General features: G+C 40.7%; 1 protein-coding gene across 2 annotated transcripts; it reads right to left on the bottom strand.

Moving 5' to 3' along the window:
• Positions 1-11,647: 11,647 nt before the first annotated feature.
• LOC131703251 (uncharacterized transmembrane protein DDB_G0289901-like) lies at positions 11,648-52,594 on the bottom strand. Of its 2 annotated transcripts, none has more exons than XM_059006343.1 (5): positions 52,536-52,594; positions 28,202-28,280; positions 27,112-28,101; positions 26,271-26,597; positions 11,648-13,660 (listed from the first exon to the last, which is right to left on the bottom strand). In XM_059006343.1, exons 3-5 carry the CDS (start codon positions 27,969-27,971, stop codon positions 12,736-12,738), a joined length of 2,112 nt encoding a protein of 703 aa, XP_058862326.1. In that variant the 5' UTR covers positions 27,972-28,101; positions 28,202-28,280; positions 52,536-52,594; the 3' UTR covers positions 11,648-12,735. The 2 variants fall into 2 exon arrangements, with proteins under 2 accessions (XP_058862326.1, XP_058862328.1); XM_059006345.1 differs by lacking the exon at positions 11,648-13,660 and adding an exon at positions 17,173-17,564.
• Between the last annotated feature and the right edge of the window lie 19,495 nt (positions 52,595-72,089).

Below are 72,089 nucleotides of genomic sequence, written 5' to 3'. Positions count from 1 at the left end.
GGAGTTGCAGTAGTCTAGGCGGGAGAGTACCAGCGCCTGGACCAGGAGCTGGGTAGCATAGTTGGTGAGGAAGGGTCGGATTCTTCGGATGTTGCTCAGGAAGAATCGGCAAGTGCGTGCCAGAGTGGAGATGTGCTGGGAATAAGAGAGGCAGGGGTCCACGGTGACTCCAAGGTTCATAGCAGAGGAAGAGGGAGAGAGTGTGGTAGACTCCAGAGGAACAGAGATAGAGAGATCAGAGGAGGGGGAGGAGGAGGGAAAGAAAAGGAGGTCAGATTTAGAGAGGTTGAGTTTGAGGTGATGCGAGTGCATCCAGGAGGAAATAGCAGACAGACAGGTAGAGATACGGGAGGAGATGGTGGAGTCAGAGGTGGGGAAGGAGAGGAAAATCTGAGCATCATCAGCATAGAAATGGTATGAGAAACCATAGGATGTGATGAGGGGGCCCAGGGAGCGGGTGTAGAGAGAGAACAGGAGAGGACCCAAGACTGACCCTTGGGGGACTCCAGTTAAGAGTGGGTAAGGTGTGGAGGTTGCTCCACGCCAGGTTACCTGGTAAGTGCGGTTGGAGAGGTAGGAGGAGAACCAGGCCAGAGCAGTGCCAGAGATCCCCAGGTCAGCAAGAGATGATAGTAGAATAGAGTGATCAACAGTGTCAAAGGCAGCAGAGATATTCACTGAGCTGATCTTGCAGATTGGTAGCTAACTCATCCACTCTCTCGGCTATGGTATTTCTCGAGAGACTAACGCTTGCAAATGCTTGCCTTTTGTCTGGACACACTACCTCGCTAACTTTAAACATGCACCGCTTTATGAAATCACCCTCGGAGAAGGGCTTGTCTGATTTAGCTATTTCCTCTGCTACGATGAAACTTGCCTTTACAGCCACATCACTCTGTGATTTTGCCATGGTGAACATATTCTGTTGGAGCTCAAGACTTTTCTTTAACTCTGCTGCCTTCTGTAGCCTTTGCTCTCTATCCAAGTCTCCATATTTGTTTTTGTGTTTGGTCTCGTAGTGGCGTTGTAAGTTAAATTCTTTCAATACTGATACATTCTCTTTGCAAATTAGACAAACAGGTTTTTCCCTGTGCTGTCCTGGAACGTTCTGCCCTCTCTGTCCACTTTCCTTTTAGCCATTTTTGATAGCTGGCTAGCTTGCTTGCTATTGTTGAGTGAGTGATTGTGTTGTGACAGGTTTTAAGTCAAGTGTATGCGTGACACAGCGTACTGTAACGGAATGCTCAATGTAGTCCTGTGAACTGTGCATACATGCCGTGGTTCGTGCCAGAGCGTGCAGTGCATGTTCGGACTTGTAGTGAATAGAAAGCTGAAGTATTATGTCACTTCCTGTCCCACGGGTTCCAGAAGTGAAATTGTCCTATTGATTTCTCCATAGGTTTTTTTTTTAAAAACCTACGATTATTAATATATATATATATATATATTTCTTAGCAGACGCCCTTATCCAGGGTGACTTACAATTGTTACAAGATATCACATTATTTTTACATACAATTACCCATTTATACAGTTGGGTATTTACTGGAGCAATTTAGGTAAAGTACCTTGCTCAAGGGTACAGCAGCAGTGTCCCATACCAGGGATTGAACCCACAACCCTCCGGTCAAGAGTCCAGAGCCCTAACCACTACGCCACACTGCCAGATATATATATATATATATATACAGTGCCTTGCAAAAGTATTCAGACCCCTGACCAATTCTCTCATATTACTGAATTACAAATGGTACATTGAAATTTCGTTCTGTTTGATATTTTATTAAAACAATGAAACTCAAAATCAATTATTGTAAGGTGACATTGGTTTTATGTTGGGAAATAATATTAAGAAAAATACAAAAACTGAAATATCTTGCTTGCATAAGCAAGATCAACCCCCACACATTAATATTTGGTAGAGCCACCTTTCGCTGCAATAACAGCTTTAAGTCTTTTGGGGTAAGTATGTACTAGCTTTGCACAGAGTGATTTTGGCCCATTCTTCTTGGCAGATTTGCTCCAGGTTGTTCAGGTTGGTTGGACGACGCTTGTGGACAGCAATTTTCAAATAGTGCTACAGATTCTCAATGGGATTGAGATCAGGACTTTGACTGGACCACTGTAGGACAGTCACCATTTTGTTCTTGAGCCACTCCAATGTTGCTTTGACCTTGTGCTTGGGATCATTGTCCTGCTGAAAGGTGAATTTCCTCCCAAACTTCAGTTTTTTAGCAGACTGAAGCAGGTTCTCTTGCAGTATTTCCCTGTATTTTGCTCCATCCATTCTTCCTTCAATTTTAACAAGATACCCAGTCCCTGCTGATGAGAAGCATCCCCACAGCATGATGCTGCCACCACCATACTTCACTGTAGGGATGGTGTGTCTTGAGGCATGGGCAGTGTTAGGTTTGCGCCACACATAGCGCTTTGAGTTTTGGCCTAAAAGCTCTATCTTGGTCTCATCTGACCACAAAACCTTTTCCCACATCACAGCTGGGTCACTCTCATGCTTTCTGGCAAACTCCAGACGTGCTTTCAGATGGTACTTTTTGAGTAACAGATTTTTTATTGCCAACCTCCCATGCAGGCCAGTGTTATGCAGAGCTCTTGATATGGTTGACTGGTGCACCATTACTCCACTCCCAGACACTGAACTCTGTAGCTCCTTCAAAGTGATTGTTGGCCTCTCTGTGGCTTCTCTCACAAGTTTCCTTCTTGTTTGAACGCTGAGGTTTGAGGGACGGCCTTTTCTTGGCAGTACCTGTGTGGTGTGATTCAGCTTCCACTTCCTGATTATTGATCCAACTGTGCTCACTGGGATATCCAAACACTTGGATATTATTTTGTACCCTTTCCCTAATCTATGCATTTGTATTACTTTATCTCTAACTTCTGTAGAATGCTCTTTGGTCTTCATTTTCCTTCAGATTCACAGCCTGACCAATGATCCTTCAACAGTGGGGTTTTTATCCAGAAAATGTGACAGCAACTTTAATGGTTCACAGATGGAGGCCAATGGTAAGGTAATTGTGTCCTCATTAGGGCAATTTCTTTCATCGGTGTAAAGTGGGAGCTTCCACAGCACAGGGGTTGAATACTTATGCAAGCAAGATATTTCAGTTTTTTATTTTTCTTAAAAATATTTCCCAACATAAAACTAATGTCACCTTACAATAATTGATTTTGAGTTTCAGTGTTTTAAAATAAAATTTCAAACAGAACGAAATTTCAATGTACCATTTGTAATTCAGTAATATGAGAGAATTGGTCAGGGGTCTGAATACTTTTGCAAGGCACTATATATATATATATATATATATATATATATATATATATATATATATATATATATATATATATATATATATATATATATAATACAGTTATGTGTCACAATCATTCAGAAATTGTAGTGGAAACTGGATTAATTTCATGCCAAATACGTTGTCTTCGCTTAAAGAACTGCATTTCCCATCCTAAAACAAGCTGAAGTTCCTGAGGAGTGACGGAGCTCCGTGAGGACAAGGCCAGTTTACACGCAGAGGGGGTGATTTGTGTTGAGCTGAGTTTGCGTGTGAGACTAAATTTATGAAGTGTTGGTGAATTAAAACTGTAATAAAAACGACCTAGCCCACTAGCATGGTTGATCCAAGGTAAACGTATTCCTAACTAACTAGTTATTTAACTATGATGCGAAAGCTGGCAAGCTAATACCCCACTCAAAATGTTGGAACACTCTGAGCACTGAGTTAGCGGTTTTCTGCATGGATAATGAAGTTTGTTTGTGGAATATAACGTACACAGAGTTGTACCTTTATCGATTTCTTCAGTAATTGCGATAATTTGCGAGATGTTTCAGCCTATTACATAGTATATGATGTATCTAAAAATGAAAGGTAAACGTTACACCGGTTCAAGGTTTCAATGATCAGTAATCGCTGATATTGCGAACCTCTATGGAGAAATACATGGGGAACATTCTCTTGTGGAACCTGCACTTCGGCTCTCTATAGCGGACTGGCCGCGGACCAAAATGAATGGACTGATAGAAATATTTCAGATGCGTCCGGGCATTGAGTTTCAAATATGTGTAGTAGAGGGTAGAACAGGAGTGGTGTCAATTGTTTCCTTACATTTGAGGACCAGACACTGTTCATTAGTTTGTGCAGTTCAACATGTATAATTGTCTCTTTATTTCAGAAGTCTTATTTTCTTAATGTCAATTTTATGATACGTCAGTTACCAAATAAAATGTCTGTGTTTTAATAAAATGATTTACTGATTATTTCTAATTTCATATTTACTTGAGTATATGCATGCTAGGATTATCCATGGATAAAACTACAGTAGTTTGGCCAATCTCACTTTAGGTAGTACTGTTTGAGATCAAGAAACATACATTTTCTTCTCTAAGTAACAGCAGTTACACTTTGCCCATCTAAGCCACGGTGCCCCGCGTCACTTCAAACCTGCGGCAGAGGCTTTCAGCATGGTAATGTATTTCCCATACCATGCACCACTCCAAAATGAACTAAGGGACATTTCTGCAAATGAAACAAAACATGCATTTCCCACCTCAGACATGGAAATCTGCATTCATTTCACTTGTTCGATCGCACGCTTCAGTTCCACAAACATTAATGGCAAATTCGCTTGATTTTTTTAAACCTCAGGTCCCACCAAGATTTGTACTCGGATCACTGGATTCAGAGTGCTAACCTGTACACCATGGAACCGATGGTGAAGGGTGTGTCACTTCCCCTACTCCAAGGTATCAAATGTCTCTCCTGATGACCCTTCGAGCGCCCAGCCTTAACCATGTCTCATTGCACACAACCGTCAACATTTCCACTTTTGGTACCAAAAAACATCACATGTTGGAAGTTTGTCAGAATCTCAGAGCTGTAAAATGTCATACCTTATTAATTCTGTATGATGGTACAAACATTTGATGAGTGCAGGTTTGTTGTCAAAGCAGAGCACTGTTGGTGTTTCGTTATGTGTGTGTTTTAATTTGGAAGCCTCATGTTTGTGCTTGTGCTGTGTCTGTGTAAATGTGTGTGCATACGAATGAGCTGATAACAATGTCATGTTTTCTTGTTTGAAATGAGCTAGCCAAAAAGAGGTAGCTTTATTTTCCACCATGCTGCATTTACGAGTGTACTTATTTCCAAACATTTCTATGTTGTGGATAACTATTCAACACTAGTTGGTGTGGTCCTTGCTTTGTTTAACAACAGCTCTATTTCATAATCCCATGATTGGTACTCACTTTAACTTAAGAAAGGCCTTCAGTAGGCCTACGCAGTTCTGCTGTAATAACCTGTCTTATTACTGTGTTATTACATTATAAAAAGGAGGGCTGTTCTGGCTTTCTCTTTTGGTCAGTGTAAATATTTACAGTCTGTGTTGTGTGTCAAGCAGGATGGTGTCTGATGGTTTGATTTGATTTACTTAGTTTTATGTTAAGTTGAGGATCTGTTTCTATCACTCACTGCCAGGGGTGGAATCAAGGGGAAATTAATCCCAAGTGTGGAGATATTAGAGTCAGTGTTTCCCAGCATACATCACTGTGACATACACAGACCACACTGTAGTGATTAGATGACTGGGTGTGAGGAGCCTTGTGTTAACAATGGGAGAACTGGGCTGACTGGGGAGGGAACTGCTGCCTATTTCAATTGTCTTATTACTGTATAATTACTACAGTATGGACAGCAGTGGTACTCTGGCTCCCTCTTGTGGTCAGTATTAATATCGGCACTGTGTTCTCAGAGGTCACATTAATGAGTGCACTTTATTCACTTGAACACAGAGCAGCTCCTGTGTTAGCTGTCACTGAATCTCTTTATTCCATGATTTGCTGTATTGAGCTGGAGGCTCAGAGAGTGTTTCCTCTTTCCTATCAGATGTGTGTTTTGTGTTTAAACCTCAGAGCACTCTGGATATTTACTGTCACACCCCCTCCCCAAATCACAATGTCTTATTAAAATGTAGTCTTATTACTGTGTTATTACATTACGGGGCAGCAGTGGTGCTCTGGCTCCCTCGTGTGGTCAGTGTTAATAACTGCACTGTGTCTCTCTGCACATTATTCACGGAACACAGACCAGCTCCTGTTTCCAAATTACACTTTGTCAATAAAATGATGCTTTTATCATCAAGATCATTGGGCTACTTTTCCTCTGAGAATACATCAGTTATAAAGAGCATAAGCCATATTTTAATCATTAAGGAATTGAAGAAAAAAAAAAACAAGGGTAAAATCCTAAATATAATGTGTTATTTGCTGTGATTGTACAATGCCCCAGTTAGTTCACATCTAGAATACTGTGTGCAGCTTTGGTCACCTCACTACAGAACAGATATTATTGCACTGGAGAAGGTGCAGAGGAATGCGCTATGAGGACAGGTTAAAAGAATGAAATCTCTTCAGACTTGAAAAAAGAAGAGAACAAGGGGACTGGATTGAAGTCTATAAAATCCTACCTGGTCTGGACAAAGTGAACCCAAGACAATGCTTCAAATTGAACACAAAGAGCAGAACAATTGGGCATGAATGGAAGCTGAGGAAAAGCATATTTAGAACAGAAACTAGGAAGAACTTTTTTACACAGAGAGTTGTAAACATGTGAAATAGGCTACCAGATGAAGTAGAAGGATTCAAAACACTGTGAACATTTCAAACAAGACGAGATGCTGTGCTTTTAGATTGGAGCCCCCAGTAGAGGAGATTGCTGTGCGAACAAGGGACCAGCCTTGATAAGCCCAATGGCCTTTTCTCCTTCTCAACTTTTCTTATGTTCTCATGTTTACTGACATAATTATTGTATTTATGAACAGCATTCCTATCATGTGCAGTGTGCTCTTACACTAGATAACTGACCTTGGCCCTCATTAATGCCCTCCCCTTGACTTGGGCCCCTTGTATCTCACCCTCACATCTTGTGGTTTCCATTACATGAGAGTAGATGTTAAAACTTTATGCTGATTTGAACTTTGCTCTTGCCAAGATAAGCACCAACTAAGACGTAGCTTTATAGTAAACTAATGTGATCCATCTGTGTCTCCATCCATTTGTGTTTCCTTCCATATTCTTCTGTCTGGTGTTGATGGCTGAAGTGTAATGCTGGCTCCAGGGATCAGCTTATATTGCCTCCCTGGTGCATCAGCACACACAACGCCTGCGGTGCTGGCTCCGGGGATCAACCACAGTGCGGTCTCCTCAGCGCATCAGCATGACAACCGTCTGGATTGAGCTAAGTAGGGTACAGCTCTGTGATCTTCACAACACCTCAAGAGGGCTCGACTGTGATTCTGGCGTCCCAGCATCACCTCCCTCCGTCCCCCACTCAACTCAGCCCAGCTTACTTACCCGTACTTCAGCGTTACTTTATTTCTATTGTACTTGAGATGCCCAACCACAATCTTTCTGTCTCAACCACAGCTAGTTGCTGCTCCTCTCTGCTGCTTCAGATAAGTTCTTCACTGTGTGGCGCAACTCTTAGCCACTGAATCTGACGTCTCTGAGAAACCGGGTTGTAGAGTGTGCCACAAATCCTCGACAAACCACTTCCACTGGGTAAACCCAGACTCTCCATCCTCATTGTTCCGCTTCAGCGGCTAGTTGAGAATACAGTTACTTCCTCTCATACGCCTCATCTACAGCATCCTCCCATTGCATTGTTAACTCTACCAGGTGAACAAGGCGTACTGCTCCAAACCAGAAAACAATATCTGGTTGAAGGTTAGTTGTGGCAATCTCAGGTAGAAAAATAAGCTGTTGACTAACATCTGCCAGTATTTTCCAGTCTCTAGCAGCTTCTAGTTGTCCTAGGCGAGGCTTGGTTTTAACACCTTTTCTTGGCGGTTGCTCTCCTGGGCGGAGGAATGTTGTCTTTTGTGTGTAATGTTTTGATGGAAACTTATTGGTCATGTTAAGCTTATCTTCCAATGCTAAGGCCAAACATCACAGCACCTGGTCATGGCGCTAAGTAAACCATCCTTGATTAAGACCCACCTTACATCCTGACAAAATGTGCCTTAATGTTGCAGGTGATGAACACAAAGGACATGAGGGATCCTCTCCTACCCAGAGGTTTAGGTTCTGTGGTGATGGGAGAACATCAAATATTGACCTGATGAGGAAACTGATCCTGCTCTGTTCCATTGTCCATAGGTCTTGCCAACTGATCTTGCGTTGTTCCACTCTCTCCCATCTCATCCATTCTCCCTGCATGGTCTGGGAAACGGCCTTTATGCACCTCATCCTCTCCTCCTGCTTTTGCACCTCACTGACTGCCAGCTTCCTCTGCTGAGCTGGAGCTACCTTGTTGCATGTAGGATGAGCTGAACTGAGACCCCCTCTTTCATGGTGAACTTGCCCCATGATTTCACCGATTCGAAGAGCAGCCTTTGCATCCTCCACAGCTTTCTTTGCCACCCACTTTCTTCCAGTTTTGAACACAGGTGCTGCCTCCCTTACACATTTGTCGCATGACTCTACTAAGGTAATTTCCAGTCTGACCTTGGTGCACTTAAACTCCTCGGTTAGAGCAGAGACTGGTAGCTGTAGTATTTCTTTACCATAAAGTCCCGCTCTGCTGAGGCAGCATGGAACTCCCAACCATTTCCTGATGCATGAACTGATTAAAGCTTCCAGCTTCTCTACTGTTGTCAAAGAAACCTCGTACACAGTCAGTGGCCACAGCAGCCTCGGCAGTAGACCAAACTGAAAGCACCAGAGTTTTAGTTTGCCTGGTAGAGCGCTGCTGTCTATGCTCTTCAACCCTTCCACTGCTTGTTGTCTAACTTCTCCCACACAAACTGTGTCCTTTAGATCCCTGTCATACCATCGCCCAAGACTTTTCACTGGCATCTCAGACACTGATGGTATTGCCTCACCATTAATGTAGAACATTTTGTCTAAAACTTTACCTTTAATTATAGAGATGCTCCTTGATTTAGTGGGCTTGAATTTCATTCATGCCCATTCAATGTTATTGGTTATCTCGTTCCAGAAGCGCACTCCTCCCACTACCCATTTTGATGCCCTAATGATTATTGCCAAGATAAAAGCCAGTGGAGAAATGGTGCATCCTGCCATTATTCCAAATTCTTGTAGTGCTGATTTCTGAAGTCGAAAAACTAAATTGCAAATCTCCAAAGTAGGCTTTCACTAAATTTGTTATTGTCATCGGTACACTGAAAAAATCAAATACTGCCCAAAGAGGTTAATGTGGCACTGAACCACATGCATTAGCCAAATCCAGGAATGCCACATGGAGCTCCTTTCTCTCAATTTTAGCTGATTGAATTTGTTGCCAGATGACATTGATGTGTTCTAAGCATCCTGAGAAACCTGGAATTCCCACATTTTGTGCTGAAATGTCAATGAAACAGTTCTTTAATAGGTAAGTTGACAATCTCTGAGCAATAATGCTGAAGAAAATTTTGCCTTCTACGTTTAATAGGGAAATAGTGCAAAACTGACTGATGCTTGTAGAATCTTTTTCTTTAGGTATAAAGACTCCACCTACTCGGCACCATGCTCTTGGTACAAACTGTTTTTCCAATGCCACTTTCATCAATTTCCAGAGGATTCGTAGAACTCCTGAAGCACTCTTGAAAACTCTGTACGGAACTCCATTAGGCCCTGGAGATGATGAAGCCCTTGCTTTTTTCTCAGCTTGCTATACTTCTTTCCACTTAGGTGCACAGTCCTCCATTTGGTATTCTTGTGGATTGATAGGTGGGATGTCTGAAGAAATTGACATAGGCTCCTGCCTTTTTGAATCTGTATGTGTTTCCACCAAATATCTCTCCAGCTCAAACTCAGATGCTTTTAAAGTGCTATTCTTCTCACTGGTGAATAACTTCTTTACAAATTGAATGGATCTTTATAAAAGTTAGTTCTCGCACGCTCCTTCTTTTTGTAGCGTTTCCGTAGGCGCTCAGTTCTGCGCAATGTTGCAAGCTTGTCTTTTATGACCCTTTGTAACAGATCTCCTAGAGAAAGGAGATCTCCATCTCCTTTCTCTAAGCATATTATCTCCTTCTGTCGTCTAGACTTTCCAAGAATAGTTTGTACTTTTTCCTTCATTTTTTCAACTCCAAACCTCTCACTTCCATATGCGTAGATGATGTCCCCAAATTTTTCCAGCTTCTTTTCAACTCTTCCACTTAATCTTTCCAACACAAAGCAGAGATCAGTGTTTACTGTGTCCCACGCAGTTTTCCACAAACTCTTGGCCATTTAACACCAGGCTTGTGCCCGTTGAGGTTCTTTTCTCTCTTATGCTGGTTTGTCTGACTGGGTTCACAAGGATCATTAGGTTCATCACTAACTGTATCCATGCAAGTCCTCCTCACATCTATGACAGGGGTGCTGCTATCCTGCAAACTGTGGTTTGCATCCTGTTGCTGGATTTCATTTGACTGGCTTGACTGACTTGGTAAGAAGTACTGTTCAATGCGAGGCCCTTGTCCCTTTTCCCTCAAGCACTTCATTCTCTCTTGATGAATCTTCAACCCCCTGACTGTTGTCGCCTTGCTCCAGCCGCAGACACAAACCTGGAGTTCCATGTCTTTGTTAACTGCAGATCTTGAACTATTCTTTTGTGAAGTACTCTCCATACTCATATCCGTTTCCGTTCCTAAGTCGTTAACAAATGTTGTCCAATGTTGAGTCATCTTCTGCCCCGATCTCGCAGACTCTAGAGGTATTTTTCTCTAATTTCTTAGAAGCCTTGGGCGGGTGTCTCCAGCATCCTGTAAACACAGAGCTGGATACTGCCTACAAGGGTAGCTAATCCTTGCCAGCCCCAATGGGGTCTCTTTCCTCCTGTCTCTCCAGGCTGTCACAAGGTCTTTCCCTTGTTGCCAGCTGCACTATTCACAGCAATCAATGGATGTATTCAGATCTTCATGATTTCCATTACATGAGAGTAGATGTTAAAACTTCATGCTGATTTGAACTCGGCTCTTGCCAAGATAAGCACCAACTAAGACGTAGCTTTACAGTAAAGTAATGTGATCCGTGTCTCCATACATTTGCGTTTCCTTCCATCTGATGATGTAGATATCCTTCTACCTGGTGTTGATGGCTGAAGTGTAATGCTGGCTCCAGGGATCAGCTTAGTAGCAGGGATAGAGTAGCTGCTATTGCCACTGATTGCAAACACTTAGATTGTTTTTTTTTTCATATACCACATTGACAGCGTTTATAGGATGTGTACAAGAACAGAGATTTACTTTCACATAGCAGAAAAAGATAAAGTACACAAGCAAATTCATACTATGTTTCTTCAGGCAGTTTGATTTGTAACAGTGATTAAACAAGAATATATTCGGGCTGGCTTTACAGTGGATTAAGGCACGCATATTGACCAAGGGGGGTGTCAAACAGTGATGTCACTATATAGTATTTTACATGGCCTATATATATATATATATATATATATATATTTTTTTTTTTAAGGTGAATAAATTTTAAAAGCTAGGAGCCAGATGCCCATAAGGATTTTGGCCAACTTGTCAATGTGTGAGCAGAAGTTCAGACAATATTGTGCAACCTATGAAATTGCAGTGTATAATTAAAGTTAACAAAATTATCAATAATCTCCAATTTGCAAAGAAAGAGTTTTATTACAACAGTGAAAGCCATTGTGTGCTTGTTTATGAACATTGTTAATTGCAAATTTCACACAGCTTACAATTTAATAAAATGTAACTACATGGTTTATGCAAACAGGTGAGTGTATGTTAGGATCCCAAGCCAAAATACGACCCCATCAGCTTGGGGTTAAATTAATTTTTTAGATTGCCGAAATTGTGTCATGTTCGGCTTCGGGTTGTCTTGCGAATGATTCCATCGAGGTGCAGAAGATTCACTTTACCCAAAGCGTTCTCATCACTTCATGTAAAAGTGAGACTGAATTATTCTCCAGGGAAATACATATAATTAAAAAAAAAAAACAACAACATTAAAACCCCTGTTTGCTGTAATAAATATTTTTGCAGACCTTTTTTCTATTGATAATTGTAGTTATCAAATGTATTTGACAGAAATGAATGTTTTAATAAATAGTTTTACTAAAAACATAATAGTACTCACTACAACCAGATCGCTGATATTTGTATCCAGTTTGTCGGTTCCAAAGCAGGAACTGGGTACCGATTTCAAAGGAACCACTTCGCATGTCTCTATTGCTATCCAAGCAAAGAAGATATGTCGGCAATATTCCATAATAGTAAGCATTTTATGTATGTATCTACATGGTGATTATACCAGTGACTGGGGTTTAATTATTTTTGTTTTATGAATTATTTTTCTGTAATTCTCGGAACTAGTGGAATTAAATGTAATTAATAATTTATGTTAATTAAACAACATTTAGAGTGAGAAACACTGAGCTAGACAGACAGAGACAGACAGACAAGGGTGTCCCCAATTACATGAGCCCCATGTTTGATACATTCCATTATAATGATTTCTTTTAAATCACAGCTATATTATATTTACTATGAGTCAAATATAAAGTATACATTCAGTTTATACCCAGAACTGGAGAAAAAAGACATGGAGGTTCGTGATTTCAGAAGAGATGTATTATTTCATTACTTGTATTTATTTTTATTGGCTTAGCTCTTTGCACTGTTGATACAGCAGCAGTAGCAGATCTGACAGGAAAATCCCTCCTGCTGCACCTTCCTCCATAGCCCTGTGCTGACTCATGGGTTCAAAATGTTGTTTATGTCAGAACTGACCTCCTCCAGTTTTGCTAGTTGTAATTCTACAGTTTCCACCAGCTTGCGAATCTCTTGTGCTCTTTCAGTTGGACTCCCATCATAAAGTTTTTTGGCATTTAAACCAATCTGCACGGCATCCACAACGACAAAGACTCCAGCAGCAACACCTCCGACTACTCTGCCTGCACCTTTGAGTACCGCAGGAGCAACATCATCAACCAGGCCTGCAGCAACACGGCCAGCAGAAGCACCAACAGCAGAAGCACCAGCAGCAGAAGCACCAGCAGCAGGAACACCACTCAGGTTTACACCATCAGCAACACCAGCAATAACATCAGCAACAGCATCAGGACTTACAGCAACATCAATAACAGCACCTGCAGCAGCAACAACAGCAGCATCAACCAGGCCTGCAGCAGCAGCAACAGCAGAAAGACGTGTTTTAACAATGCCTGTTAAAGCAGCGTCCTCTTTATTCCAATTACATTCTGGGAGTGCAATGTTGCACAATTCACCAAGTACTCTGAGATAAGTTTGAATTATTTTCACTATTTCATTTACTCTATTGTTATCTTTGCCATCACTTACACACTTTACTATTTGTGTGCCAACATTGGTGGCTCCACCAGCTACAGCAGTCACAGCCCCTGCAATGGACAGTCCAAGGGAGGCTCCAAAAGTAACAGGAGCCAGGCCTATCCCCACAATGGTCAGGACCCCCCCAACTACACCAGCAGAGCTCCCTGCAGTCTTAGCGATGGTACAGTCCCTGTCCACCTTGTCCAGCCCATCAGCAATCCCATTGAGTTCTCTGAGGAGTTCTTCAATTTCCTGCTTCTCCTTTTCATACATCTGTACAAAGCCCTTCAGTAACTCAATTCTTACGCAGGCCTCTTCAGGGTCCATACTGCAAAGACAGGTTCAGAATCATGTTACTTTACTGTAGTGCTGCTGAGACAAACATCCAGTTATTATTCAAACAATTGATGTATCTGTACACAGAAATCAAATGTTGGTATTTGCCAGAAATGACTCATTTTAAAAACTCAGTGGTGATAGGAGCTGCAGTTTCTATCCTGGCCACTAGAGGTCTCTGTTAGAGCTCTACATAGATAGTGTGTATCAGAGATGAATATGTATCTACAAGAGCTCAAGGAACAGCTGTGCTTTTACTGTATCTGTGATGATGATGTCATTGATGACTTCACTGGTGGTGATAGAAGCTGCAGTTACTATCCCGGCCACTAGAGGTCTCTGTGAGAGCACTAATAGATTTAATATATACCAGGGTCCATATTCACAAAACTGACTTTAGTCTAAGACCAAAAGATGGGCTTAAGTCACTTTTGCTGAGTTTGTTATGACCGAGTCTTAAGTTAGGCGAAAGGATGGTTCCTCGGTGTGTGACACCAACTGTCAAACATGGAGGAGGAAGCGTGATGGTCTGGGGCTCTTTTGCTGGATCCAGAGTCGGCGACTTGCACGAGTAGTGGCACCCTGAACCAAAACTGCTACCACAGCATTTTGCAGCACCATGCAATACCCTCTGGTATACGCCTAGTTGGTCAGGGGTTCATCCTACAGCAAGATAATGACCCAAAACATACCTCCAGGCTATGTCAGAACTACCTTAGAAGAAAAGAACAAGACGGTAGGCTTCAAATCATGGAATGGCCAGCACAGTCTCCAGACTTAAACCCCATCAAGCTGGTTCGGGATGAACTGGACAGAAGGGTGAAAGCAAAGCAACCTACAAGTGCAACACATTTGTGGGAACTTCTGCAACAGTGTTGGGAAGATCTTTCTGAACAATATTTGATTTCCATTGTAGAAAGAATGCCACAAGTGTGCTCGGCTGTTATATCTGCAAAAGGTGGCTACTTTAAGTAAAAAATTTAGGTTAAATTTTGTTAAACAAAACGATTCCATGATTTCTTTTTTATCTCCAATTGTTTATTTGTTCTATGCTTTAATTTCAGAGTACATTGAGACAGCTAAGCTGTTTCCCCATCCTTAAACAAAACACAGGTTTAATACCACACTTACTTTTTATTCACTTTGGCTACTCGGAGACAGAGCACCTCTTCTGCCTTCTTCTCCTCAGCAGCTTCTAGCAAATTGACTGCCCCCTTTAATACCCTGCACCTGGTTTTAATTTAACAATAGCTACCAGGTGCAGGGGATAATCAATAATAAAACAATTAACAAACTAAATTAAACAATAAAGCAAAACAATTAAACTAAACAAATGTGCATTCGCACATGTTTTTTTCCCATGCAGGGAGGATTAACCCCCTCCCTGCTGTGTTACACTTCCCCCCCTTTGAAGTCCGGTGCCCAGAGGAAGGGACCGCGATCCGGCGAGGAGGGACCCAAACGGCTTGCCAGGGGCGACCGACACATAGGCCAGTAACCTGGACGGTGCAACAACAGGCAGAGGTGTGAGCCACGGGACCGGTGCAGCGACACCTGAGCCTCCAGGGGGAACACAGCGGGAGGAAGGGGGAACACCAGTGACGTCACACGACCGTGTCGTGACGTCTGAGGTTTCAGGGGGAGCGGAGCAAGGGACCAGGTGAGCAACTGTGTCAACGAGCACGAGGCAAGGGACCGTACCCATCAGCGCCGGACTGCTTTGCAGGGGTGGAGGTCGGGGCAGTGGTGGAGCTGGGCACTTTAGCTCCTCTTCCTCAGACAGCTGCAGCTCCTGCAGCAGCGGCTCCTCCCCTCTGGGCTCCATAAGCGGCGGCTCCTCCCCTCTGGGCTCCGGAAGTGGCGGCTCCTCCCCGCTGGGCTCTGGCAGTGGCAGCTCTTCCCCTCTGGGCTCTGGAGCTGGAGTCAGCAGGGCACCTCTTGCTTGCTCCCACTTTTGGAGCAGCAGGTCTAGCTCTGTCGGCTCCGGATCCGGTATCCCCCACTCCTGTCTCCACTTCTTTGTCTGCTCTTTCTGAGCAGCGGTGTTACGATTGATCATTGCGATCAATTCTTTAAAATCCATTTTCTGGGTCGTAGGGGCGCCCACACTTTCTGACACCATATGTAAACGGGCCGTCACTTATTGTCGTCCGTTGCCCCTTTAAAAACAGACCCGGCACACAGAAATGGATTTTTACAGCACGGTTGCCCTAATTTTTAATAAACACAAAACAAAACAACACAAAATAAACACCTAGCTCTTTTGGAGCGCTAACTAAAACTTCCAGGAACACCCTGTCTAACACGGGACAGCTAAGCTGTTTCCCCGTCCTTACACAAAACACAGGTTTAATACCACACTTACTTTTTATTCACTTTGGCTACTCGGAGACAGAGCACCTCTTCTGTCTCCTTCTCCTCAGCAGCTTCTAGCAAAATGACTGCCCTCCTTTAATACCCTGCACCTGGTTTTAATTTAACAATAGCTACCAGGTGCAGGGGATAATTAATAATAAAACAATTAACAAACTAAATTAAACAATAAAGCAAAACAATTAAACTAAACAAATGTGCATTCACACATGTTTTTTTTTCCATGCAGGGAGGATTAACCCCCTCCCTGCTGTGTTACAATATATATATATATATATATATATATATATATATATATATATATATATATATATATATATATATATATATATATATATATACTGTATATAATGACCTTCTTGGATTTTAATGAGTGGATGCAAGCACTTTTATAAAGTTAATGGTATGATCTACATTGCAATAACATATTCAATACTGTAATAATAATAATAATAATAATAATCACATGCAACAAAGCTGGAATTGCATTGCTTCTGTTTTAAGTCCAAATTGATGACTTATGACCAGTCTTAAACATCAGTTCTCTTTGTGAATACGTCCCCAGTATTAATTAAATTCACCACTTCAGTTTCCAGAAAGAAAATAATAATCAAATAATTATTTTGTATTTCCAAGAAGACAAAACAATTACTTATGACTACACACCAGTCTTAATACTGTTTCAATTCACTTAAAACACAAAGTGAATCTTTTACATTGCTAAATCCACATATATCAATAAAAGTTCAGTATGGTTATGCTTTTGCAGACTTCACATCAAGTGTTGAGAATCCAGGAACGTCTGAGGTGATGTCACTGAGTTGGCATGGTAAAAGGCGAATCAAGGTGATTTACTGCAGCTCCTCTAATAATTCTCTTCTCCCTCACATTGAAAACCCGGGTGGCTGTCCTGAATGTTTGAAAGTGGAGCACAACACTTGCCAGGCGAAGGCTGATCACTTCAGTCCACCTCCACTCTTGACAGGCACAGAATCACACTCTCTCTCATAGAAATATTTGCTAGCTGTATTTGACTCACAGTGTATACTGCTAGTTCAGGCCAAAAGCATTTATTTTATCCAGAATATAAGCTTTATTTCTGCTAACAAAACTCAGTTCCGATTCTGGATTTAAATTCAAATACAGTGCATTAACAACTATTTATTTCAAAAGCTGCAGTTTCAGTTCAAAATTAAGTTTGCTACAAAAATAAATATTATTGCGTTCAAATGCGTTTTTTCTTTACTTTCACTTTTTATCACAAAGCTTCTTTCTGACAATAACTCACTGTGCTGGTAAAACTTAGGCTATCTTCAGGTTTTTAGTTTTGTCCAGGAACTCTGTCTTCTGTAGAAAAACAACTGTAGTCCCTTTAGTTCAAGTCTGCCTCTCCATTAACCTAGCATCACTTGGTCCTGGTTAAAGCCTCGGACACACATGAGCGTAACGGCACCACTAGCAGGGAGTGGCAAAATGCCGCACATATCGCTCACTTTTATCTGTCTTCTTTTCATACATTTAGTCTGTAAAACAAAATCATTTGTGACACGTTTAATATCTAGGTACGTGTATATAGTAAAATAAAAGTGTTCTATTCCTAAACAGCAGTGTTGATACGTCATTAGGCAGAACACTGGTGTTTAGGCATTTGGAATTCTACAGAATTTTTAAACGTTATGGGTTTAATCTGTCATATTTGTTAGTTTATTTGTTGCACGAGGCAGGAATACAAAGGAATAAGTACCCTGTCAGCTGCCATATATTAGTTTTAAAGAAAAGAATGTTTCAACACTGTCTTTGTAGTTTATATTTATCTATTAACCCCACTATTATATCGTAATTTGGTAACGAAAGAAATGGACATACCTGTGTTTTATCTTCTTTACGTGCTGCGAGCCAACAGCTGATTCGGCTACGGGATCATAAAGTAAATGTGCACGTTTTTTTAGAATCTTTTTTGTTCATTTTTATATTTGAGTTGTAGTATACACAGTCACATTGTAGGATTTATTTGATTTATTTGATTTATATTTTCACGATGGATTGTTTTGTTATTGAGAATTTAATATTTGTTTGTTTATTTTCTCACATTGCTGTTGTAGCTGTGATGCTGAAGGTGCAGTGACGTTGTCAACCTGCGACTAATAATTTCAATGTGTTGTAGTTTAGCGTAGGGCCATTAACCTCTTTAAGTGGTGGTTTATTGGGTTAAGGACCACATACTATAAAAGGCAAGCGTATCCAGAGATCTGGAGCGTAGCTCAGTTTTGCTTGGGATAGCTGAAGCAGGGACGTTTGGTAGACGCAGAGTTGGACGTGTTACCGTGATCGGAGATATTTTGTTGCGAAGCTGACGGTGTTTGCTGGAGTTGGTTTCGCTTTCAGCCGCTATTGTTCTTTCTCTTCAATTGGTTTCGGGTATAGTGGCAAGAAGTTTTTCTTGTTTTATTAGTAGGCTGTGCTATAAATGCATTGTGGTATTATCGGAGCCTGCCTGAAACTTGTGAAACAGTGACTGGTGGGGAAGAAAGAGAAAAGGAAATATTGTACCTTAGCGATATAGCTGCTGTTTGCTTTATTTTATTATTGCTGCTGGATTGTGGTTGGAGTCCTCTGGCGTTCTGTGGGTGTGGAATATGTTATTTTAAAGTGAACCACTGAATGTTTTAGTTTGGTACTGTACTATAGCAATATAGCTATTTGTTGATTATTGCTGCTGGATTGTGGTTGGAGTTCTTTGGTGTTTCTGTAGGCGTGTCATAAGTTATTCTAGAGCAAATAACCCAGTATTTTACTCTGTTTTAATTATTGTATATTAGTTACCGTGAAGAAGGCAAGGTTTTTATGTTTTGGGGTTTTGCTGCTGTCTCTCTTTTTGTTTTTATATTTATTTAGAATTCCCGACCTACCTGCTTGGTGATTGGGGTGCTGCTACTGACCATCGTGTGCTTCTCCTCCGCTCTTCCTTCCCTCCTTTTGAAGAGGTTGTTGGTGCTGGCAACATTGTGGGGGGGAATCTTTTTTTTTCTTTCCTTTTCTGTTTTTTTTTATACTTTACACCCTAGCTAATTAGTGGGTGCCTATTGTGTTGATACTTTCACACCCTAGCCATCCAGTGGGTGTTTGCTTTTTCTTGTTTAATTGAATTTTTTATGTAATATTTATTTAAATATTTAATAAATATTGTTTTAACTGAGTTAAGTCTTGTCTGTCTCTCTGTGATGTTGCTACTGGTCCATATCCTATCACTAACGAACTTGTGTTTTATTGTGGGTTATTGATTTTGTTAATTATAGGTTTAAACTTATTTTTAGTTAGTCCTGGCGCTTACCACCAAGTGGCGTAGTCGGCGACTATATATTTTGGGGGTTCTGAGTGTCCTAAGTAAGTAGCGTGACATATTTGCTATAGTTTATAGTTTAATGTTGTTTTTTCCCCCTATTTTCGGTTCTATTATTTCACGTACACAACATTTTACCCAAATGCAGGAAGGCCACACACCTGCTTTTACTGATTGCTTCCTAACACTCTTATCTACTGTACTTTCTGTGTTTCAACAATATTTCTGTTTTCTTGGATTCTTTCAAGTCGTTTTTTCTTTATAATGTGCAGTACTTGCATTTGACTTGGTATTTGTATATTCTGAAATACAAGTATTTTCATTTGTATTTAAAATCATGGAAAAGCTTCAAACAATTTCAATTTCAAATGCATTTAAATACTTTTCTATAATATTGTGCATAAAAATGAGAAAAACAATCCAAACTAAAGGACTCCACTTTACACAACTTCATGTTTATTATTAAACATTACAATCAAAATAAGTAAAAATAATACTGTGTAATGCACACACACACATTATATTTACTTATGTCACTTTTCCACAAACCTGGTCGTGTGAAGCCACTGTGTTCAAACTGAGATCTCAATTATTACATTCATCCCCCAATTGAACTAATGATTAGTTACTTCATTAGTTACTTGTACTACCTTACCTGAGTTAACATTAGGTAGTTCAAGATTAGTGTTAATTGGGGCTTGTGTAATTAGCTATATAAAAGCTAAAAATCATTTAAAAGCTCTGATTAGACAATTAGTTCAATTGAGGCTTCAATGAAGTAATCAAAAACAAGCAGACAGTGGGATCCCAGGACCAAGATTGAGAAACACTGTTTTATGTAACATGCTTCTGATATTGGTACATACCTGGAAATTATTATTAAGTATGTGACTACTGTGTTTATGTTGCCATTATATAAAACTACTCATTCTATGTCACCTTGGTAAAGGCCTGTGCCAAATTCATGATAATAAATTGCTCAATTAACAAATGTTGTATGCCAAAGTATTTGAAATGCATTTAGCATTTGTGACATATTTGTATTTGTAGCAGTGTGGAGTAGTGGTTAGGGCTCTCGACCTTTGACTGGAGGTTTGTGGGTTCAATCCCAGGTGGGGGGACGCTGCTGCTGTACCCTTGAGCAAAGTAATTTACCTAGATTGCTTCAGTAAAAATCCTACCGTATAAATGGGTAATTGTATGTAAAAATATTGTGATATCTTGTAACAATTGTAAGTCACTCTGGATAAGTACCAAAACAACGAAAACAATTACATCCCAACCATCAGGACCAACATATCCAAACACAAAGGCAACAAGAACAGCTTCTATCAGAGGCAAAGAGACTTCAGGAGTGTGAAAGCTACCTTAAAAACCCAGAGTCAAAGAGACTTTGGGAGCGCGAAAAATACCATAAAAACTTAGAGGCAAAGAGACTTCAACAGCGTGAACGTTACCAACAAAACGCAGCGGCAAAGCGACTTCTGGATCGTGAAACCTACAAACACCACGCAGAACCAAAAAGAAACAGTGAAAAGACAAAGCATGCTGCAAATCCTGCTTTACAAACAACTGCAAAGAAAAGACAATACCATCAGAACCCAAATAAAAAAAAACACTGTGTACAAACCATATTATTCTGACAAATATATCCTTGTAAGAGCTCAAAGAAGACGCAACTACAACATTTGCTACAAAGTGAAACAATTAGTAAACACATACAAAAAGAAAAACATTTTAAGACACCAACACCAAAAACAATATCACAAGACTTGTTTTAAGTGAAAAACTTAAAAGGAGGGAGTCATGCTTCAAACCTCATGACAGCAACATATCTTGTTGACCTTTCCATCAAGGTCTCTGAAAATGCAGAACAACCTACAATGTCTGTTTACTGCACTACATAGCAGCACATGTGTCTTTCTTAAACAAATTCTCACACAGGACAATGTCTCCCAACAAGCAGAGATGATATCTGGCCCAAGTCAACACACACCTCACACTGAGGCCTACTTTTGGGAAGCCACATATAATAGCACTGTTCTATCATCCATTCCCAATGATGAGAAAGACCCATGTCATATAGAAATGTTAAATGGGCAACCATTCCTGGTAGCAAATGTAATCAATGCAACACTTCTCCAATCATGAAACATCAATTTATTCAATCAGCAAGAACAATACTTGCAGTCCAACTTATGCTTTGGGAAATCAAACCAGATGGGACTGTTACAAAGTTACACAATGCTAAGTTTACTGCTGTGCAGAAGAGCACAATTACTGTGGACAACAGGAATTACCAATTAGCTTCCATTATCATACACCAAGGACAGGATGTTACTTCAGGACACTATGTGTCTGTTCTTGCTGTGGGTGCTACTGGAAAATGGGTGCATGCAAATGATGCACTTATTGAAGTCAAACCATGGCCAAAAAATGCAAAGGACATGTATATATCCTTTTATGAAGAGATCTAATGCTTTGCAAATGACTTCTATTGGGCTAAGTTTGTAACTCCAGTATATCAAGGAGAATACTGTTTTGTTTCAAGCATTATAATCTCTTAGTATACTGCCTTTTAGCACAGACATTCATATGTACATTTTGAACCATTCATAACATTTTACTTTTGTACCTGTGTAAAAATCAAGTTACCAAAATATACATATTGTTTTTACCACTGATGGATGTACATTTGCAATGTAGGTTCTATAGACATTGTCATCACCAATATATTGCAAATGTCGTGGACTTTCTTATGTTCTTATGATATTGTATATTAAACAGGAATCTACATTGAATGAACTTTAATCTAATTTGTCTAGCTTTGCCTAGCGATAACGATCAACCAAACACCTTGGATGCACCAGGCACTCAGGAAACAAAAGGCTAATCATACCCGTCTCTAGTGAGAGAGAGGTGGTTTAGCATAAGAGTCTGAAAGAGAGAAAAATACCTTAAAGATTTAGAGATTTAAGACAAATATCACATCATATTGATTTAATACCACTATGAGTATAAGATGCAAGCATTTTTATTTTTAAATTACCTAACAAGTATAGAATAACCCAGGTAATAAATCCCTAAGAGAATTAAACTGTTTGCAATGTCTAACCAAAGTCGCAACCCAACATATTTGGTGTCTAAAGAAATGTAATTTCTTATGGTAAAAATAATGGGAATTCAGAATAAAATCAGAATTATTTAGCAAAAGTTATGCACGTTTTAAAAGTTTCCCCTTTCCAGATTAAGATAATGAACTAATCAGACAGAGGAAAGGGGGGAGCAATCAATCAAGATTGCAAGCCCATTTGCTACAAAATAGCCAATCGGAGCATGCAGCGGGAAATTCAAATAATCTCTTTGTTTGAAAAGTATAAAAGCCGAATGTAAACATTAGCTCCTTGCCCCTGCTCTATGCCCTTGCTGACCCCTGCGCTAGGCCCCGGCTCTACGCCCCCCTGCGCTATCCCCTGACCGCTGATCCCTGGTTGCTCAGATTCAAAGAAACTACAAGACTGCACCTGGAGCCCTCAGCTCTAAGTATTTATCTATCAAGGTTGGGGGCCCTGACACTCGGAGAAACACAAGGTAACAGAATGCTGAAAGTGACTGCTTTCCAGGCTAGGTAACAATACTCTTAAATATCTATTCAGGTATTGTGTGACCCCTTGTTGTGTCAGTATGTACTAGTATTTCTTTGGTAAATTGTTGTTTTAAACCTTAGTTCTCATTGTAATGCTTTTAATGTGACATTAATTGTGTAACTGTTTTGTGTGATTTTCAAACTTATATTGTTGCATGCTTAATAAATACCATCTTTCTAAGAAGAGATTCCCAGTATTGAGTCATTAACTCATGTTGAACAAACACGATTTATGAACTTTGAACAGTCTGGAATGTGGTCTATTTTTGGCTTGTTGTAACGTGTAAATCCACTATCGTTTTCAGAGAGCGATATTAAAAACGGGTTTGTACATTATAATAGGACACTGTTTATTGTAGAGGTCCCACCGAGATCTTGACAATCGAAGGTATCTCTTTATCCCCTACAGTTTTATTAGGAGGTCCCTTAATTTATTGCTTTTAAGAATATATTAACTGCCTACAACAGTACCCACAGCAACCAAAATAATAACATCTTTACACTTACAACTCTGTCAAAAAGTCCCTTTATACCACTATCTTACTTTCAAATCTTTTCTCATTAGTGTTATTTTACATGACTTATTACTCTTGTGGCTTGCCTGTCTGTCTATTTACCATACACATTCTCAAATATCTTTCCCTCGCTTTATTCATTATTTGTTGAAGTAAAAAAATAAGTGATCTCTATAACAAAAACATTGTCAATGTAAAACAACAAGTTAGAAAAACGCAACAGCCGTTTAAAGGGGTGATATCAAACACAAAATTCCAAGTTAGGAGAAGCAATTATGCCAATCTTGTCAAGCATCAAGCAAATAGGCACAATTGGAAATGTGCTGGGACCCAAGATTCACACAATTCTTGCTTCTAAACTTGATCGCTTCGCTCCACTTTATCACTCCACTTGAAATGCTCTTTGTATGACTTGAAGTGACTGAGACACACACACACACACTGAGACACATACACACACTGAGACCGTGTGTTGCAGTGTGTGTGTTTCTCAGTGTGTGTGTGCGCGTCTCAGTGTGTGTGAGTGTGTCTCAGTGTGTGAGTGTGTGTCTCAGTGTGTGTGTGTGTGTCTCAGTCACTTCAAGTCATACAAAGAGCATTTCAAGTGGAGCGAAGCGATCAAAAAAAGGCGCCAAGTTAGAAGCAAGAATTGTGTGAATCTTGGGCCCCAGCACCTTTCTAATTGTGCCTATTTGCTTGATGCTTGATGCTTGAAAAGATTCATCCCTTTAAATGGCTGTTGCGTTTTTTAACATTGTTTTTGTTATAGATTTTATATACATATCCTTAGGTAAATAAAAGGCAAATATTTCTGAGTTGTGTTCTGATATGTGAACTTACAACGTTAGATCCTGATAAAAAATATCTGGAGATGGACATTGTCATTCACTCTGGGTTCAGGCAGTAAAAGTGGGCGGTCTTTCTTTTTTTTATCGGCGCTTCACAACTTTGATGTGTGTCCACAATATTAATGTTCTCTTTTTTAAAAGAAATAAACAAAATGTTCTATTTTTTTTTATCACACCTCACACTTTCTATCAACACACCTAATCTACCATCATTGCAATTTCTTTATTTCTTTCTCTCAGTCTGCTACCCACCCTTCTCAAAAATGCTATATTCCAATTGGCTAGCAGTTATGCGATTAAGGAATTCAATTGGTTGGCGGAGCTGTCAATTAAATTAGAACTTTCTAGATCTCATAAAGTAAAAGTACCGTATTTGTAGATTACGCAGTATCCTCCATACTTGCATCTACTCATTAAAAACCAAAAACTTTCTTAAAGGGATTGTGGAAGGGTGGTGGGCAATTCACTGACACAAGGAGACAGTACTTTATTTGTAGCGCCACTCAGGCTTACTGATTTATTTGAGGCAGTAGATGGCGCTGTTGTCCGTGTTCTGGATACTGACAACAGTAACCAGAATCATGGTGTTTACCAATACAGGTATAGGCACAACAAGTGCTCGCAAATAATAATGAAAACCAAAGGCGAAAGAAAAAGGGAAAATAAAACACAGTAATAAAACTACAAACAAAAAGCGCTGCTTAAGCAGTGCCCCCACTGCCGCTAAGCCAGTCAGAACGGGCCTCCGTCCTACGCTCAATTACCCTCTATACACTGGGATGGCCGGAGTTCCCCGTACAACTAAGCACGTCCCCTCGGGTTTTTCTCAGCCAGGTTTGCCTCGTTTTATTTTAAAACTGACGTCTTTCGTCAGTGTCACTGGGTATTCCCCAAACACGGCCACCCGAGCGCCCAACCAAACCAGATCTTATGGGCCGAGCAGTCTCCCAAGGCCCGCCCCTCAGCCACTCAGAGAGAGGGAAAGCACACACACCCTCTTCCCCACCTCTCCGTGTCATCGCCATGACCGACAGGCGGATCCCACGAGACTGCTGCCCTCTACCTGCAGTAATACGGATGTGCCAGACAGTCAGTCCAGATCTCCCCTGTTACAGGGATACACATCTTAAAGCAAATAGAAAGATAGACAGTTAAGTCCCAGTGAAGAAGCAAAATTATTAAAATTATCAATCTGTCCCTCAGGCAAAGGCTTTCCCTCGAGTGGAAGACAGTGAAGATATCACGCGAGGACAGAAACGCTGGTCTAAGTTAAGACACCCCAGAAAATCGTTTTCGTGAAACAGACTTAAGACTCGATCATAACAAAGTCAGCAAAAGCAACTTAAGCCCATTTTTTTTGTCTTAGACTAAGGTCAACTTTGTGAATATGGCCCAGGAGTGTATCAGGATTGAAAATGAATACATTTTAAAAGGCAGAAGTGAAATGTTATTTTGGTCTTTGTGTAAATGATTTTGCTCACACTGTGAAATGTAAAAATGTCTTTGTCTGTTATTATTATTTCTAACGTTTGTAAATTTGAGTGCAACAGGTGTATCCTACTTTGTGTTTATGTGGGGAAATCATTGAAGATAAACTTCAGTTTTCATTTGCTTGTTCGGCTCAAAAAGGCACAAGTAATTATTAATTTAGGACAATATGTCTAGACAACTATTTACTGTGAGTTAACGGCAATGTTGATGTCGAGTTCTTATCATTTTTATAATCTGCCTATGAGCTGCTTTGAGCTGGTCTGCAGAACCCTAGCTGCCAGAATCATGTGACAGTGTGATCTGGTCAGGAGGGAGGTGTAGAAAATGAATGGAAATTTACATTTTCTCTTCTGGAAATCTACATTGTCAGTATTTTTAAATAAACAAACCTCTTCAGTTCCTCCTCCAGCTTCCTCATCCGTTTCTCCTTCAGCTGCCTCAGTTTCTTCTCCATCTTCTTCCATGTTGCCTTTGTCTCACTCGGTGTCTTCTCTATCTCCACCTCCAGTGTCTTCTTGATCTCACTCAGTTTCTCCTCAATTTCTTTCCTAAGTTTACTCTTCATCTCTATCTTCCTCCACCACTTCATCTTTGTCAGTTTCTCCTCCATCTCTTTCTTCAGTTTCTCCTCTATCACTCTGAGCCAATTCTCCATCGCCCACTTCATCCGTCTCTCCTCCATCTCTCTCAGTTCCTCCTCCTGCTCATCCTCACTGCTGAGAGAATCACACACACGTCAGTAATCCTCATCATTAATAATGATGTTGCTGTTCATTAAAAACAAACTCCCCTGAGAAGATGAAGCCCTCCCCCACACCCACTCCCTCAGTTACTGGTCTGGTTGAGTCTGGTTGAACTGGTCCTGCTGGTAAAGCTGCACTTCAGTCATCAGGAGTGTTTCATATTAAACTGGATCAAGCCCTTTACTGTTCCTAACTCTGCTTGGAGACAGTCCTGTTCATGTCTGTTTCCACTAAATCACTTCATCAGTCTCAGTCCTCAGATAGCTAGATTTTTCCTCTGGACAAACAGTTTCCATAATGCTGCGAAAGCTCTCTATCTATTCTCAACTGTGCATATAAACTGATATAGAAGAGACAGGCTGAACTGTGCATATAAACTGATATAGAAGACAGGCTGCTGGACTGTGCATAAACTGATATAGAAGAGGCTTATAATCATCATAAAAGACATTTTGCAATTAATTAAAAATAAAGAAACATAACTTACAAGATAACGTAAAGAAACAAAGCTGCTGCAGCTAGGAATGTGACTCCACCTAACACAAGTCTGAATGAGAATTTGACTGCATCCGTGTCTCTCAGTGTGTCTCTGAGTGCCACTGCACCTGGGTCTCTGAGTGCCAATGCTCTTCCTCCGACAGCAGAAGCACCTGCAGATGTGAGTGTCAGTATGTCTCCAACTGCACCTCCGACTGCACCTCCGACTGCACCTCCAACTGCACCTCCATATCTGTAGGCGATTATGCCTCCGATGGCAGCAGCAACTGTGACTGTGAGTGCCAGTATGCCTCTGACTGCGCTTCCAAATATGAATCCGATTGCACCTCCGACCACAGCAGCACATGCAACTGTGACTGTGAGTGTCAGTATGCCTCTGACTGCGCCTTCGACTGCCCCTCTGACTGAGTGTCCGACTGCGCCTCCGACTGCATTTCCGACTGCTCCTCCGACTGCGCCTCCGACTGTGCCTCCGAATCTGTGTCCGATTGCACCTCCGACTGCAGCAGCACTTGCAGCTATGACTGTGAGTGTCAGTATGCCTCCGACTGCACCTCCAAATATGAATCCGATTGCACCTCCGACCACAGAAGCACCTGCAACTGTGACTGTGAGAGTCAGTATGCCTCTGACTGCGCCTCCGACTGCCCCTCCGATTATGAATCCGATAAAGCCCCAGACCACGCTAGCACCAGCAGCTGTGAATGCGAGTGTCATTATGCCTCCGACTGCACCTCCAATTGCGCCTCCGACCGTGGTAGAATCTGTCACTGTGTGTGTCAGTATGCATCCAACTATGCCTTCGACTGCGCCTCCAAGTATGCCTGTTAAACTGCAACTGATGGTCATGTCTGCGCCAATCAATCCAAATCCACCTCCGATTGTACATCCGTGTGCAGCTGCGACTGCACCAGCAAGTGCGCCTCCGATTCTGAAAGCAAGCAAAACTGCGACTGCGGGCCCACCTACAAGAAGTGCACTGGAGGGGAAACAGATGTCACAGGTGTTAGATTGCCAAACATTTCTCTGGACAGAAGTATATACTGTACTGTATATAAGTTCATCAGAGATGGGTTTACCTGACAAGATCACGCCTCACTTGAGTCTCATCCAAGTCTATTTTGTAGATCACTTTTTCTTGGCAGCAGGATTTCTCCTCTGGAACACAATTTCAATCAGTCCATTATTAAAGAGCACAGAGCTTCACATTTCAGCCTCATTTCATTTGTATAGATTCCCTCCTTCTAGTTTCATGGTGTCTGCAATCATTCAGAGCGCTTCTTTTATATTCCCAAAACTCCAATAAGTATTTGTGTGAGAAGTTTGCTACCAAACCAGTTTCATTCTTATTTGCTGTATAGCACAGTAGGTCTATAGCAGGGATGAGCAACTGTAGGTATTTTAAAGTTCTTATTGATGTGAGTGTTGTCCAAAAGAAAAGACAAAGCAGAGTTCATCGTACTGAATTGTGATATTTTATTTAAAATATCCTTTGATTTACACAACCTACTCAACACTTTCAAAGTGTGAAAAAATGGGGGGGGGGTGAAAAACAATTAAAAATAAAAACCTGAAAGGTCTTCATTAGATAAGTATTCACCCCCTTTGCTATGACACTCCTAAATAAGCTCAGGTGCAACCAATTGCCTTCAGAATTCACACAATAAGTTAAATGGAGTCCATCTGTGTGCAATAAAAGTGGTTCACATGATCTCAGATTAAATACATCTGTCTCTGTAAGGTCCCACAGTTGGGTAGTGCATTCAAAGCAAAGATACTACCATGAAAACCAGGGGTGTCAAACTCAGTTCCTGGAGGGCCGCTGTGTCTTCTGGCTTTCGTTTCACCAGAGCTCTCAATTATTTAATTGGTCTAATTATTTGATTAACTGAAGACATTTAACACTTCTCTTCAGGCCTCAAAATGTTTCATAGGTAGTGTACCTTGAATCAAGTGCATTTGTAAAACCATCAACTGTAAAGACTTTGAAAAATATTAAATATGTCAAATTCAACAAATAATTAGATCAATTATGTTAATTGAGAGCTTAAGCTGGAATGAAAACCAGAAGACCATGCGGCCCTCGAGGCACCCCTGATGAAGGAGCAAGGAGCAAGGAGCTTTCAAAAGTTGTGGAAATGCACAGATCAGGGGAGGGGTATAAAAAGATTTCAAAGACACTGAATGTCCCTTGGAGCACAGTCAAGTCAATCATTAAGTGGAAGGTATACGGCACCACCCAGAATCTGCTTAGAGCAGGCTGTCCTCCCAAACTAAGCAGCCAGGTAAGAAGGGCATTGGTCAGAGAAGCCAGCAAGAGGCCAATGACAACTCTGAAAGACCTACAGTGTTCCATGGCTGAGATGGAAGAAATTGTCCATGTGTCAACAATAGTTCAGGTACTCCACAAACTGGCCTTTACGGAAGAGTGGCAAGAAGGAAGCCATTTCTGAAAAAAGCCCATGTAAAATCCTGCTTGGAATTTGCAAAAAGGCATGTGGGAGACTCAGAAAAGATGTGGCAAAAGCTTTTGTGGTCCGACGAAACAAAAATTGAACTATTTGGCCTAAATGCAAAGCGTTATGTCTGGCGCAAACCCAACACAGCACATCACCCAGGTAACACCATCCCTACTGTGAAGCATGGTGGTGGCAGCATCATGCTATGGGGATGCTTTTCATCAGCAGGGACAGGGAAGCTTGTCAGGGTAGAGGGCAAAATGGATGGAGCTAAATACAGGCAAATCCTTGAGGAAAACACACAATGAATAGCAGCACCGTCAATTAACTTACACCCATCTAAACAAGTATAGCATTCAATTAAATCTTTCCAATTAATAAACACATTTGTTAACTGGCACACATTTAAATACATATTGCACACGACTGCTAGCAGCACCTTCAATTAATAAGCACATTTGTTAATCAATTTGCACACATTTAAATAAATATTGCACATGACTACTTTGGAATGCATATTAGCAAACCCTTAGAAAAATGAAAACACATCCATTATGCTATATGGCTTATTATTAGTTTAAAATGTACCTAACTACAGCTACCTAAATTATCCTACATTAGCACAACTAATGGGTCAAGGGCCCAGTAACTAATTGTATATATATATATATATATATATATACACACATACACATATACTATATATATATATATATATATATATATATATATATATATATATATATATATATATATATATATATATATATATATATATATATATATATAAACAAAACCATTGCGCACATAGGACATTGCAATGCATTGCCGTTTCAAAAAGTACTGACAACAAGGCAAATTTATGTATGCTTCAAATCAAGTTAGCGTTCCTTGAGCTATCTTCCCCAACATCACATAACAGAAAAGAGAGGATAAACAAAATAAAGTGTCTTTGCCAAGCTGTGAGGAGTACATTTAATATTTCTTCTGCCGAGTAAAAAGAAAAAAAAACGTCCCGCACTATACCAGAATCTGTCCTTATTTTGGCCAAAACAATAACAAACTCTTGCAACCCGGGACACCGCAGTAACCACCCAGATAAGTCCCCACACCTTCCAAGACAGCAGCACAGTCCTGAGATAACAGCACACAGTCCAGGAATAATCGCACATGGTTAGTTGCCCAACACAACAAAACACAGCAATAAAAGTAGCTTTTCAGAGTCAAACCCGCTTGAAGCTTGCCGGTCCGGTTCGCCTCGATGCCCTCAACTCCGACACCAACACAGCAAAAACATCAGTTCACTTTTCCTCTTGGAGGTAAACAAACTACGGCAGCTTATATAACCCGCTTTTTAACCTCTGCACTGAAAATAAATCCTCCAACCACATCACTTCCTTCTAGTTTTCCAGAGGACTACAGGACCGCAAAAACTTAAAGCGACAGTAAGGATTTACACAACCCAGAAAAATAGGCCACAGCACTACAGTCTCCCCCCCATAAAAAGACTCAACCATGGCTGAGGCTACTATTACACCCTAAAAACCGGGAAAATCCTCCTCCTCTCTCTCATCCTGGAACAGTTCAAGCACATGTCATCTTTCTGAATCTTCCTGTTCCTGAGCAGAAGGATAAAGGCTTTATGATTATTGATGTGTATATTATGTACATTTTGTCCAGTTTCTTAACAAATTAACAGATAATTTATAGGCCCTCTCTGTTGTACGACCCTATAGGGTCCTTTCCAATGGGTGGCAAATTTAACTGTAAATCTTTGCGACGCTTTTGATAATGCACGATTCCTTATCCACACTCGATCCTGAAGGAGGTACTGGGTATTTCTATGCTGTTTATCATAATTTCTTGCCTGGTGACATCTGGATTTGGCAACATGATCTGTCACATGTTGTTTCAGCTGGGACATCTCCTTAAGGACGGTATAAGCAGACTTCTCTGGAGTTGCTGGGGAGACCTGCAAAGCCACCTCTATGGGTCCTCGAAGCAATCTTCCAAGGTTCAGCTCAGCAGGCGTGTATCCAGTGGTGTCTTGTCTGGCCATATTGATGGCAAACCTAAACTCGGCCAAGTAACGATCCCATTGTTTATGTTTATCTTCCACATAGGATGAAATCACAGCTTTTACAGTTCGATTCACTCTTTCAGTAAAGTTAGTCTGAGGATGGTAAGCAGTGGTCAGTTTTTTTTACAATGTTCCATTTTTCACAGACACTGGTTATCAACTCAGACACAAACTGTGGTCCACGATCTGACAAGATAAAATCAGGAGTACCCCAGTGAGTGAAAACTTCTTTAATAAGTATTCTCGCGATGGTATCTGCCGTAGCACGTCTTAGGGAAATAGTTCAACCCATTTTGTATAATGGTCTACAACTACCAAGAGCTGTGTATTGTTTATAGAACTAGTCGGCAGTGGACCCACCAAATCCATTCCAATAAGCTCCCAAGGCTTCCTGGAGTCAACATGTTGAAGCTTTCCTACTGGTTTCCGATTTTCAGGCTTGAAAACCTGACACACTGGACACTGACGGACATGGACATTGACATCCTTCCAGACCCCTGGCCAATAAGCACAAGTCAAAATTTTATTTAGAGTTTTGTATCGCCCAAAATGTCCACTCAGAGAGTTATCATGGTAAGCCTGAAGAATGTATTTTCTGAAATCTTGGGGAACATAGATCTGATAGTGAGTACCTGAATGAAGAGTAATTACTTTGTGATACACCTTATCTTCCAGTATGGTGTAGGAAACCACAGGTTCAGGCAGATTTTTAGTCTCGGGGAGGGGTGGAGCCAGCAGCACAATGCAGAAACAAACAAAAGGCAACCAACGTTCAGAGCGACAGCGTGTGAGGCGACAACGTGGGAGAAGTACGAGTGGACAAGTACATCACAGTTAGAAGCAGTTTGAAAGCAGGTTGACAGCTGCAGAAGCTAAACTGAAATTCAGAAAAAAATTAAATAAAACATGGTCTTCAAGCCAGTAATCTGTGACAACTGCATGATGTGGGAAATCCGAGAAAACCCAGCAGAGTTGACCAAGTGTGTGTAAAGTGCCGCACGAGCCAGAACTTGCTTCAACGGAGGAAAATGAGAGAGCAACAGGAGCTTGAGGAGCTGACACACCCACAATTCATGGAAGCTTGCACCCCTAGTAGACTGAAAGACAACAGGGAAATGGAAGAGAGTCAAAACAGCTGGGTTCAGATAGGCAGAAGGAGGGAAAAAAGAAACTTTGTCAAACACAACCATCAGAAATCCAGACATCCAACAAAGTTGAGCCACTTCAACATTTAGATGACCAAAACCAACCTCAAGAGAATGAAAGAAACAGTGCTTGCCAGGCAGCAAAAAGAAGGGAGGTCATGATTGTTGGGGACTCCATATTGAGAAACACAGCAAGTTCAGTTCGCAATTTGGACCCCCTTACTACAACAGTATGCTGCCTTCCAGGAGCCTCTGTCAAGCACATCACTGAGAACGTGGACAGGCTCCTAGAACAAATAGGAGATGACCCAGTAGTAGTCGTCCACATCGGTACAAACAACATTGGAAGAGACAGGCCAAGATCCATGCAAAACAAATTCAGAGAGCTAGGAAGGAAATTAAAAAAGACAAAACCAAAACTGTGGTATTTTCTGGGATACTGCCAGCACCTTGCAAAGGACCATATGGACAGCTGGAAATACAAAATCAAAATGCATTGCTGAAATCGTGAGACATTTCTATTAAACTTATTTATCTTAATGCTAGAAGTCTCAGAAACAAAATTTTAGAACTTGAAGCTACTGCACTAACAAGTAACTACGATGTGATAGGTGTTACAGAAACGTGGTTGTCAGAGAGTGATGGAGAATATAATATTAGTGGGTACACACTGTATAGGAAAGACAGGCAGGACAGAAGAGGCGGAGGGGTAGTGCTATACATAAGAAATAGTCTTGAAGCCCAGGTGTTAAATCTGGTCAAAGAAAACAACGCCAAATCAAAATGGGTCAGAATAATGGACAAAAATTCAAAGGGCATAATAATAGGAGCATGCTATAGACCGCGAAATTCAGGCGCCGAGCAAAATAATCTGTTATACAATGACATTAGCAATGAATGTAGAAAAGGAGAAGCCATACTAATGGGGGATTTCAACTTCCCCCGTATAAAATGGGAGAACCCAGTGGGGAGCACGATGGATGAAATTGAAATGGTGGAAACGACAAATGACTGCTTCCTAACGCAATTTTTCAAGGCACCGACTAGAGGGGAGGCATGCCTTGATTTAGTCTTTTCAAATAACGAAGACAGAATAACTAAAACAGAGGTCAGAGAGCCATTGGCAATCTCAGACCACAACATGGTCTCATTTGAAGTATTTTTTAAAACCCCAAAAGTAATGACTAAAGCTAAGATTTACAATTTTAGAAAAGCAAACTATGAAGGTATGAAACAGAGACTAACAAAAGTAGATTGGAGTAAAATAGAGAAAACACCCACAGAAAAAGAACATAAGAAAGTTTACAAAACGAGAGGAGGCCATTCAGCCCATCTTGCTCATTTGGTTGTTTGTAGCTTATTGATCCCAGAATCTCATCAAGCAGTTTCTTAAAGGATCCCAGGGTGTCAACTTCAACAACATTACTAGGGAGTTGGTTGCAGACCCTCACAAACCTCTGTGTAAAAAAGTGCCTCTTATTTTCTGTTTTGAATGCCCCTTTATCTAATCTCCATTTGTGACCCCTGGTCCTTGTTTCTTTTTTCAGGTAAAAGAAGTCCCCTGGGTTGACTTTGTCTATACCTTTTAGGATTTTGAATGTTTGAATCAGATCGCCGTATTGTCTTCTTTGTTCAAGACTGAATAGATTCAATTCTTTTAGCCTGTCTGCATACGACATGCCTTTTAAACCCGCAATAATTCTGGTTGCTCTTCTTTGCACTCTTTCTAGAGCAGCAATATCCTTTATTTGTAACTAGGTGACAAGAAATGAACACAATATTCTAGGCGAGGTCTTACTAATGCATTGTAAAGTTTTAACATCTTCCCTTGATTTAAATTCAACACTTCTCACAATATATCCGAGCATCTTGTTGGCCTTTTTTATAGCTTCCCCACATTGTCTAGATGAAGACATTTCTGAGTCAACATAAACTCCTAGCTCTTTTTCATAGTTCCCTTCTTCAGTTTCAGTATCTCCCATATGATATTTATAATGCACATTTTTATTGCCTGCATGCAATACTGTACACTTTTCTCTGTTAAATTTAATTTGCCATGTGTCTGTCCAGTTCTGAATGCTGTCTAGATCATTTTGAATGACCTTTGCTGCTGCAACAGTGTTTGCCACTCCTCCTATTTTTGTGTCATCTGCAAATTAATGTAGATTAGGAATAGCAGAGGACCTAATACTGATCCCTGTGGTACACCACTGGTTACCTAGCTCCATTTTGAGGTTTCTCCACTAATCAGTACTTTCTGTTTTCTACATGTTAACCACTCCCTAATCCATGCGCATGCATTTCCTTGAATCCCTACTGTGTTCAGTTTGAGAATTAATCTTTTATGCAGGACTTTGTCAAAAGCTTTCTGGAAATCTAAATAAACCATGTTGTATGCTTTGCAATTATCCATTGTCGATGTTGCAGCCTCAAAAAAATCAAGCAGGTTAGTTAGACACAATCTCCCTTTCCTAGAACCATGCTGACTCTCTCCCAGGATATTGTTACCATATAGGTAAGTTTCCATTTTAGATCTTATTATAGTTTCCATAAGTTTACATATAATAGAAGTCAGGCTTATTGGTTTGTAGTTACCTGGTTCGGTTTTGTCTCCCTTTTTGAGGATCGGTATTAAGTTTGCAATTTTCCAGTCTGTCGGTACAACCACTGTGTCAAGAGACTGTTGCATGATCTTGGTTAGCAGTTTGTAAATGACTTCTTTCATTTCTTTCAGTACTATTGGGAGGATATCATCCGGCCCAGGGGATTTGATTATTTTAAGAGCTCCTAGTCCCTTTAACACTTCTGCCTCTGTTATGCTAAAGTTGTTTAAAACTGGATATTTAGAAGATTGTACTGCATTTTGACCTGAAAAAAGAAACATGGGGTCACAAATGGAGATTAGATAAAGGGGCATTCAGAACAGAAAATAGGAGGCACTTTTATCATACAGAGAATTGTGAGGGTCTGGAACCAGTAATGTTGTTAAAGCTTACACCCTGGGATCCTTCACGAAGCTGCTTGATGAGATTCTGGGATCAATAAGCTACAAACAAGCAAACGAGAAAGATGGGCTGAATGGCCTCCTCTCGTTTGTAAACTTTCTTATGTTTTTATGTGACAAGTTTCAAGATGGAGTTGTGAAACTGTCTCCCACCCAATACAGTCAGACAGCACATCGTGTGGTGTTTTTGTTTGTAAGGTCTGCATACAGTACAGCTGCTATATCAGGTTTTGAATGATTATTTAAATAAAGCCACACTGGGTGACATTAAATAGTTTCTTGAAGTAATATAAAAATAGCCTATCCACATAACTTGTACCAGCATGATTAAAAAAAAAAAACTCTTCTCAGTTTGCAGAGGATGTTCTCGAAGGCAGACAAAGCAACTTTTCCCCCCAAAGAGAGTCCATTGCTTTTATCCGAAAGGCGATCAACCTTCTAAAGGAATCAGGTATATAGGGTAATAGTACAGTATGAGAAAGTTAATACTGATGGCACTGATGATGCGTGAGAGAGAGAGACACACTAACAGTATAAGTTTGGTATTTTTTTGGAAAGGTCCTGCTTGATTTATAGAGGGGGCACCAAATATTCCAGTGACTGCTAAAAACTGTGCCCCTGGAAAAAATGGTGCCCCCTTGTTTATTGAGAGCAAATGCTCAGCAGAGTGACAAAAGTTGTTGATTGTGTATTCAGATGGCAAATAAATAATAATTATAATCTCCTTTCAAGTTCAACATTTCTGTTATTGGTTTATCTGTGTGTGTGTGTGTGTGTGTGTGAGTAACAGTTGTGAAAAGCTGTCAGGAATGAAATTACTTACAAATAAATAAGTAAATAAATATTTAGAAGATTGTACTGCATTTAACAGAATTATAAAATAACTGGATTAGTTTACACATGGTAGATTACTTGTGTAGTAATAATAATAACGAGAGTGTTTCAATTTGTTTATTGTGGTCTGTGAAAAATACACGTACAGTTCGTCACAAGACTTCATTTAATTACCGTTGCGTTTTGTTGTTGTTTTTCTTATTAATTTTCTTAGCAGACGCCCTCACTCAGGGCGACTTACAGTTGTCAAAAAATACATATTTCACAATACAGTAAGAGCAGATAAAATATACAATAACTTCAGAGCAACTTTAACAAATATATCCATGTACAGTTCGATAATCACAATATGGAAGAGTACATACTCTTATTAGGACGGAAGTATTGTAAGTAACGAGCTCATTTATACACATTTGAAGAAACACAATATATAGTTGTTGTTGTTGTTGTTGTTACTGTATTTAAATAATATATTCTGGATGTAGAATCGCTGAAATCACAAGCTTACACAAATATCTGCCATCCAGAACCAATAAACTCGCTTCCGTTTGCAGCAGCCCGCAAGATCACTTTGCAGCAGGTGCTGCTCTACAGTCTAGTGGATTGCAATGACAGGTTACGCGCTTTGCGTCGTGAGCGAGGAATCACACGCTCCCGTTGGCAGATAGCAAGGTTTGTTACAAACGCATGCGCACATCCACCGGGGACACATGAATCCTAGGGAGCACTGAATTAGACATAACACTGGCCCTAAGCTGCATTCACATTAGGTACTGTGGATTTCAGTTTCAACAGTACTACTGTCAGCATGATTACCTACATTTTGAGCTAACATTTTTTTTAAAAATTACAGGTTTCAGACTTACACTAGTTGTCACAAAAAATACACATTTCAAGAACCACAGAATGCCAACATTGTGTTCAGCTTTAGCTGGAATTGTCACTGGAGGAAATCTTAGTACACAGGATTTTATTTTGAACAGAATATGTGCTTACCTTAGACAATATACCAAGGATTGCAATTTAACGGAGCAAGTGTTTTTAACTATGAAACCTGCCACTGAAAAATTGCTGGATTTCAAATAAGACGAGCTGTTGATTGAATGCGGTTCTGAAATGAGTGGACTCGAGTCTTTTTTCACACAACACTGGATTTAATGATGGACAGTGAGAGAGATTTTGTGTACATTTATAACTGTGATATAAGTAGATTGTGTAAGCGTGGGTATTTATTAAGGACTCTGATACAGACGTTGATCAATGAAATGGGTTTTATTTAACCAGAAATACATTTTAAAGTCTACCGTCCCATGCAACAGTTCAGCCTTGTTTACATGATCGCCATCTTGTGTCTCCCAGAACAGCAAAACAGGAAGCAACGTCTGAAGTAAACAACTTTACTTTTAGATTGAGTCACACTAGCAAAAGCCACAAGGCTTATACAGCATTACAAAATAATAAAAGTTACAGATTCTCATAAATATCGAGAGGAACGGTAGTTCCTCGTGCCAAGTTACAGCGAAACACATATAGTTTACGTGTTTTCAGGGTACTGGTGCAGCAAAAGTAAATCAGCCAAAAGCACCATTGCACATTGAATCTGTAGTTCCCAACACTCTTAAGTGAAATGTCAAAAAAAGTAAATACCTGTGTGGAAGGGTGGGGGTATTCACTGACACAGGAGCCAGAAGATTGGAGTTGAAATACCACTCAGATGCACTGTTTTATTTTTACCAGTAGTTGGCACTGTGGTTCCGCTGTTCCCCTATACCAACAATGGTAAAGAGGGTTACGGTCCAAGCACTCGCAGGTGCCTAAAAATAATAATTCAAAATAGAAGGTACAAAGAAAAATAGAAAATAAAACACAGTAATAAAACTACAAAACAAAAGTGATGCTTACGCAGTGCCCCCACTGCCGCTAAGCTGATCACCACGGGCCTCCGACCTATGCTCATCTATTTCCTATACATTGGGGTGGCCAGAGTTCCCCGTATCTACACACGTCCCCTCGGGTACGTAATTATTTATTTTACTTTTTACTTTATTTTAAGGCAGGCTGTCTCCCTCAGTCGTGCTTGCCTGGTCTTTGTTTACACTGGCGTCTTCCGCCAGTGTCACTGGGTACCCTCTCTGTGGCCACATGAATGCACAACCAAGTGCAGTTCTTATGGGCCGAGCAAGGCCCGCCTCTCAGAGAGAGAGAACGCCAACACACCCTCTTCCCCAACTCTCCGTGTCACTGCCATGGCCGACAGGCAGATCTACAAGGCTGCTGCCCCCTTCCTGCAGTACCATGCATGCGCCAGATAGTCAGCACAGATCTAACCTCCCCATTACAACCTGTCATACAGTAAGAGAAATAAGTCGCCAAAGGAAGGTGAGATTTTTGCAGACCCCAGGCACTTTTATCCACGCATATGTATATTACAGGACATCCGAGTTTAATGACAATTAAATATTTATTGTGATCTATCATTTATATTAATTGATTTATTTCTGTTTTAAAATGGAACATTTGCCTGCAAAACAAAATCTTTCTTTATATAAATAAAAAAAAGGTCTGGTATACATGAGATTTGAACAAACAACATTCAGTTTGCAAGTATGTAGTGTTAACTGTCAGTGCTACATGATTAGTTGAGACAAGCAGTATTTTGAAAGATGAAGTCAACCAGTTGAGAATTCTCCCTATTTTTTTCTTCTATTTTTACGATTTTCTTTTACGACCCATCATTCATCTCCATCAATCTTATTCTGAGATTTTGAGCTGGAGTTTTGACAATTTTTGGTTTCCTGTGAGTGTAATGCTCATTGTAGTCCTTATTGGCACAAGGAAGTATGGCTTTCTCTCTCTATACTGGTCGATGAGAGTGGCAATAATGTAAAAGGTTTAAAAGTAAAATCAGAGAGTTAACAAAGGAATGTAAAGTGGATATTACAGGTTGATCAAGACAGGTTAAACCACAAACTTGGGTTTAAAAAGAATCAATGTTATGTTGGGTTGGAAAAGGTATGTTATTATATTGGATAGGGTATATGGAGGCATTAAGACCCTGAGGATGATACTGATGTCAGGATTCTCTCCAATGTAGGTTAATTCTTTAATTGTGTAATTGTCTTGGAGTTAAAAGAGTGGTAAGGTTGAGAAGGTGGGGGGTGGAACGTGAAGAAGAGTTGCTAAGAGCATTAGTGGAGTTGGTTGTGCAGAAATAAACTAAAGTAAGGAAAACTAAATAAGTTACCTGTGAGCGTAAATCGGGGTAAACAGGAGTAGCCTCTCCCTGTTTAGAGAGAGATGATTTAACTGTTTAGTTAGATCAAAAAAAGGGTTTAGGCTTTTCTTTTGTTTTTGTATGCACAAACGGTGCATTTGTTTTGTTTTCAAATAAAGACATGCCCCAGCGTGTTTCATTCTAAGTTCTTTTTTTCTTGGAATTATTCTTGCATACTACACACCATGATGACATTATCCTGAACGACAACAGCAAATTCGCTACATATAGTACCAGAAGTGGGGTTTCATAAGAACCCTGATAAATGGAAGAGCTTCTACAGAGAGCTCTGCAGGCTACAGCCGCACAACAGCAAGCCACGGCTGTGCTGCAAGAAAATAACCAAATCCTCGCAGAACAAGCTGCACAGGATCGCCTCGAATGGTGCACCATGGTTCAACAGCTGGGTGCCGCTTAACCGACCAGAGAGCCAACAGCTGCGGCTCAGCACCCGATAAGGGCCAGTCACTTTCTTCAGAAAATGACTTCAGCGGATGATGTGGAAGCCTACCTGCTGGCATTTGAGAGGAAGGCCCAGAGAGAGACGCCAAGGATTACAAAGTCTTAACCCTTTGTGGTCCATTGTCGGACTGGGTCCGACATTGCAATTATTCCTCACAGGTCCTTTGTCGGACTGGGTCCGACATCATTATAGCAACCCAATAAACGGGTGTGTAACAGGGGAGATCTAGACTGACTGTCTGGCACATCCGTATTACTGCAGGTAGAGGGCAGCAGTCTCGTGGGATCCGCCTGTCGTCCATGGCGATGACACGGAGAGGTGGGGAAGAGGGTGTGTGTGCTTTCCCTCTCTCTGAGTGGCTGAGGGGCGGGCCTTGGGAGACTGCTCGGCCCATAAGAACTGGCTTGGTTATGCACTCGGGTGGCCGGGTTGGGGAAAGTACAGTGTCGCTGGCGGAAGAGGCCAGCGTGAAATAAGGAATACTACCCAGGAACCAAAAAAAAAAATAATTGTTACACGGTGCTATTATTATTATTATTTATTTATTACATAGGTGAACCCTATAGCAAACGAAAGGGTGGGGCGGGGCTGGAGATGCCTAGTGAGTGCTTTGTTGATATGCAGGGCCATTTAAACCCGTTTGACTGTGAAAAAAAATACTTTTAAACAGCGCGTCTAAAATTAACTGCATATGTGAAAATTAATTAGACCTGGCGTGCCTGACGCGCAATTAATAAATGGACCGCAAAGGGTTAAAAGTACTTTCAAACAGTTTTATATATATATACACAGACGTGCTCAAATTTGTTGGTACCCTTACAGCTCATTGAAATAATGCTTCATTCCTCCTGAAAAGTGATGAAATTAAAAGCTATTTTTATCATGTATACTTGCATGCCTTTGGTTTGTCATAGAATAAAGCAAAGAAGCTGTGAAAAGAGATGAATTATTGCTTATTCTACAAAGATATTCTAAAATGGCCTGGACACATTTGTTGGTATCCCTTAGAAAAGATAATAAATATTTGGATTATAGTTATATTTCAAACTAATGAGTTTCTTTAATTAGTATCACACATGTCTCCAATCTTGTAATCAGTCATTCAGCCTATTTAAATGGAGAAAAGTAGTCACTGTGCTGTTTGGTATCATTGTGTGCACCACATTGAACATGGACCAGAGAAAGCAAAGGAGAGAGTTGTCTGAGAAGATCAGAAAGAAAATAATAGACAAGCATGGTAAAGGTAATGGCTACAAGACCATCTCCAAGCAGCTTGATGTTCCTGTGACAACAGTTGCAAATATTATGAAGAAGTTTAAGGTCCATGGAACTGTAGCCAACCTCCCTGGGCGCGGCCGCAAGAGGAAAATCAACCCCAGATTGAACAGAAGGATAGTGTGAATGGTAGAAAAAGAACCAAGGATAACTGCCAAAGAGATACAAGCTGAACTCCAAGGTGAAGGTACGTCAGTTTCTGATCACACCATCTGTCGCTTTTTGAGCGAAAGTGGGCTCCATGGAAGAAGACCCAGGAGGACTCCACTTTTGAAAGAAAAACATAAAAACCCAGACTGGAATTTGCTAAAATGCATATTGAAAGCCACAATCCTTCTGGGAGAATGTCCTTTGGACAGATGAGTCAAAACTGGAGCTTTTTGGCAAGTCAAATCAGCTCTATGTTCACAGACGAAAAAATGAAGCTTTCAAAGAAAAGAACACCATACCTACAGTGAAACATGGAGGAGGCTCGGTTATGTTTTGGGGCTGCTTTGCTGCACCTGACACAGGGTGCCTTGAATCTGTGCAGAGCACAATGAAATCTCAAGACTATCAAGGCATTCTGGAGCGAAACGTACTGCCCAGTGTCAGAAAGCTCTGTCTCAGTCGCAGGTCATGGGTCCTCCAACAGGATAATGACCCAAAACACACAGCTAAAAGCGCCCAAGAATGGATAAGAACAAAACATTGGACTATTCTGAAGTGGCCTTCTATGAGTCCTGATCTGAATCCTATCGAACATCTATGGAAAGAGCCGAAACTTGCAGTCTGGAGAAGGCACCCATCAAACCTGAGACAGCTGGAGCAGTTTGCTCAGGAAGAGTGGGCCAAACTACCTTAACAGGTGCAGAAGTCTCATTGAGAGCTACAGAAAACGTTTGATTGCAGTGATTGCCTCTAAAGGTTGTGCAACAAAATATTAGGTTAGCGGTCCCATCATTTTTGTCCATGCCATTTTCATTTGTTTTCTTATTTACAATATTATTTTGAATAAAAAATCAAAAGCAAAGTCTGATTTCTATTAAATATGGAATAAACAATGGTGGATGCCAATTACTTTTGTCAGTTTCAAGTTATTTCAGAGAAAATTGTGCATTCTTCGTTTTTTGTGGAGGGGTACCAACAAATTTGAGCACGTCTATATATATATATATATATATATATATATATATATATATATATATATATATATATATATATATATATATATATATATATATATGTCACAGGACACTCTGGGTTTAATTCAAGCAGTAGCCAACTACGCCACCTAGTGACTAAATATATGGGGCACTAGGGCCCTAGCAACACTAAAAGCAACACAGGTTCGTAAATATGACCAGTTGGAACTCAGAACAGACCGACCATGACAAGAAAGGCAAACAGTTGTACAATTTCACAATAAACAATGTTTATTTATCCTTATAAAATCATTAAAATATGATAATACAATTTCTATAGTACCAAGGGTTACCAAGAGTAAATAAAAAACAAGGCACACACTAATTTACTAGTGCACAAAGTATCAAAAGAAAATAATAAAAGCACCCACTACTTTGCTAGGGTGCAAAAGTATACAAAAGAAATAAATTTCAGGCCACCAAGTCACAATAGCCACCACTGGATCCTCATCAACCGCTCCAGGAACAGGTGCAACCAGTGCCCCCCCTCCCCCCTCCCCCCTCCCCCCTCCCCCCCCAGGAGACAGAAAAAGCAACAGCACTGAGTGACTCACAATTATGCAGTATACAGAACACCCCAACAGAAATTAAAATATACTTCTTTATAGTTAACTATACCAATCCATATATTTAAGAGCACAACCTATAGCCACAGTTAATTTAAAATGCAGCACCTGAAAATACCACTCTCTATCATGGATATTTATATCATAGAACAGGTGCAAAAACCATAAATTACAAGTTGCAGACAAATACCAAATATTGTGTTTATCTCCTTTTAAAAACACAGGTATCACTCTAGCAGAGAGAATATAAAGGTGCACTAGGGTCCCTAAACAGCAAGCGGGTCATAAACCCTATTAGGCAATGTACTAATCATTAAAAGTTGTCCGGCTACTTCCCTTTTAAAACTGCACTCTTTTGGTCCTGATTCCACTCTCCAGTACAGCCTGCTTGTTCTACTAATGCATTTAGTACTGATGGTTCCTCTTGGATCCCGGTCTCTGTTCTCCACGTCTCTGCTCTCTCGGTGACTCCGGTAGTTCTCTTATGGCGCACTCCCTGTGGCTCCTGCAGCTCTCCTCTGCCGTCTCTCTGGCTCTGGCTCTGGCTCTGGCTCTGGCTCTCTGCTGTGGCAGGCTCTCTGGCTCTCTGCTGTGGCACACGCCCTGTCTCTCACAGTTCTGTACGTTGTCTCTGTGTCTCCGCTCTTTTATATCCATCAAACTCCTCCCTTAACTGTCCAGAGCGAATCAATTGGCAAGACCTATTAACTGTATTTGTACAAACTACATTTCCCAGCATCATTGCGGAAACCTCCCACAGGAAGTGACATCACTCTCTCTCAGCTCCTTCCCAGCCTAGATGCCGTTTCATACCAAGACACAAGGTAAGACCAAATTTAATATAATGAAAAACGTGTACATACTGTCATAATAATAAAAATACAGTACATACATTTCACTCAAAGTAAAGCAAAATCGAACTTAAAATACCAAACCAATAACATTTTATAAAACGTGCTCAAAACAACTCTCAAATAACTCGTGCAGTCTTACTGTGTGTACCTCTGGCAGCTGCAAAACGATTAACAACATTCAATCATATCGTGAAAGTCTCCCAAACATTGATATATTAAGAGATGTTGTTATTCACAATAAGATGGTTCCTAAACTTTCATTTCCTTTAATATAAAACTAATACAGTAATCCTATGAGGTGCTTTAAAATACCTATAGTAAAAGTGCTAAACAAAAGAATAAATTGTAGAAATTAAGTCACACTGTGACATATCAGGCAGATTTGTCTTTGTGAAGGACGCATGAATCAAGCCAAGTACAAGGTTGTCCTGGAAGAAAACTTGCTTCCTTCTGTTCTGACAATGTTCCCCAACTCTGAGGATTGGTTTTTCCAGCAGGACAATGCTCCATGCCACACAGCCAGGTCAATCAAGGTGTGGATGGAGGACCACCAGATCAAGACCCTGTCATGGCCAGCCCAATCTCCAGACCTGAACCCCATTGAAAACCTCTGGAATGTGATCAAGAGGAAGATGGATGGTCACAAGCCATCAAAGAAAGCCGAGCTGCTTGAATTTTTGCGCCTGGAGTGGCATAAAGTCACCCAACATCAATGTGAAAGACTGGTGGAGAGCATGCCAAAACGCATGAAAGCTGTGCTTGAAAATCAGGGTTATTCCACCAAATATTGATTTCTGAACTCTTCCTAAGTTAAAACATTAGTATTGTGTTGTTTAAAAATGAATATGAACTTATTTTCTTTGCATTATTTGAGGTCTGACAACACTGCATCTTTTTTGGTATTTTGACCAGTTGTCATTTTCTGCAAATAAATGCTCTAAATGGCAATATTTTTATTTGGAATTTGGGAGAAATGTTGTCAGTAGTTTATAGAATAAAACAACAATGTTAATTTTACCCAAACACATACCTATAAATAGTAAAACCAGAGAAACTGATAATTTTGCAGTGGTCTCTTAATTTTTTCCAGAGCTGTATATATAATTACAAATTTCACATATTTTATAACATTACCGTAGACTACTTTTTGTCATCCAGGCTTTACTGTGAAACTGACTGAAACTGAAACTGACTGTACTGGACTGGAGAATAAAAGCACTGGCGTTTAATTATGAAAACACAAGTGTAAACAAACAAGTACAAAAGATTAGCCTGTTGTCAGACATGTCATGGTAATACAAAATGCATTAATATATTGGTATTGCGTCTCGTCTGGGAAGGGTGACACACAGGTGCGTTAAGAGAATTTCAGCGGGACATTTTTTTTTTATTTCAGGGGAACATTGGCGAAATGGCGCAGCCTAGCGCGAACACTGAATGTGTAATGCACTGGAAGTAAATAAACGGGTTACAGTGCCAAATAATAAACACATGTATCTTTCCCACAATGTACAAACACGGTCACCAGTCCTGGGTGCGTGCTGTAGTGCTCGTGGTAGGTTTTGCTGTTCTGGGTTTTGTGCTGGCCCTCGGTGACAGCTCCAGAACGTGATAGCTATCTAATTACAAACAAACACTCATGGTACTTTTATACTGGATCTCTCACGGGTCCTTACAATTAAAAAAATTAAAACAAACAAAGGAACAGATTGTGATTCCCCATCCCCTTTAATGCTGTCACACATGACCCCTTGGTAAACTTGTGCAACCGCCTCTCCAGTCTGCGGCTGCCACATTGTTTCCTTTCTGGGTCAATGCGTTCTTGCAATGGAGTCTCGCCTTCATCCAGACTGGCCGAATTCCCGACCCAGGGAAATTACTGTCTGACCAGCCCGTCCAAAGAACTCTGTTCTCGCTGCTTAGCACCCTCACAGGTCGAGAGGGAGATTTACAACCAAGAATCATTGTATTTCTGTCACATATCCCACTGCTCAGAGAAATGCTTAGATTTTCCTCTTCTTCCCCACCTCTGACTCCACCATCTCCTCCCGTATCTCTACCTGTCTGTCTGCTATTTCCTCTGGATGCACTCGCATCACCTCAAACTCAACCTCTCTAAATCTGACCTCCTTTTCTTTCCCTCCTCCTCCCCCTCCTCTGATCTCTCTATCTCTGTTCCTCTGGAATCTACAACACTCTCTCCCTCTTCCTCAGCTAAGAACCTTGGAGTCACCCTGGACCCCTGCCTCTCTTATTCCCAGCACATCTCCACTCTGGCACGCACTTGCCGATTCTTCCTGAGCAACATCCGTAGAATCCGACCCTTCCTCACCAACTATGCTACCCAGCTCCTGGTCCAGGCCCTGGTACTCTCCCGTCTAGACTACTGCAACTCCTGGCTGGCCTCCCTACGTCCGCCACCCGTCCGCTCCAGCTCATCCAGAACTCTGCTGCCCGCCTGGTGTTGCTCGCTTCGCCCATGCTACTCCACTACTCCGCTCGCTCCAGTTCAAGACTCTTGTACTAGTCTACAGATGCCTTGACCAGACTGCACCCAGCTACCTCCAGACCCTCATCTCTCCCTACACCCCCACTCGACCTCTCCGCTCCGCCTGCACTAGAAGACTAGCTCTACCTCCGCTACGCTCCCCTGCCTCCAGAGCCTGCTCCTTCTCCACCCTTGCTCCGCAGTGGTGGAATGACCTTCCTACAGATGTCAGGACTGCCTAGTCCCTGACCACATTCCGGCGCCTCCTTAAGACTCACCTCTTCAAACAGCACCTGTAGAACTCCTCTGTTTGTATCCTGGGACACTATCACCCTTCATGTAAATGTGCTTTATTTTGCTCTTATCTGCCCCCTATTTTACTGCATTTAATCCTGTACTTCAGAATACTGTAATCTGCAAGTGTTTAACCTGTAGTACTTTGTATTTAATCATATCCTGATGTAATTATCACTATTTAATCATATCCTGATGTAACTATCACTATTATCTGCTGTATTATTGAATTGTGGTTTGTCACACTTGTACTTTGCTTGAACAAAAGTTATTGTATTTCTTGCTCTTATTGTATTACTTGTATTGTAACACTTGAAATGTATTTGCTTACGATTGCCCTGGATAAGGGCGTCTGCTAAGAAATAAATAATAATAATAATAACCGAAGGAACACTCGGCTGAATCTATCATTCCCATTATCCTCCCTCCCGGGAAAAAGAATCCGCATTTTGGTGGCCTTTCACCGCACGACATACCATGTGGTACATGAAGGGCTGCAATACCAGATACCACCAAGTTATCCAGGTATTGCTATCCTTCATTGTGCTTAACCACTTGAGTGGGGCGTGGTCTGTGACAAAGTCAAATGAATGTCTCAGCAGGTAATATCGTAAGGAGTGAGTAGACCGTTTAATGGCCAAACACTCCTTTTTGACTACGGAGTAGTTGCACTCCCGAGGTAGCATATTTTTTACTGAGATAAAGTATCGGGTGTTCTACTCCATCTACCTTTTGGGACAAGACAGCACCCAAACTCACGTCCAAAGCATCGGTGTGAAAGATGAATATCTTGGTGAAATCCGGTGTGATAAGGGTGGGGACCTGGCACAGTTTACGCTTATTAGTATCAAACACCCCCTGTGTGGCAGAGCAGGGCTCTGCCCTTGGAAATACTGGCAGGGATGGAGTTAAATTATCCTCCCTGCCCAGGTTGATTGCGTCAGGTGGGAGCAATCAACCAATTAATTATTTAATTAGTCACCAGCCTCCTGGCATAAAAGGAGGCCTCAGCTTCCCAGTGAGAGAGTTCTAGAAGGAGAGGAAGTAAGAGTGGTTTTTCTGTGTGTGCTGTTTTTGTTCATTTTTGCAAACCAGTGAAGGCAATGCCCAGCCAGGAAGACTTATTTTTGTAAGTTTTGTTTTGGTTTTATTGTCTGAGTGTTTGAAACCTTTTTGTTTGGCCCTTGTGCTGGTTTATTTTGCATTTTTGAGTATTAAAAGTTTTATTTTTGAACTTTTCACACTGTCTCTGAGTCTCAACCTCTGTCATCCTGTCACACCCTGACAATCAGCTGACTACTTGATTAAATTTGGAGCACTCTTTTTGGTGAGGTCGACTAACGGGTTAACCACTGTGGCATACTCAGGGATAAATCGGCGGTAATAACCGGCTAATCCCAATGTGTAAAGCACGGGGATAACGAAACAGGGCACAGTCCCGAACAAAAATGAACACACGGTCACCAGTCCTGGGTGAGTGCAGTCGTGCTGGTGCTTAGTGCAAACACAAGTATTTTTTGTGACGGTAGTGCAGTGGTGTTCCGGATTGTGCTGACCCTCGGCGACAGCTCGGGAGATGTGTTCTAACTGTCTGGTGATGAAAAAAACACAAACAATTACAACACAGACAAACACAACACAAAAACACGTAACACGTCTCTATTTATTATTGAGAGCTCCTCTCTAAGTCCTTCTCTCTCTCGAGCTTTACCGTTGTTGTTATTCACAATAAGATGGTTCCTAAACTTTCATTTCCTTTAATATATCTTGATGTAAGTAACTAGTTTGTTTCAATTATATATATGTGTCACAGGGTGACTTAATGTCTACAATTTATTCTTTTGTTTAGCACTTTTACTATAGGTATTTTAAAGCACCTCATAGGATTACTGTATGAGAGGTACTCGCTATTTAGCGCCCTCACAGGTCAGAAGGAGATTTACAGCCAGATCTCATTATATTTCTGTCACAGTACAATATGTAAAACCTATTGAGAACTGTATTTAAACAGGATTTCATCATGGATCCAATATATAATCGTGTGTGTGCGTTGGTACATTCTCATGCCCTGTGCAGCAGTGTCTCATGAACTGCTATCTCCCAATACTAAATGATCCCTGATGCATTATTTTGTTTCGTGATCTAGTTTCCCAATCGTTTTCCCTGACATTGCTGCTAAACTGTTAAAAGGTACAATAGTAATTTAAACACTATATTAAATTGTATTTTAGGTTTCATACAGATATTCAATATTACAAAATACAACGTCCTTATTGTGTCGATGAATTAGCAAGAAATGGTTAATTTGCGGCACTAGTCTTTAAATAAAGCTAGTTTAAAACGGGTCTAAAATACATCACAGGATGGATCTTGCTAAACCAATTAATTGTTTGGGAAGTTGGAATAGGGGTTAATTTAGGCCAATTTAATGGTTTATCAGGGGTTGAACCAGACCTGAATTTAATACCAAAATGATGTAAGTAACTAGTTTGTTTCAATTCACCCTTGGGTTCCCACTTCTCTTATCTATCAATAAGGCGTGACGTAGTCGAGTTTTATTCTGTTTAAATAACACATGCATTATTTATGAAAATAACCGGGAGCTGCAGTTCTGTGAACAGGTCCTTTACATAGTGCTGCAGCTGCAGTCCCACGACAGTCCCAGTTAAGAGGCGGGTTAACCGGTAAATTTTATATTCAATCCAGATCTGGATGCTAAACGTGCTAAACATTAAAAGCTTAAAAGCTGACCCTGTGTCCAAATCTGTAACAAAATCCTGAGTCCAGGTTAAAGTATCAGTTGAACTTCTTTTCAGTGCCTGTGATAATTAGCATTTCTTGAAACCAGGTGTTTTTCTGAGTTTATTTAAACCCTGACATTGAATGGTGTAGATCAAGGGTCTCCAACTGGTTTTTGTATCAACTGAGCTCAAAGTTACTTCATTGAACCAATTATTGGCTTAATTAGTCAAGGTTAACAAGTGTGCCAGATCTTTAGCCATTGATGATGTAAAGACACCCAATAAACCTGCAGGATAGAGGCTCTCCAGGAGCAGGGTTGGAGATCCCTGGTGCAGATTGATCTGGTGTAGATTGATGTTCATTGAACTGTTCGAGACTGCACTTTTTAATAACTTATATATTTATATTCTATCCATTTGAAAAGCAACACAAAATGAAAACAATAAAGCAGGAACATTATGTAGTTATATGTGCCTGTAACAGGGAGATCTGTGCTGACTCTTCTGGTGTATTCATAGTGCTGCAGGAATAGGGCAGCAGCTGTTCAATATCCATCTGTTGGTCATTGCAATGACATGGAGAGGTGGTGTAACGTCTCGCTCTTAGCACAAAACTAATCCCAACGGCAGGATTACCTCCCTGTATCAAATATACCCAAATTATTAACAAGGGGAAGGGCGAAGCGACAGTGCATCAAGGACGCGAGATCCCCCAATAAATACACTATAGAAACACGGGATAACCTTAAACATTTATTGGCTAAAATAATTGAAACTGTTCAACAAAACAAGATGGAAAAGAAGTTCCGAGCAAAAAAAACAAAACATAAACAAGCCAGCAAAATATCCATTGCGAGAACAAAGTAACAAAATAAAACAAAAAAACAAAACAGTCCCGCAACAAAAATAAAAAAACAACAATCTCACCAAACTCCTGGGTACCCGCTTGCTTGAAGATCCTCTCGGAGGACGATGACCAGTAATCCACAAAAACTATGAACATGCACTTGAAAAGCCAACACCGTCAGCAACGTGGTGCATTACAAGCCGGCTCCAGGCTTTAGCGATCGTGGGCAGCAAAGGTGAACAACACCAGCTAATGCAGCCTGAAACTGGAACAAAGCACTTGCTGATAAAAAAAAAAATCAACTTCCAACAAGTTGAACGACAGTCGAAGGTAAACAGGATCGCTCTACCATGGCAAACCACCCCGGGAAAAAGAACGCCGCGGACTTTTCAAAAACAAGGAATAGAGTCCCTAAACAGGAACTAAGGAGACGACAGGAACTCAAAAGGCAGGTAAGCAGCTCCACCCTATGGCGTAACAAAGGTACTATTTATACTTGTCTGAAACAATCTTTCCATTAACAACGCTGCCGCTTCCAGCGAATAAGAACCTCGAAATGTATTTGAAACCTGGCCAGGCTTCCGTGCTGCCCAATTAAGGCGCAACACATGGTACATTTATTGTACCATGTAGAACCAAACATTCAATTTAAGTGGCAGTGCCACAGTGGGAGAGAGGGTGTGTGGGCTTTCCCACTCTCTGAGTGGCTGAGAGGTGGGTCTCGGGGGAAAGCTGGCCCTATAAAATAATATTCTGCTGTTCCCTCAGCTCTGCCCTTCTGAGATGTGCTGAGCATGTGGAAGTTCTGGTCCAGGACCGACCAGAGAAAGAAAAACCTGGGAAAGAAATCCCAAAAGAAAAAAAAAAAGTAGTGGTAATGGGGAAACCTTGGGCAGACCCCAGAAGTGTTTCTACAGCAGGCTGAGGGAGCAGTGAGTGTAGGACGGAGACCCACAGCACCTTTTATTTGTAGTTTGATTACTGTGTTTTATTTTCCTTTTTTCTTTCGCCTGTTGTATTTTTTCTTTTGAGCACCTGTGAGTGCGCCCGCACTTGATCTTTGTACCCCCGTGGGTATTGCTGTGGTTCGGTCTACCATCGTTGGTAGACAGACTACACTCAACAGCGCCCTCTGCAGACTAAAACGTGGAATCAGCCACCATCAATAAAACTGGGCACCTGTGCGGTGTTTCAAATTCACCTTTCTGTCTCCCCTGTGTCAGTGAATTACCTGTTCACTGAGTATTATTATTTATTTATTTATTTATTTATTTATTTATTTATTTATTTATTTCTTAGCAGACACCCTTATCCAGGGCAACTTACAATTGTTACAAAATATCACATTACAGATAAGAGCAGATCTAAATACAATAAAGTTAGTATTAAAAGGTACCAATTCAAATAAGAACAAATACAGTAAATAATTGCTTTTGAGAGCGATTTCGAATAACAGCAGTTAACCGTACAGTAAAAAAGATTTGCTTATAACAGTAAATTCCATTAAGAGCAAGTAGTCAGTGCAATAAATGGATAAGAACGATTAAAATCAGAGCAATTACAAATCCGTGAATACGGGAGTTAAATCAAGTATAGATATAGGAAATAGTTAGAATTGAGAGCAGTAGCAGAATACAGCAAACCAAACCTGGAGCTTAACTTCACCGAGACTTGTTATGCATTCAATGTGTTTTGTTTTTGTTTTGTTTGTTTGTTTAACAAAGACACTCAGTCAACTTCCCTCTTCCTTTCTGAACCCACAGACCCACAATCACATGTTTTAATCAGCTACAAATCAAAGTGAACTGCCCGTCTGCAGTACTATATGCATTACAATTCATTATTATAGAGTTTTAAAATGAACATTACAAAGTTTAGGTTGCTTAAACCCAGCAGATTTCTAACCTGTACTTTGAAAGCAGGAGCTGGAAACAGGAGGGTGTCAGTGCAGTCCGTGTGTGCAGAGTCGAGTAAAATGTGAAACGAAACTGTCAGCTTTATACTGTTACACAAACGAGGGGTGCGGCAGAGGAAGATAACCGTGGTATTTGGGCGTGGAAATTTACTCAGGCTACACCAGATTGAGAACTTCATCTTCTAAGAAATCACGTGGATAAATGGAAGTGCCCCTAACAGTATAGAGATATTATTAAACATTAGGCGAAACACAAATGGTTTGCGAAGAATTATTGCAGTATTGTTATACAAACTATATGACTACATGCAGTGAGTAACACATTGGATCTGTGAGTGGTCATAGAAAATAGAAGTAACTAAACAGTGACCAGCCAGCCCATAGAGCCGTCAATGAAACACTAACAATAAAACACAGTTACAGTAAAATACAGCTACAGTAAAATATAACATTCATATATACAAAATCCTCTTAATGTTCTGGAATCTGAACACGTGGTAAAGCAGAGTGTCCTGTGAGTGGAGAGAGTGCTCTGTTCCAAACATCTTAGTGTTTATATTATAAATAAAAATAAAATAGAAGTTTAAATTCATTATTTTCCTCAATCTCTGATTCCAGTGCAACATACAGGAGCAGACTACTTCTAAATGAGATTTGGCATCAGCAAGCAGCCACATTGCTCTCCCTAAGACAATATGCAGGGTGGTTATTATTAACTGCAACCAGGCCCTAGACTGATACCTACAGTAGTACTAACATTAGTTGTATTTTGCAAGCTTCTGTTAACCAGACAGTTTTTCACGCTTCTGTTTATGTCTCGAAATATGTGTTGTAAACTTCTACAACTACACGTCATTTGCTTGTGCTTGTAAGTCTTCTCGCTGATGACCCACGTTGCAGTCAGACAGGAGGGATCACTGGCTTCTTAGTAATAATAGTCAATCTGAAATGCAAAGTGCTGGATCACAGTTTTAGTGGGGCATGCAGAGTTTTAATTGTGTTGTTTGCAAAAAGTATATACAGCCCAAACTTTCACTACCTTCTGCTTCACTACAGATAAACAATTTCCTATAATATTCATTGTCCATTTACTTGCTCTCAGTTTGTCTTCTGGCTTGCAACCTATGTTTTGACATCTCTTTATATTTTCTTATTTTCTAAATACCGTATGTGTAAACCACACAGTCTAAGAACAGTCATACCCTTAGCAGCCTCGCGCCCTATAGGGTCACTGTGTGTTCAGATTTCCTATTCATAACAGACTATGGAAGATAGTTTATTTGTCTTTTTAAGTCTCTGATTAGTTCTTGGTGCCCTGGTGTCCACAGGGAGTGTCATATACAGAATACATCAATCTATTAACTGTGTTGTTACTACCCAGACTGAGACTTCCCAATGCAGTGTATCAACATGTTCTGATCATATAATAGGTTCAATTTGAAATGTAAAGTTAATTTCCCTTCTGAAGTGTAACAAAGGATAATTGCAAACTGAATGCACCGGCTGTTAAAATAGCTAATTGAATAAACCTGTGAAAGGATTGGGGCACGGGTTCAATAAAAGCTCACAGCTGTATGAACAAAACAGCTTTTATTTTTGAGTGGGATCGTGTAACAGGGCGACAAGCCCTGTACGTATTATTTTTTTTTGTTTTGTTTTCTTTATATATATATATATATATATATATATATATACATATATTGTAATAAAGAGCGGTGTCGCCTTTAAGAAATGGCGACGCCATTTGAAAGATTACACAACCCAAGAACCTTAGCACTAATGGCAAGGCGGGGTTTCTGGGTATAAAAGGAAATGGAGCGGGACAGCAGGTGGTGATCGTGGGGAACACCGCCGCATGGTTCTGCTGAATAATACCCAGATAGTTAAAATGTGTTACGAGGAATTAGAAAAGGTAAAGTGAACGGTTTTGTTCTTTTGAATCATAAAGCTGTATTGTGTCTACCGCTAGCATTTTTCCTCCTGGTGAGGTAGTCTTTTGTTTTGATTAAGTTTTTCCTCTTGGTGAGGTATTCTTTGTTTTGGGGAAGTTTAATTTTATGATGATGAACTGTGAGCAAAAAGAAACTGCTGCGCGGTAGTTTAAAAACAGTTCCGCAGTTTCCGGGGCGGTTCAGGACTATTGTGGCTGATGTGTATATTAGACCCGGGACACAGAGGGGAACATTGCGCACTATTGCACTGCAGTAGCAGAGGCAGTAATACAGGGAACTGAGACAACAGACTGGTTTGCAGGACAGGGTTTATTGTGGAAAATACACAACAACAGTTTATGTGTGTGGTGCAAACCATTGGGATCTGGCACGTGAACTCTGTGACGCTCTTGGATTTCGGGGTCACCCGGGACATTAGCTGCAGGGGTCCGTCCCCACAGCTTGGATACAACTCTTTTATAATCCGTGAGCACGTCTTCAGCAGGTGCTTGGGTCCCGGGAGTGGTTTTCTTGGAGCTCTTCTGAAGAGGGCCCTCTCCACACTTAATGGTGTTTACTTGTGTTGCAGCAATACCCCAGCAAAGGGAGGCTGCAGCGTTCTTACCTGTGTTACAGAGACACTCCAGCAGAGGGTGTCTTCATTGTCCTTACCTGTGTTGCAGAGATACTCCAGCAGAGGGTGTCGTCGTTGTCCTTACCTGGGTTGCAGAGAATACTTCAGCAGAAGGTATCTTCTTGGCTTTTACCTGTGTTGCAGCAGTACCCCAGCAGAGGGAGCTGCGCCACTCTTTTCTGTGGTACCAAGGAATTCCAGCAGGGAGAGACTGTTCCATACGTACGAGTGGTGCAGAACCGTTCCAGCCGGGAAGGGCCTCATCTAATTATCGGGAATACAAAGCCACCACCGCAGGGAGGGCCTGCAGTGAACATACAAGCTTTTCGGGACTCACGCAGGCCTCGGCCTTCTGGATACTGTATTCTGGAATAGTTAGAGAGGGGCGAAAAAGTGAGCCAGTTAGTGACCCGTACAGGGCAACAATCTATACAACACAAGTATTGACGTGTGTGAATATTGTAAATAAAAATTACTTGTCTGAACGTTCCTCGTGTCTGTGCCAGTCGGTGGAAAAATAGTAGGGTAGCATGCAGGGCTACTCTACTGGTTTGTTACTATATAATTTCTAGTGAGTTGTTGGTCCCAAACTTAAATGAAGGTCTTTAATAAGGATGATAGCAGTAGACCATGTAGTTAAGGTATTAGCACTGGCCTGGTGCAATCTTGCTGTCGACCTCTCCATAAGTGAGATATCTAAGAGGAAGTGTAACCATGCGCAGTTATAGACTATACCAGTTTCCAACCAGCCCTTCAAAATAACCTTCTTTGCTGTCGTCAGCCCCGCAAGAAAGAGTCGACTTGTCTGTAAATTAAGCACAATTTGAGAATCATCTCACAGGAGCAGACCTGGACACAGAGGCACCTCTATATTAATAAGTTTAGAGGGAACTGTAACTACAAACTTCCAGACACTTTGGATACGTGGACATTCCCAAAACATATGGAGGTAAGTGCCGACTGCCCCTAGGGTGCACCCATGGCACAGATTATCAGTAGAGATATTAATTTGAAATCGACAATATGGGGTAGCATAAAATATGTGTACAAATTTAAAATTAATCAACTGGTGTGCTAAGTTTTTAGAAGATGTAAATATATTTTCCCAAATTCTATCCCAGACAGGGCTAACACCCAGCTTGTTGAGTTCCCTATCCCAAACAGAAGTTACAGCAAGATAACTGATATTGTGAGTTACAAAGTTATTCCACAAAAAAAAAATATTGCACATAGAATTAATTTCTTCCAAATATTTGTGAGGGAGAGTGGCAATGTGCTCCGCCCCTGTGTATGTGTGTGTGTTATATGGTTTATGTTGTGTGTGTTAATGTTGGTGTATAGAGATTGGTACACAGGATATAAACGGGTCTGTGTTTCACATGTGATTTAAATTGTATAATTGTATTTAGGCACGAGGATGGCACAAATCACTTCACGGGCATTTAAAGTATGTAATATGTGAGCACGGGGTTGCACGTAATTCATTCACGTGCTGGGATTCAAGTGAATAATTAATTAGTAATTGAATTGCAGCACAACAGTATATATAGACACATTTTCATTCACTCGGGGTTGGGTGTTCAGAGCGAAAGAATGGGAGAGAGAAGGTAAAAAGAATAATAATAATAATTATGATAATAATAATAATAAGTGTTTCTCACCGTGTTTGTTCGTCCCTGTTTGTTAGTGTCTGTCCGTTTTGTTTGTCTCTTTTATTTTGGCGTGAAGTGTCGTGTCCTGTTTTGTGTTACAACCTGTGAATTCAGAAATTGCTTAATCCTATTCAAATCAGAAAAAGCTTCAGATTTGTAAAGCTGAGAGTAAAAAAATTGAAAAACTTTATTAACTTGGGATGAAATAAATGAATACAAAACTGGGGCGTGATCTGAAATAAGGATTGGAAATAATATAATGCAAAATACTAGGGGAGATAAATATATAATCAATGCGAGAGTATGTCTTGTGGCGATAGGAAAAGGAAGAAAAATCTTTTACATTCGGATTTCTAATGTGCCATGCGTCCCATACATTTAAATCCTGTATAAAGTTCTGGAAAGATTTTGAAACTGCTACACAAGGCTCTGTAGCACTGTGTGAGGTATCGAGCGTCGGGTTAAAAAACAAATTGAGGTCACCAGCTAAGAGAATTACAGCATCAGGAAATTCAGATAATTTGAGTCTAACGTTTTCTAAAAACTGAGAATCAAATACATTGGGTGCATATAAAGACCCAAGACACAATTTCCCATTGAAAGTAACAAAATCTACCTTCTGCATCGCCCCCAGAGATGCCCACAGCAATGTTGAGTTTCCTATCTACCAGGATCAAAACTCCCTTTGATTTCTTCCGGGCACATGAATAGGCAATAATTGTATAATGTTTGTTTTGGAATCTGTGTATGTCGGCAGCTTTAGTATGGGACTCCTTAATAAAAGCAATAGCAACACGCGTGTTCAAGCCACACACATTCCAAGATTAAATATTACAGTTATTCATTAAAGGAGGTCTAATATTTGCAATAGAAAGCCCATCCCCCAGGTGCTGCGCAACATCACATTTTATCGCACCAAAAACCAAAGGAGATCCAGATTACACATCTCAATCCAGATTACAATACAGCCCATAGAAGTCCAAACGCCCAGTTGTCCAGAGCAGAATTATCCTATAGTGGCGGCACTATTCCTCAGGCCAGGCATCCATTAAGTACAAGTAAGCGGCAGACCAGTCATCAAGTAAAGAACCGACTGATTGTAGAACAAGCTTGCAATAAATCAGCAGTCCCGTCCCGTAGGTTAGGCTTTCCACTTCAGCTCCAGAACAAACTGCTGGGCATCCTGGGGGGTGCTGTACACATTGGATTGGCCGTTTTGCACTATTTTAAGCTTCAATGGGTATAAAAGAAAGCTCTGGATGCCCATTTGTTTAAGAGACGATTGGATCGGTGCAAAGGCTTTAAATCCGAATTAAATCCATGTCATTGCGTATAGCTTTAACATCAACAGAGAGTTCGGACAGCGCACCTTTTATATCCTTGATGGAATTGGCGAAAAAGACCTTCAATTGCTCCACCTGAGAGTCAGGTAACCAAGGCAAGTCTTCTCCATGTGGCCCCGTGCTAGAGTCGGTCAATGTATCCGACGACAAGGTGAGCTGCTTTCTTGCTTTTTTACCCTTGTTTTTAATCAAAAGGGAGGGTGTATGGTGTTCCATTTCCAAAGATGTTCTCTTATCTGCGGTATTCATGAGCAGAAATATCCGTTGAAAAATGCCCACAGTAAATAGGAATAGTAAAATATTCAATAAATTGGGCTGTTAAGTGTGCGAGTCGAAAACTATGCGACCATCTTTCACACACCGACTTTTAAGACTGTCTTGTTTATTTTATTTTTAGAACAGGGTCTCCCCCTCCGCCCCTGTGCAGTCTATTTTATATTATTATTATTATGGTGAGACTGCAAAGCGCCTTTTGTTTTTGTTTTAAAATACCTTGTGGGAATGTGTGACTGTCAGCTAGTGATTATTGAATTAGCTGGCAGTCACACATAATAATTCAACTCATGCAGATTGTGGCCGAGGTGTAATAGAATAATTGCTAGCTAGTTAAACCCCTCGGCCACGGTATAAAAAGAGAGGAGTGAGAAAGAAACGAAACTTAAAAAAATTAGTAATACAGGAACAGTGACAGCCATTGCCCAGCCTGACCTGTGTTTTGTTTGTTTTATGTTCGAGACTTCTTATGTTTAAACCTTTTATTTTCAGTCTTTGAGCAAGTGTTTTGTGTTTAAACTTTTTATTTATTTTTTGTATTATTTAAATAAAAACAGCGGTGTCGCGTCTTTTTGTTTTGAATCTGCAGTACTTGGTGTCAGAGTTTTTTCCCTTCCTGCTTCTGGCCTAACGTCACAACTCAGCCACCGTGTCACAGAGCGTAACAAACAACAGGATCGTTATGGAGAAATGATACGGACTGAAACCGAGTATTCCCCTGCCAAGTACGTGAGACCTCCTCTGAATTTTAACTTGTGGCTGACCCTCTTTTTATCATTGTATATTCTAATAATTTTAATGTATTTAAAATTATAATTAAAAATAAATCAATAAATAAATAATTAAAAAAAGGTCAAAAAAGAAAATGCAGTTTAGATTGTAAAATAGGAATACTAAGATAAAAATAAGTGGTCAGTCATGATTTAATAAACAGTAAGAGTCCCAGCTTCCCTGACAAAAGAAGGCAGAGCATTCCATAATGTAAGAGCTTCACAAGAAAAGGCCCTACCTCCTGTGTGAATAACCAGCAGCCCTGCAATCTGTGATCTAAACGGCACACAGAGTCAGTGTAAAGAGGCCAACACAGGATTTGGTTTCAGTCACAATTCTAGCGGCAGTATTCTAAATGAGATCTAAGCGAGTCACCACACGTTTTGTGATACTAGAGGAAAGTGCCCTACAATAAAGAAAAGTGCATTACAATAAGGAGGCCGAGGAGGAGGAGGAGTGAATTTTCAGACCCTGCAAACTCTCTTACACCTCACTGAGGTGGAGGAGGTTGGGAAGGTTCTCTGTGTGACTCTCAAATGAGAATTCTGAATGTGATCGTGCCCACAGCTGTTATATACGAAGAATATTGGGGAACAACTGTAGGTCCTTGTTTATGAAACTTGGGACCTGTGTGTGTGCCCTGCCTTTTATCTCCTGTCCATTTTGCAAAGCTCGATTTGTTAATGTTTTTTTTTTTATTATTATTTTTGTATTTGATGCTGGGATTTAATTTAAAAGCAAATAATCTAGTGTTTTTATGTTTCCAGGGTTTTAGATCCTACTACGACATCTGTTAGGCTATTTCATGTATTTCTAACTCTGTGTAAAAAAGTGCTTCCTAACTTCTGATCTAAACTCTACTCGGCTGCCATTCATGCCCTCTTGTTCTTCTCTCTGAGCTAAATGTGAAGTGGTGTCTTTGGTTTACTTCATCTATGTCAATTTAGATTTAAACAGGTTACTTTAATTGACCTGGTTCAACTTGCAATGAGGCAAAGTAAATTAGTCTCTTTAACCCATGTATTTCACACAGCCTGGCAACCAACACAATTCAGACATTTGCATAGATCACAAACACCTTGTATTTTGATTAATGGTGTATATTTTGACCCGAGCATCTAGACACTAGAAACTGGTTTTGCAGCTTCAGCATTCCTGTACAGCTAACGAGAGCTGGGTGTTCACGCTTCAAGGAAAAAAAACAGAGGGATTGCATAAGAAAGCAAATAACCCCTCTGTCATCACCTTGCAAAAAGTACATGAAAAACAGGCAGGGCACCAGAGAGGCACATGATACAAGAGAAATGCACATAAAGGAGGCTTGGTGGTCCAGTGGTTAAAGAAAGGGGCTTGTTACCAGGAGGTTTCAGGTTGAAACCCAGCTCAGCCACTAATTAACCCCCTAGTCTTTGTAAGTTGCTTTGGATAAAAGCGTCTGCTAAATGACTAATTAATAAAGGCTTCTGCACATTCTTATTTTTGGCTGACTACATGAAGAAAAAGCCACGTCATGCTTTATTATTATTATTATTTTTATTATTTAGTCATTTAGCAGACAATTTTATCCATAGCAACTTACAGAGACTTGGGGGCGAACTATGCATCACAACAGCTGCTGCAGAGTCACTTACAATAGGAGCACAAGGAGGTTAAGTAACTTGCTTGGGGTCACACACAGTGAGTCAGTGGCTGAGTTGGGAACCTCCTCATAACAAGCACCTTTCTTAACCACTGGGCCACCAAGCCTCCTGTTTTGTATAATGCTGTAGTGTTGTCTAGTCTCTGTTTTAATAAATAATCTATTGCATGAGTTTCCTGACTCAAATGGGGTAGTTGAAAAAGGTGGCTGTTGGGGCAGGTTGAGGGATGTAAAAAAATGGAATGAAAACAGGTGAATTGATATTTGTTACCATTGACAAAAACACAGTTTTGAGCTCTGTGTCTAAACTGAACAAACCAGGAAGTTATTTTTCCACATTGGGCTCAGTTGGGAGTCATTTTCTGGGGGTTTGAGAGGTTTTAATTCACGCCCCCACCCCACAGAAGAGGTATTACCACTGGAATTATTTTAGCCCTGTCATGGAGTTGTCAAGTGTTGCATAAATTAGATATTGGCCATTATTGACTTTCATGAAATTATTGTCAGAATTTTAAATAATTGTTAAAACTATAATGGTATCCAAAAGCAGAAGTAAAAAGCAGGAATGCATTCTTCATTTTTTTATTAATAATTCTAGAACTTAAAGCCATAGGGGGTATATATAAATAAGGGTTACATTTGCATTAAAAAAAATCTATGAAAGCTTTATTTATCTAGTCCAAACCAAAATATTCGTTTACATTTCTGAAGTGTCAAAATTTTGCTTAACACTATACAAGTAAACTTTGTTCACTGTTACTGTATGTGTGAGTTATTGTGGTAAAGGTTTTGTGAAGGAAACATGTTTTAAGAGATGATAATGTTCAAAACACTGTGAAGCATAGGAACAGTATCATTTATGAATATAGTGCCATGTTGATATTTTTCAGCTTTAGAGCCAGGTTGCCTAGTCACTTTCATCACACATGCTGACTTGCAGAAGAAGCATAAAACCCAGAAATTTCCTGTGTATCATCATTAGAGCAGCTAGACTAAAGTAGATTGCCTAAAAATGGCTTGTGGTAAAGGACCAGCAAGTCCACTAAAGCTATTAAGAAAAAGACAAAAACTGACTACAAGCTGGGAAAAATGTGTGTTCTGTCAGGGAGAAAGAGGTGAGAAATTGCACGGTCAAGAGCAACACAATCATAGCTAGCATTCAGCAAAGAAAGGATGGTGTCTACATGCATCTTATACATGACATGTCAGACATCTCTGAATTGAAGTATAAATATTCTCTACCATAGATCATGCTATCAGAGCTATACAAGTAAGTCAAATCTTCTTCACACTTCTGTTCAAGAACTCACCATGAAAGGAACCCCTGAAAGTGAAGTTCATAGCAGAGAAATAAGATCTAAAACAGACTGGAATGTTTGTATTTTTTGTTTGAAGCAGTCATATAAAAAAAGACAAAAATCTGTGTAAGGTGAAAACTTATACTGTCCAACAAAATATTGCAGAAGCGATTGGAACATCATTATGGTTCTGATATAATTATTCAAGACCAATATGGTCAGGCTAAGTCCAGCCTTGTTTTCAATAGCAAGATCACCCTTGCTGATGCTGTTAAGGCAGCTGCTGCACTGAAAGATGAAATCAATTAAATCAATGTGCTGAAGATACATGAAAATCTATGAGGCGATGAAGAGCAAATGTCTGATGACTATAAAATATTGTACCATGCTGTATACATTTTACAAAAGGAACCTGATAAGAGAACCAAAATAATACCCAACTCCAGATGAGCTATCTCTCAACATTCGCTGAAATATGTGCTATCCCTTCTTTTTTTTAACATTTTTTTTTATTTGCTTTCCATAACAAGAAAGTAAAATAATTGGGCATAGTACACATGAATAAAAACTAACAATTGGGAGCTCTAAAACAAGTAAAACAATGACAGAGAGAAAAAAGGGGGGGAGGTTAGGGCCTAATTAAAATAAACTTCTGAGATAAGAAAAGGCATCTGCCGATGCCGTTACAGTTTTTGCACTGGCATGATGTAATCTAGCTGTATTTCTCTCCACCAGCCCAAAGTCAATTGTAGGATTGACTTTTTAGCTGCTGTTAGTGCTGCCAACAAGAGCCGTCGTGTCTTAAGGCTAACAATCATTTGGGAGTCATTGCTGAGAAGGAGCAGTCGGGGACTCAGTGGCACTTTAACACCAATCATGTCAGAAAGCACAGTGGCCACATATTTCCATAAACATTCAATTTCAGGACATTCCCAGAACATATGTAGATACGTTCCGGCCACACCCCAAGGTCATTTCAGTAGTTCGGGACAAACACCAATCACAAAATGTTTTAGTACAAATATTTATTGTAGAGAATGCGGAGTATGCGATTTAACAGAAAAGTATGCTGTATATACACATTCATTTGGCATCAAACCTAACTTGGTTTGAGGGTTCGCTGCCTGGCCAACTGGACGAGGCTGAGACCCCCATTTGATAAAACATAAAAACTGTTATTAAGAAAGGAGGAGATGGGGAGGTGGTGGGTTACGATGAAATCAAAACACAACTGAGAGATAAGTGAAGCGGGTATTTATAGTGCTAACAATTTAAATTAGCTAATGTGTAAATTGAATGATTCAATTTGGTGACGCAGAGATTGGTGTCTGACCCTCCTCCCGAACTTTAATTATAAATTTCATTTCAGTAGTTTGGGACAAACACCAATCACAAAATGTTTTAGTACAAATATTTATTGTAGAGAATGCGGAGTATGCGATTTAACAGAAAAGTATGCTGTATATACACATTCATTTGGCATCAAACCTAACTTGGTTTGAGGGTTCGCTGCCTGGCCAACTGGACGAGGCTGAGACCCCCAGAAAGAACAAGCCGGTCTCAATGCCACAATTAGAATTGAATATAGCCCACTTGAAGGTTTAGCCAACCTTTAACAAATGATCATCAGCACGCAGGAGAGGAAAACAAAACCCATTTTTGGGAAATAAACCTCTGGGAATCCATGGCTGATTCGATTGCCCTTCCTCCAGGCAGGCTACTAACACTTAAGAGCACATTTCTGTAAAGGCATTTTTAGGCTCCATAATATTTGTTATAATGTAAACTTGGTAAGCACTGGAGGACCAACAACCTAACCGTTTGATAAGAGAGTCTGGAACTCAGTGGAAAAAAGCTGCTACGATTCTGAAGGAAGGACCGGAAAACTGCTCAGCTGCGAATCCGGACCTGGAAATAAATCAGGTGAAAAGGTGAAAAAAGAACAAATGTTGAGTGACGATTGTTCAGTTTTCATTAATAAACAGCGGGCCTGAGGGTGATGCGCCCTGAGAAAGATGGAGATGGACAAGAGAGAAAGGGGTCATATTGGCTAACATGGGAGTTTAATTTATAAACAAATTGAAAAGCTTTCTCTAATCTTCCTGGTCCGTTTTACTTCTTTTGAGCAGGAAGGAAAGGGTATCAGATGAGGGGATTGCTAGGTCAGAGATTAAGGGGTGAATCTGGGGGTTGAATTTGAGAGCGATGTAGACTCCCAGCACCTATGGGAACCCAAGAAGGCTAAGAGAAAGAGCTGTAAGGTTTTATCTAAAAAAACAGACAGGAGTAGCTGGAGCAGATGAGAGGCACCAAGAGAGTACGTTGATGGCAATAGGTAGGCAAGCAGGAGGAGAAAGAGATTCTGATAGTTGAAGCCCTTTCAGGATTAGTGAAATTTGTGAGTTGCAGAGTGTAGAGCTGGGACACTGAAATTGAGTTGAGATTGTAGAAAAACTTGATGCCGGAAATTCAAATCTTATAGCTCTGTTCTTAAGGGACATAAAATAGGATGACGCTACGGGCACTGAAAATGATGGAAAGGAATGTTGAATACAAAGTGAAATTTTAAAGCAATTCCAGGATGACCAGTACATTTGCAGTGAGCGGGGAGTGATGCTGAGAAGAGTTGTTTCTTGAGCCTGCAGAAATCAGGGAATGCAGCAGGTGGCTCACATGAATGTCAGGTCTGAAAAATGAGGAATCTGAATTTGCAGGAGGTCGTCTTCGGAAGCCAATGCTCTGAATCTCTGCGTTTGGAAACAAGAAAGATAATCGATTATATTCAGGTGGCCGAGAATGTGTTGAGCTCTGAAAAGGAACTGATGAGTAACAGATAAACAGGTAATCCTTCTGAATATTCTCATTATATGGTGGGAGAATGAACGATCTTGTTAAAGATTTAGACTGTAGGTGAATTATGTAAGTGGAGAAGAATGGATTTTGAGCCCAGGAAGACCCCCAAAAGGAGTGTGGCTACAGCAAATGGACACATTTTGTGCAATGACGAGGCGTGATCGGTTATAGGAATAATGCTGAATTCGTTGGGCCATGGAGCAGAAAACCAATTTGTCCTTGTAGTATCCTCCAAAGCCAAGAGAGGGAGCTGCATCTTTGAACGGCTGAATGTCTTTGTGCAGCAGGAGACAGTTGTCGTAAAAGAAAGTACTGCCATTCCTTTCTTTTAGTAGGAGCTCCCACAGGCGGAGTTCCTTGCGAAAAAAAGGAACCAAACCATGAGTATGACATCATTGAGGGAATCGACAGAAAGGATCAAACAGAGAGAAGGTAGGAGATAAAAGCTCTGCCTCGAGGATTTATCCATATTGCAAAGCATATGACATGGTTTATTTAAATTTCCAGAAAGCTTTTGACAAAGTCCCACATAAAAGATTAATTTCTCATATTGAACGCAGTAGGGATTCGATGAAATGCATGCACGTGGATTAGGGAGTAGTTAACATGTAGAAAACGGAAGGCCTCCAGAGTATGCAGTATTGCGGCCCTGACTGATATTCAAAGAAATGGGAACGGTTTTGAAAGTGTTTGAATAAACTGCAGATAAGCTGAAAGAAGAAAAGCATCTCACAGAGAAGAGACCACTATGGGGTCATGTTGGACACCCACAGCGGCCAAGGAGGTCACTGCAGGGGCCTGCCGAATGCCTGCAGTGAGGGGAGGGTAACCTAAAAGGTTACATTTGGAAGACCGCGGAGGTAAGGAATAGAAGGGGGCTGTGGGGACCTGTTGAAGCTCACAGCTGGTAGAAAACCATTTGACAGAGAAGGGAGCACTATGGGGGCCTGCTGGACGCCCATAGTGGCCAGCGAGGTCACTGCAGGGGCCTGCAGCGATGGGGGGTGGGGAACGCGGGAGCAGCCACTCCCAACTGTAATTACTGATTAGAGGAGACATCAAAATGGAGCAAGGTAACCAGTGTTGTATCACAGGGATCAGTATTAGGTCCTCTGCTATTCCTAATCTACATAATGATTTAGATTATGGCATAGTAAGCAGACTTGATATATTTGCACACAACACAAAAATAGGTGGAGTGGCAAACACTGTTGCAGCAGCGAAGGTCATTCAAAATGATCTAGACAGCATTCAGAACTGGGCAAGCACATGGCAAATGACATTTAATAGAGAAGTGTAAAGTACTGCACACAGGCAAGAAAAATGTGCATTATAAATATCATATGGAAGATACTGAAATTGAAGGAATCTTTGAAAAAGACCTAGGAGTTTATGTTGACTCAGATATGTCTTCACCTAGACAATGTGGGTTAGCTGTAAAAAGTCCAACAAGATGCTCGGATATATTGTGAAAAGTTTTGAATTTAAAATCAAGGGAAGTAATGTTAAAAATGTACAATGCATTAGGAAGACCTCACCTAGAATATTGTGTTCAGTTCTGGTCACCTTGTTACAAAAAGGATATTGCTGCTCTAGAAAGAGTGCAAAGAAGAGCAACCTGAATTGTCCCAGATTTAAAAGGCATGTCGTATGCAGACAGGCCAAAAGAAATAAAGCTATTCAGACTTGAACAAAGACTACGCGGTGATCTGATTCAAGCATTCAAAATCCTAAAAGTTATTGACAAAGTCAACCCAGGAGACTTTTTGAACCAGGACCAGGGGTCATAAATGGAGATTAGATAAAGGGGCATTCAGAACAGAAAATAGGAGGCACTTTTTTACACAGAGAATTGTGAGGGCCTGGAACCAACTCCCCAGTAATGTTGTTGAAGCTGTCACCCTGGGATCCTTCAAGAAGCTTCGTGATGATTATTTATTTTTTTTTTTTCTTAGCTGACGCCCTTAACCAGGGCGACTTACAATTGTTACAAGGTATCACATTATTTTTACATACAATTACCCATTTATACAGTTGGGTTTTTACTGGAGCAATCTAGGTAAAGTACCTTGCTCAAGGGTACAGCAGCAGTGTCCCCACTGGGGATTGAACCCACGACCCTCCGGTCAAGAGTCCAGAGCCCTAACCACTACTCCACACTCATTTCCGCTACTCCGAGATCAATAAGCTATTAACAACCAAACGAGCAAGATGGGCTGAATGGCCTCCTCTTGTTTGCAAATCCTCCCATGCTCCCATGTAGTTTAAATGGCCTAGGAGGGACAGAAGATTGCGTTTAGTGGGGGGGGGGTTGGGGGTTGGGGGTTGGGGGTTGGGGGTTGGGGGGGACCGGACAGAAAAGTGGAAATATAAAAAATACAATCCCCTAAGGACAGACTCAATGGGCATGATTTTAAATGTGTTTGATATATTGGCTTTAGCCAGTCATGCGTTTTTCCCAGCAATTTTGATTAAGAATATGGCGTGGTTGATTTGCATATTGCAGGGAGCAATCTTCATGTGGGACTGTTGATGCTGGGTGTGATGGAGTTACGGTGAGCGGAAATGAAGGAAGTTACAGGCGGAATAGCACAGGTTCCTTCAATGAAGTTATTACAAATCTGGCAAAACAATCTCTAGATACAAATGCTCAAAACTGCCGATGAGCAAAAAGAAAAGCATTTCACAGAGAAAGAATCACTATGAGGGCCTGCTGGACGCCCATAGTGGCCAAAGATGTCACTGCAGGGGCCTGCTGGACGCCTGCAGTGAGGGAAGGGTTCCAGAGAGGTTATAGTTAGAGGTGAAGGGAGCACTATGGGGGCCTGCTGGACGCCCATAGTGGCCAAAGAGATCACTGCAGGGGCCTGCTGGACGCCTGCAGTGAGGGAAGGGAACCAGAAAGGTTATAGTTGGAGGTGAAGGGAGCACTATGGGGGCCTGCTGGACGCCCATAGTGGCCAAAGAGATCACTGCAGGGGCCTGCTGGACGCCTGCAGTGATGAGGGGGTGTAATCAGAAAGGTTACAGATGCATATTATACAACAGTGGCGGGTGTCGAAACCCCAGGATAGATCGTGGGAGCAGCCGCTCCTAACTGTAAAAACAATCTCTGGATACAAATGCTCAAAACTGCTGAAGCGCAGAAAGAAAAGCATTTCACAGAGAAAGGATCACTATGAGGGCCTGCTGGACGCCCATAGTGGCCAAAGAGGTCACTGCAGGGGCCTGCTGGACGCCTGCAGTGAGGGGAGGTAACCTGAAAGGTTATAGTTGGAGCCAGAATGCTCAGGAACTGCTAAATGAGCCTTTGATTGACAGGTGCGATGGTCCTGCTCTCTGATTTTTCCGGTAGTAGAAGCGCTTCGTGGAGATGCAGTCGGTGCGGGCGAGGTGTTTCAAGTCCGCTTATAATACGCGGAAATTGGGCTTGTTTCTTGAGTCGCAGGTTGGAATTTGTAAAAACACCCATACTGACATGGGTTGGGCTTGTTTTGTCGTGAGACTTGGCAACACTGGGTAAAGCAACGATCAGTGCTGACGTCATAGCGCCTGCGACGGGAAGGATGAAATGAAGTAAACAAATTCATCTTACGTGCTGTAGATTTGAATGGGATGTTGTTGCGACGAAGATAAAGCTGGAGCCGGGAGATCGTCCAGTCTCTGATGTCAGGAGTTGCGGAGGAACGAGTGGCCAGGCAGGAGCCATGGCAGACAGGAGAAGCAGACATCTGGGAAGAGAAGTTTGGAGTGGTAATACCGCTGACCGAAGTTGTCGTGGGGAGGGCTGTTTGAACTGGTTGCGTGGATCTCAGCTCCGCTGAAACGGAATAATTCAGAATACTGACCATAATACGTGCATGTACGATGAAATCAAAACACAACTGAGAGATAAGTGAAGCGGGTATTTATTGTGCTAACAATTTAAATTAGCTAATGTGTAAATTGAATGATTCAATTTGGTGACGCGGAGATTGGTGTCTGACCCTCCTCCCGAACTTTAATTATCAATTTCATTTATAGCAGAGAGGATCTGAAACAATCTTCATCTGGAATCGTCGGTATGGTGTAGCATATATTCTATGTGCTAGTTTAAAGTGAATTAGCTGGTGTGCTAGATTTTTTGAGGACGAAAAGACATTGTCCCATACTGCTTCCCAATCAAGACTACCGCCCAGTTTATCAAGCTCTCTATCCCATATTAAGGTAACTGGAAGGGAGCTATTTTTAAAAGAAAGAAAAAAGTGATATAAAGAAGAAACTAAGCCTCTTGAGGTGACTGTTGAAGCAAATATATTAGGCACAGGGTGGATAGGTAACAGAGTCCAATGACACCCCATAGGCGCGAAGGGCTGAGCGGAGTCTGAGGTACATGAAATAGGTAAAACCAGGGAACAAGTGATTATCCTTAAGGTCCTGGAACGTGCGAAGACCATTATCATCAAAGATATCACTAAGAATATGAATATGTCTGGAGGACCAGGGTGGATGAGTAAAAGGCTGAGAGCCTGTCAGTAAAAAGGGATTGTTCCATATAGGTGAAAGCTTGTGAAGTTTTGGGGGGCTGCCAAGAAATCAGTTAACTTTCTTCCAAATATCTAATGAGTTTGCAATGATTGGACCCATTCGAAGAGAAATAGCCCTGTCCTTGGGGGCGGAAAATAAAAGATCCTGGAGTCTGATTGGCTTAACTAAGGCTTCCTCAATTGGCCGCCAAGAAGCTGTAGACCCTGAATCCAGCCTCGTTTTAAATACCCTTAGCTGAAAAGCCCAGTAGTAATATTTAAAATTGGGTACTGCCAGGCCGCCCAATGTTTTAGGGCGCTGCAAAGTAGTCAACCGAATCCTTGGTCGCCTATCCTTCCAAATAAAAACAGTTATAATAGAATTTATTTGTTCAAGGTACTTTTGTGGTAATGAAATGGGGATCATAGAAAATAAGAAATTAATACGAGGAAGTATATTCATTTTTATAACAGAAATCCTACCATGTAATGAAACCTGTAATGGAGACCATCTAGTCAGATCTGTTTTGATTTTATTTAGGACTTCAAGCATTTTCTTTACGAATCTGCTGGAAATTAGGGGATATCTTAATGCCCAAATATGTAAAGCCTGTGAGCTGCGGACAAATAGAGATATGAGGAGAAGAGGGGTTGTTGTGGCGATACGATTCAAAGGCATATAAACAGATTTAGATCAGTTTATTTTATATCCAGAGAGTTTACCAAAATTATCAATTAAATGCAGTGCGTTAGGGACGGAATCAGAAATATCAGATAGAAACAATAAAATGTCATCAGCATAGAGTGATATACGGTGTTTGGAGCCCTGTACAGTAATGGGAGCTATATTGTTACTTTGTCTAATAGCTTGCGCCAATGGTTCTAAGGAAAGAACAAATAATAATGGTGACAATGGGCAGCCCTGTCGGGTACCTCTGCCGAGTGCAAACTGAGGGAATAACATTGACCCAGTCTGCACACATGCAGTAGGATTGCTGTATAAAGTGCGGCTCATATTGATAAAAGAATGGCCGAAGCCAAAGCGTTCTAGAACTGCCCACAGATAGTTCCATTCCAGGCGATCAAATGCCTTCTCGGCATCCAGAGAAAATACAGCACAAGAGGTGGGTTGATGGGGGGCTTGGTCTATAATATGAAAAAGACGCCATATGTTGTCTGAAGCAAGGCGGCTCTTTAAAAACCCGGTCTGATCATGATGTATTAGGTTACACATATATTTTTCCAACCGCCTAGAAAGAGCTTATATCTGAATTTAAAAGTGAAAGGGGCCTGTAGCTGGCACAGTCTAAAGGGTCTTTTCCTTTTTTGATAAGCAACGAAATCAAAGCCGATTTCTGATCTGTTTGTAAAGAGCCAGTTTGCAATGAAAAATTTATAGAATGGAGTATTAATGAACCAGCTTGATCCCATACTCCCAGCAATAACTCAGGTGGAATGCCATCCAACCCAGGGGACTTTCACTTCTGCATGGATCGAGCTGCTGCCTCTAATTTTTGCAACGTTAAAGGAGTGTCCAAGTGTGCCGCCTGTTCAGCAGTTAATTTAGACAATTCCAATGGGTTTAAAAATCCTCAATTTTTCCAAGTCAGCACCAGCTTCAGAGGTGTAAAGTTGAGAATAAAAATCTTTGCTAACCTGCTCTAGTTTAGAAAGTACAACATTATTACTGTCCCTGATTGCCTCAATAGAAGCCAAGTGTTCTGATTGTTTTAATCGCAATGCAAGTAATCTGCTAGGTCGCTCTGCATACTCATAATAGAGCTGTCTTGTCTTGTGTACCAAGAATTCTGCTCTGTTGCTAGTAAGATTTTTGAATTCAGTCTTTAAGGTGGCTAATTGTTTTGCTTTACTTTTTAAGAAGTTACACTTCTGATCTTTTACTAACTGTGAAATAGTAGTTTCTAGCTGGAGAATGTTTTTGTTTCGTGTTTTTTTCAAGTTAGAAGAAAAGGCTGTACAGCAGCCCCTAATGAAGCATTTAGTAACCTCCCATAATGAATGTGGGCTGGCTGCAGTATTAGAGTTGATTTCTAGGAAATCTCTCAAACTCTCTGTGAGATGTTTTAAGAAAGCTTCATGCTGAAGTACAAATGAGTTAAAACTCCAGTGTTTAGCACGTTTTATTCCTGGGACCAAGTCAAATGAATACAAAACTGGAGCATGATCAGAAATAAGAATTGGCAATATATCTGTGGAAATAATATTATGCATAATTGGGGAGATAAATGTAGTCGATGTGAGAGTATATTTTGTGTCTATGCAAAAAGAATGTGAAATCTTTAACACCATTGTTTCTCAGACGCCAAGCATCATGTACATTTAAGTCTTGCGCAAAGTTTTGTAAGTATTTAGAGGCAGGGGTAAGAGACAGGGCAGTGCCCTGTGATGAAGTATCAAGAGCTGGGTTCAAAGTCAAATTAAAATCCGCCAATAGCTTAAACCTGATGTTCTCAAAAAATTGAGGATCAAAAACATTGGGTGCATAAACTGATGTTAACCACAGTTTAACACTGTTAAGTGTTGCTATTACTTGACAGAAACGGTCTTCAGTATCATTGCTTGAACTATTAATGGTAATATTTATCTTTCTGTTAATCACAATCAGTATCCCTTTTGTTTTATTC

Source organism: Acipenser ruthenus, chromosome 32, assembly GCF_902713425.1.
Source record: "Acipenser ruthenus chromosome 32, fAciRut3.2 maternal haplotype, whole genome shotgun sequence".
In the NCBI taxonomy this organism is placed as follows: Eukaryota; Metazoa; Chordata; class Actinopteri; order Acipenseriformes; family Acipenseridae; genus Acipenser; species Acipenser ruthenus.
The sequence above is the reverse complement of the archived record's forward strand: the minus strand, read 5'-3'. Positions and strand labels throughout refer to the sequence as shown.

What these genes read in the sequence shown, in the direction of transcription:
- LOC131703251 (XM_059006343.1), bottom strand. Translation starts at nt 27,971, where the DNA reads ATGACCATCAGTTGCAGTTTAACAGGCATACTTGGAGGCGCAGTCGAA. An exon ending in TTGTTTCTTTACGTTATCTT is followed by an intron (nt 26,598 to 27,111) that starts GTAAGTTATGTT and finishes TGATTCTCTCAG; the next exon opens with CAGTGAGGATGAGCAGGAGG. An exon ending in CTGGAGGAGGAACTGAAGAG is followed by an intron (nt 13,661 to 26,270) that starts GTTTGTTTATTT and finishes CTGTCTTTGCAG; the next exon opens with TATGGACCCTGAAGAGGCCT.